Raw genomic sequence first — 72,089 nt, 5'->3', positions numbered from 1 at the left:
AAGCTATTTCTGTCTGTTTTGGCATTTTGAAATATTTCCAAAGGAAATATTCTCAATAAATTCCTAGAAAATTCCACTAGTGTCCCTAAGCCCTGTTTGGTGTCCACATAAAGTTTCATCTTGATCAAAGGTGGATAAGGACCCCAAATACCCCAAAACCGTGTCTCACCAGAATCAAGTTAGAGCAACTCTACATAGCAAAGTTTGTCCAATGAGGCTAAAACTTTGCAGGAGTGCCTAATACCTCAAATGAGGGTTCTACACCAAAAATGGGATTTGTGGGACTTAGTTTGCCCACACTCCCTTTGGAAGGGACAGATCTGGTCATATTGGAGTGATTTCAAGTTTACAAAGCTAAACTTATCCATTGGAGCTCAAATTTGGTGGAACTCCATGGTTTATCCCTAAAACCAAACCTGTTAAGTCTCAGCACCAGTGGTGGGGTGCACCCCCCTGTGACCACTGTCGAACACCTTCTGACAGAGAGGAAAAAGCCACCTTAGCCATAGCTAAACCAAACTCCTTTGCTTCAAACTCTTAGATTAAGTAACCAGCACCAGTAGATAACCCCAGTCAACTGGCCCCTCACTGGTTCAAGGTGGAAAGGCCAAAAACCCCAATTTAGGCATCAGTTCATGATTGACAGCACCAGCATTTCTTGCCTCCTTTGACCAGCCAAAGCTCCCACTAAAACCAAACGGCTAGCCACACCCCAAGCAAGTGCCAGGACATGCTAGACATGTCCAAAGTTCCCCAGAGCGCCCCAGCATGCCGTGGCATGCCAAAAATGCGCTCTGGGTGCGCTACAGGGAGTCTCCAAGGTGGGCGCGACGCCCTCGGCTAGTTCGAGCCTCCCCGAGATGTCCAACCTCCTCCCCGACAGCCCCTCTGCATCGGGCCAGCCTCAGGGCCCCTCCTCTCTCGCGCAAGAGCTCGCGCGACGCGTGCCCGCGCGCTCCAGATTCGGCCAAGCTTGCGCGGCCACGAATGCAGCTCTCCTCCCTCTCTATCCTTGTAGCAGACGGTTTGGGCAGTCCAATACCACGTCCTGAGACTGTGGTTTCAACCCCAACATCTCTCTGCACCCCCATGCACGCCACGGTGAGTCACCGACGCAACCGAGTCTGCTCACTGTCGCGGGCCTATAAATAGCCCTCCCCCTCGCTGCAGCACCCCTCAGATAGCTTCGCCGCATCCACTAGCACTTCCCTAGCCACCCCAGCAACCCAGCAGAGCCCCGGTGCTCGAGATCGACCGAGGCCCCTCCGCCTCGGAGCTCCGGTCGATCTCCGGCTACACGACGGCTCCTGCGCCCCTCGACCCACCAAACTGACCCCCTTGACACCAGGAAGCTTTCCCCCAACTCGCCCGAGCTTTCCAGCGTCTCTAGCCACCTCCTCGACCACTTCCCGACACCCCTCCGCCACGACCTCCTTGTCGCTGGCAAACCCCTGCCTCCCCGTCATCGTTTCGACCACCAGTAGGTAGGCGACGGTCAGGCGAACCCATTCCCATGCTCAATGGAGCTTGAGTGCGTCGGCAGCCACATCGGCGTCCTCCTCCTCCTCTCTGGCTGGAGGTAGGAGACGACCATGACAGGTGTGCCCCACCTGTCGGTGGCCCAGCCTCCTCCCCCGCGCTGGCCTCGTTCGCTGACCGCAGGGACCCGCGCGTCAGGTTCAAACCTGACAACGCGCGCTTGGGTAGGCCGTTCGCTGGCCATGGTCCAGCCCAACTCTGGGCCGAGCTAGGCCAGGAGCTGGCCTGTTTTCCTTTTGTTTTTAAAACTGGATTCCTAAGATTTTTATAAAAACATTTAACAAGTGTAAAAATATAGTTGTTCCACTGTTATTTTTCTAAAAATGTCTAGTATTTAATGATATGCTTAGATGAATTTTTCCAGCAACTAATCTATTTTGCAATATTAAAAAGGACTAAAATGGAATAGTTTTGCTTCTCCTTGGTTGTTTTCAAAAATATTCCTTCAAAGAAAATTTAAGCAAGTATTTTTAAAATGATATCTTAGATTTATCAGAGATAGGGAACGTTTTTAAAATGACTTTGTGGACTGTTTCTGAGTGATCTATTTCTTATTTGTGGTTTTATCGACGATAGAAAACCCGTGTGACGAGGGAATCGGAGCGGAAGACCTCGAACACCCAGGATACTTAGCTGACCAAGGCAAGCAGCCCTTTGACCATGACTGAGCATAGGTTACTGTGCATGTTATAATAGCAAGTATTTCGGTTGCATATGATCATAAGTGTCGGTAATCATCTGATATGATTCTACCAAAGGCTCCTCCCCCGGAGCACATGCATTGAGCTTGACCCTACCCCTTGAGGGTCATGCTAATACCATGTTGACAAGTAAAGATAGAGGTATATTATCGTGAGCATGTGTTGTCACAAAGCAAGAGTTTATGAAAACCCCGTCGGGTTCCACTAATGCCCAAGGGTGATGATGAGTTAGGTGGTCACTTTTGGTGAAGTGATGCACCCGGTATTTGTGTGAGTAAGGTTTCGGAAATGGGATTAGATTTATGATGTGTCGACCGTCCCAACCTTACTAGTACGACCATGTTACCCCTTATGGGACGGGGCTATGCTTATTACTCTGGTCGGTGCTAGCAACAGAGCCACATTACTAGTGGCGGGAGTGATATGTGGTCACTCTCGTGATGGGGTCGTGCCGGGTAGGACGATATGCCATTTTTATAAGTTCCAGTCACACCGTTGGTCCCCACATGGTCGGTACGGTCTCGAGTTGGTGATCGTAAGACGTACGACATGTGGGATGGGTACCAATCGAGTGGACTTCTTTGTCTAGTATCATCAGGGGAAAGGCATTGATCGAGTACTTACGTCGGGTATGTGAAATACCGCGAGTCGTGGATGACACGGAAGTTTCCCGGATCTCGTGGGTCCAGCGTACTACCTCTGCAGGGTGTAAACTATTCGAATAGCCGTGTCCACGGTCAAGGATAGTTGGGTAATCCTGCTTAAACTACGTCCTGATATTTCCGCATAAACCAAGTGTGTGTGAGTTTGTGTGAGTGCGGTGATGAGAAAGTGTTGCTATGATAGCAATGTTATGACCAAGTTTGGTGACTTGGCATATTGGGTGAACTCGGATGGTTCAGCCCTCAACAGATATATTGATATCTGTAACCTGTTCTTCAAGAGTAATTCTTTAACTTGATGCATATTCATGATCATACCACCTAGATGAGTTACGCCAAAGATGCATGATATTGTTATCCTTCACTTCATTGTTCATATCATGGGCTGTTTGCGAGTACATTCAAAGTAGTAATTGGCTTGCCACTGGTTATGTTATTTGACCAGACATGGAAGGACCAGAGTTTGGAGATGAGTATGTCTTCGGCTACACCCCTGCAAACTAGGACGCTTCCGAGTCAGAATGTCTGTCAGTGTAGGCTTGATGGCATGGTCGCCCGCTTAGCTCTGTGTTTCCGCTATTAGTGTATTTGTGTGATTAGCCTTAGGCCCTGTCTGGTGAACTTGAACGTTCGGTCATGCGTTGTAATAATTAGTACTTGGATGTAAGACTATTTATTCAGTATCTGTGTGCGGTGAGCATTGATCTCTGGGATCACTCAGCACGACGATTCTCGACTAGTAAGTCGGGGTCCCCACAACAAGGCTCTTCAAGACCTGATTCGGCAGTCTGGACCTCGGGTCCCTCCACTCGCGGGGGAGCTGGAGCTTGGGGGTCGCGCGAGCCCTCTGGATCATCGGGCGAGGGCCCGCTGTGGCTTCCCAAAGTAGCGCCCATGCCGGCTCGCTCCTTCCATACTGCCACCAAAGTGGCGCTGGCGGAGTGTTGGGTGACAGCGAGGTACAGAAGCAGGGGCGCCCGAGGGAGAGGCGCTACCATGACCGGTGGGCTCGTGAGGTAACGCTTGAGCTCAACGAAGGCAGCATCGGCTTCTGGGGTCTGCTCGAAGGGCCCCTTCCTTTCCTTGTTCTAGAAGAAGGGTAGTGTCCGCTCGCCAAGCTTGGAGATGAAACGACCCAAGGAGGTGACACACCATGCCAGATTCTGCATTTCCTTGAGGGTTGTGGGCATGCTCATCTTGTTTATGTCATTTATCTTTGCTCGATTAGCCTTGACCCCCTAGTGCGACACTAGGAAACCAAGTAGTTTGCCTGATGGGTCTCCGAAGACACACTTCTTGGGATTGAGCTTCAGGTTCACCTCCCGCAAGCTGGCGAAGGTCTCTTCCAGATCCTCCACCAGCATTTTGGCTTGCCTTGATTTGACCACAATGTCGTCGACGTAGGCCTCCGCATTCCTCCCGAGCTGCGGCCCCAAGGCAATGTGCATCAACCGTTGGAAGGTCGCACCGGCGTTCTGCAGCCCAAAAGGCATGCACTCATAGTAGTACACCCCGCATGGAGAGAGGAAGGCCGTCTTCTCAACATCCTCCACCGCCATCTTGATCTGGTGGTAGCCCGACAAGGCGTCCAGGAAGCACAGAAGGTCGCACTCTGCGGTGGAGTCCATGATCTGGTCGATGCATGGTAGCGGGAATGGGTCCTGAGGGCAGGCCTTGTTGAGGTTCGTGAAGTCTACACACATGTGCTCCTTCCCACACTTCTTGGGGACAACCACCGGGTTTTCCACCCACTCCGGGTAGCGCACCTCCCTTATGACCCTTGCTTCCTTCAGCTTACGTACCCCCTGATCTATGAAGGCTTGCTTCTCCGGAGCCTGCCTCCTTGCCTTCTTCTTCACTAGACGCGTGTTTGAGAATACCATGAGGTGGTGCTCGATGACATCCCTCGGGACCCCCACAAGGCCGAAGGCACTCTAGGTGATCGCGCTCTTGTTTTCCATGAGGAAACCCACCAATACCCTCTCTTGGTCTTGGGGGAGATTCCCGCCGATGCTGATGGTGGGGTCGGGCTCCCTTCATCCACCGGCACTTGCTTCGTCTCCGCTCGGTCCTGGGAAAACAACTCCTTCTTTACGGGTGCGATGTTGAGGGTGTCCCCTGGGTCCCCTGCGGCACGCGCCTCGCCCCTGGATTCGGCACGCGCTCTGGTCGCGGCCTTACGTGATAACCCAAGCACCCGTGTGGCGTCCTTTATGTCTCCCATGACGGTAAGCATGCCGCCGCTCCCTGGCATGTTGACGACATTATAGCCCGGCTACGTCGCCGCCATGAACTGCGCGAGGGTGGGGAAGACGAGTATAGCATTGTACGGAAAGTGGATGTGAGCGACGTCAAAGTAGGTCTGCTCGGAGAGGAAGTTGGAGCGGGTGCCGAACATGATAGGGAGACGGATCTGTCCGACAGGAATCACGGATCCCGCCACGACCCCAGAAAAGGGCTTCGAGGGCGTGAGCTGCTCTCGGGGCAACAGCAGCACGTCAAAGGCTTCCACTTAGATGACTTTGAGGCCCGCGCCACCATCGATGAGGGTCTTGGAGACAGCCACGCCGGAGATGGTCGGCGTGCACAACATGGAAAGCGCCCCGACAACTGTCGTTGCTTTAGGTTGGTCGTTGGGGACGAAGCTGATATTCACCTCTGGGCACACACGGCTTTCCGGGAGCTCGGGCCTTAGGCAGGCTGTCCACCAGCGATGGAGGAAATGCTTGACGTGGCGGCTGGACGGTGGCGCCAGCGATCCGCCGAGAATGCAGGCGACCGCAGGGGCGGCCCTGCTTGCTCGGATGTCGTCCGCCGCCGCAGACCGGTTATTATCGATGGTTGCACTTTCCATGGTGCTGCTGAGCCGAGATCTGGTTCCTGCTGTTGGCATGGAGGCTCCAACACGCGTCCCCTCCCTGGCGCGCCAAATGTCGGATTTCGGGCTCCGCAAAACCATAGGGATTCGAACCCAGGGATGCGCAGAGGCGACTCAACAAATTCGGTTTTCTGGACTCGCTACTCGTTGGGCAAGACTAAGAACTCATGTGATGGTGAGGAGAACAAAAAACACAACAGTTTACCCAGGTTCGGGCCGCTGCGAAGCGTAAAACACTACTCCTTCTTTTTGGTGGATTGCCTCTCACGGGGGTTGATGAACGAACTAGTACAGTGCACTCGAGCCTCAGGAGGCCAAGTGGTTAGGTGTGTTTCTCTAAGGTCACCATGATCTCCCCCCTTTGCCAAGTATTCTAACCCCTCTATTTATAATGGAGGCCCGGGTCCTCTTCTCTTATCGTAGGCGGGAAGGGATCCCACAACGGCCAGCTTCGGTGGGAGACTAGGGAACATGCTTTCCCTGTCCAAAGTGGTCTTTGCCTGCAAAGTAACTATCCGCGCCATCAAAGATGGGCCCGAGGATGACGTTTGCCCTACTGGAGGCCGGCAGCGGCTTTGTTGCATCAGAAGGGAAACCTTTGGAAAATGCCTTTAGAATCCCTGTAAGCCCCTGTCTACTTTGCACTGAAGGGGAAACTGCCCCGCTCTACCATCTACTGCTCGCCCGTCTTTCCATGGCGTCATCCTTGACTCCTGAGGTCCGGTCGTGCCTTGAAATATCCACCGCTCCGGAGGGGTCCTGAGGAGGCCCCCTGCGAGTCTTGATGTCGTTCTTCCTCGCGAGGGTAGGCCCCTCGCAAAGGCCTTGTTCAGGGTGGTGCTGCTCCTTACCGACCTTCCGCGTTGATGAAGTGGGCCTGCCCTGGGCCGCAAGCAGGCAGGTCTGGTACTCCTATGCCCAGAGCGCAGACAGAAGACTCGCCCCTAGCAATCAGCCCCAACAAGGCCAAGCTATCAGCCTCAGCACCCCAGGACTCCTACACCTCGATCGAGCTACCAACCACAGCTATATGCCAACACGAAGTCGGCCTACAACCCTCCCGGCAACGGCAATGGCAGCAAGCCCAACAACTTCGAGAAGGTCACCTACTTTGGGTGTGGTCAACCTCGACACCTCTCAATGCATTACCCCAACAAGAAGCCCGATGCACCGCGCCCCAATGCACCAAATAAAGGACAAGGTTGTGGAGCACCAACAAGGAGCCAAGATCCCCGCAACCCGCCCTACAAAGACAAGGGTCATGTGAATCACGTCTCCGTAGAGGAAGCCCAAGAGGACACGGATTGCATACTAGGTGTGTTCCTTGTCAATTCAATCTAGCAACAATATTGTTTGATTGTGGTGCTTCACTTTCTTTTTTCACCCAAAACTCTACGATGGAGAGTGGCTGGAAGCCTACATTCCTGAATGGTCATATGTCGGTACAAACACCAGGTGTAGTATTAAAGACCAATATAGGGCATAGAGGAGTTGGAATCAACATCAACGGGTAGACTGCGTAGCAGATCTCATCGTCCTTAACTCGTGAGGCTTGGATGTGATCCTTGGTATGGATTGTTTAGCCAAGCACCAAAGCATGTTGGACTGTGCCAAGAGGATTAGTACTATGACAAGTGATCAATGAGTCGAGGTCAAGTATGTTCCCAAACCAGCCTCCACTCAAGCCCCTCATGTTAATTGCCTTTCGGCAATTGAGTTGTACCAAGTGCCAGTGGTATGTGAGTACCCGGATGTCTTTCATGACGAACTAGCCGGGATGCCGCCCGACCGATACATCAAGTTCATTATGGAACTAATGCCCGGATGAAGACCCATCATTAAGAAGCCCTATAGTATGGGGTCCGAGGAATTGACTAAGTTGAAGAAACAGCTTGCCAAGTGTCGGTGCACTAAAGACTCGGTCTCCAGTGCCCCAAAATAGTGCACGGACACCGGCAACCCCTCCACAGCGGCAAGGCACGTCGCTAGGGCTTAGGGCGAAAGCAAGACTCAGAAGCTACCAAGTGCAGATTGCAAGCCCCGGCAAGCACTTGCTTGTTGGGAAGGAAGAAGAGACCCCGGCAGGAGCTCCCTGCTGGGGAGATAGACAATGCCACGGCGAGACCCTCCCACTGAGGAAGAAGGACTGAGCCCCGACAAGCCACCTTTGCCGGGAAGGATGACAAGGCCTCGGCAGGCCATCACCTCCATACCGAGAGGAAGATGAATAGCCACAACAATGTAACCCTACTAGGAAGAAAGAGGAGGCCCAAGGAGAGGTGCGAGCCGAGGGCGCCCTCGCGAGCTGCGAACGCCTCCACCGACGAGCACGCCACCGACGATGCATGAGCCACGCGTCGGCCCACACGCCAGCGCAACACCCCGGAGTTGCCACGTGTGGGTACGTGTCCAACCCCCCCCCTAACGAGGTCAGGGAAGTCTCTCGAAGCATTTAATGCACCTCTGACAAGGCAGTAACACTATAACTGTCGATCGGTGTTGTTTCACTCGTGAACCCACCGTTCACCCGCTGAGCCACTATGGTGACCCCTTCCCCTGTAAAAGGAGGCCCGAGGCTCGGTAGTGGAGGCTTTTTGGCTTTTCGACCAATCGAAAGGTTGTAAAAGGGGATAGATCGACAGTGACCCAAAACGAATAACTAAACGCATGCAGGAGTAGGGTTTTACGAACCACGCGGCCCGAACCTGGGTAAAAAGATCTTGTCGGGCCCTGACTGTTGGTTCTGCTCTTCCCGTGACCCCTCTTTCCGTCAAACCAGAAAAAGGGGGACCGTTGAGGCCCCTATAGGTGTCGGTTCTTCACCGACATCTTTGGCGCGCCGGGTAGGGGGATCGTCGGAAGTATGCTGGCGTCAGCGCCGCACCGATCCGACAAGCGGCTCGTCGGCTCCACGGATCCCAGTTCGCCGATGCATCTTCCCTGAGTGGGAGGAAGGAGTGGCTGCTCTGCCCGTGCAAGAGCTCAGAGCGCCTCCATGGGTGCTATGCGAGTGCGGGTGGAAGTAGCGGAAGCCCCGAGCTCCGCATCGCCCGGCCGACACATCTTCTTGGAACACCGCACTGCTGTCGAGGGCGTGAAAGGGGGCTTCGGCCAGGCCTCAGACGCTTACTCCGGCCGACGCACATCTCCGGAGTGTTGCATGGTCGTCGAGGACGCGTCGAAGGCCCCGAACCGCCCCTTCATGCGACGTCTGGCTCGCATTTCTCGGAGCGATATGACGCCAGAAAGATGCACTCAGGGGATCCGCCAGCAAAACTCTTGCAAAAGAGATGAGAAAGTTTTACGCCCCAGCGTGCCTCTTTCCTTCAGAGTGCCCAAAGGCCACCGGCAATAACCTCGTCGGCAAGAAGTTCGCTGGAGGCAACATCAGCTTACCGGGGGTACAAATATTCCTCTCGGGCAGCAACTTCAGACGCTGCGGGTGGGAATGCCGCGATGCGCCAGATTAGTACAGAGGCAAACTTGTTGCCAGACTCTTGGTAGATTAGTTGTATCCTTTTGAAGCATTGACTTTTGTATGAGAACCCCGCGCGCAGGTGGACCTTGCTAGGATCAGTGCACTCCGACTGTGTTTCGAGCATGTTCAACGACGTGAGCGGCCACAGAGCGCCCTTATCTCATTTCGAACTCGCTCAACGTTTCGACGACTACGTAGCACCTTATTCTGCATCGAGCCGCGCTTGATTATTTACATGGTTGCACTGGGTGCGGCAAGAAGTCTTGCCGGTGACGGCCTCCTCTGCCGAGTTTTCTGAGGATCCGCTCCTCTAAGTGCTCGCGACAGGATAAGTCCAGCCGGCAAGCATCCGGACAGTGCAAAGGAATAATCATACAAAATGAGAATCGAATAAAGGATGCAACTATTCATTCATTTGTCTGGATACATTTGATACCAATTACAAAAGCATTGTTGTCCTAACCTAAAGACTTTGTCTTTTAACGAGGGGTGACCTATCGCAGGAAGTGAAGTTCAAGAAGACAAAAAAGCAGCAGGGCCCGCTGCGCAACCCAGGCTGGTTCCACCTAGACGAGCATTGCACAGAGGAGAACGGGGCCGTAAGGGAAGACGGAGCCGAACTTCGGAAGATGCCGAGAAGACGAGGCAACGTCGGTTATTCTGGCGCACAGGTCACGGCTTAGGACGAGGTGGGCTGCGGGCTAATGGTGATGGTGGGACCGGCAGTCAATCCGAGGTTAGGTCCTCATACACAGGCTTAAACCACCGAGGATCTCACCCGTCCATGCTGTCGCTGCCATCCGACCCTTCCTCATCACCCCCAGATGAGGAAGGGTTGTCGGTCTGGCTCGAGCTCTCTTCGCAGCAGCCGAGACGTGCACTCAAGCTCCCATATAGTTTAAGGGAGATCAAGTTGTCCGCCGTCATCTTGAGCCGAACAACGTGCCCATCCCAGAGATTGTGGGCACGAGTAAAGCTCATCCACCCACGGCCAAGGAACAGGAGCTGGGAGCCCGGATGCTCTACGGCCAGCGGTACGACATGATGTCTACTACGCAACCTTCTCCTTCTAGACGTTGTTGGGCCTCCAAGTGCGGAGGTTCGTAGGACAGTAGCAATTTTCCCTCAAGTAGGTGACCTAAGGTTTATCAATCCACAGGAGCCATAGGATGAAGATGGTTTCTCTCAAGCAACCCTGCAACAAAATAACAAAGAGTCTCTTGTGTCCCCAACACACCCAATACAATGGTAAGTTGTATAGGTGCACTAGTTCGGCGAAGAGATGGTGATACAAGTGCAATATGGATAGTAGATACATGTTTTTGTAATCTGAAATTATAAAAAAAATCAAGGTAATTAATAATAAAAGTGAGCACGAACGGCATTGCAATGCGTGGAAACAAAGCCTAGGGTTCATACTTTCACTAGTTCAGTTCTCTCAACAATGATAACATAATTGGATCATTTAACTAACCCTCAACATGCAACAAAGAGTCACTCCAAAGTCACTAATAGCGGAGAACAAACGAAGAGATTTTTGTCGAGTACGAAACCACCACAAAGTTATTCTTTCTGATTGATCTATTCAAGAGTCTGTAGTAAAATAACACGAAGCTATCCTAGAGTTCATACGAGAATAACACCTTAAGACACACATCAACCAAGACCCTAATGTCACCTAGATACTCCATTGTCACCTCAAGTATCCGTGGGCATGATTATACGATATGCATCACACAATCTCAGAATCATCTATTCAACCAACACATAGAACTTCAAAGAGTGCCCCAAAGTTTCTACCGGAGAGTCAAAACGTGTGCCAACCCATATCCTCATTTATTGGTGTTGATGGAGCAGAGCGATTGTCATCCATTTCCTCATCTTGTTCTGGAATGATGTGCTCTTCACCAAATGGTACAATCATGTATGATGATGCAACACTGCGGGGAGTTGCATCCACTTGAGCTGATGATGTAGTAGGCAGAGTCTTCAGGCATTTTGCCTCTAAAGACTTTGAAGTTGTTGATGCCTTTCTCTTCTTTGCTTTCTACTCAGCAGCTTTTATTTTCTTCACGTCTGATGCAGATGGAAGAGTTACTTTCTTCACCTTTGAAGACATTGGTGAAGGAGCATTTTCATTAGGCATTGCATGAGCGGTGTCAAGCCTTGCAGATTCTTCAACAGGAATATTCTGTGTAATTTCATCAGTGGTTGGTTCTTCATCTTAATCAGAATCAGCCAGTTGCACAGTATAGCTGGGCTGAGGATTTTTTGGTTTCTTTGGGGCTACAACCCTACTGTTGTATTCATCAACTGCTTCAGTTGCGGTTTTGACAAACCTCGCTTTGACACCCTTTCGGTCCGCATGAAGACTTGTGTATTTGTCAGTGAGGGTTTTCAGCTCTGCTTGACTGGACACAAGTATCTCCAGCGTCGGGTTAAGGATGTTTTGCTTCAAGTACTTCTCCTTTTTAACCTTTGCAGCCCGAGCTTGTTTGGCTTGTTGATCCTTTCATTTTGCTTCATTGATGAATGAAGTAACCATGTGACTGAGTCCATGTAGAAGTTTCAAATCATCAATTGGTGTGTTTAGATCCTCATACCAAAGGTTAATGAAGTTCAGCACAACTTTCGGATCCAGTGTGAGGGGAATGGTGTTGCCAGTAGCTTGTGCAACCATTTCTTGTTTGTTTTCGATGATGGCTTAAAGAGTTTCATCATCATATTCCTCACTTCCTTCTGATGCAGAAGGGATGTTGACAACCTTGCTTTGGATTGGCCTTGTTCCTCTTCCAGCAGTCATCTTTGTCTTTAGTATGTCAGGTGAAGATTTCAGAGCTGAACCTGAGGCACATGGTACTGAAGAATTTGGATTTCCTGTTTGATGTTGCTTGAGCTGTGACTTTAGAAGAGGTGAAGACTTTGCTGCAGTTGAGGACTTGGCATCCGTTGTTACTTCTTTCTAAGGAATTTGCTCTTTCAACAATTTTGTTGAGGGTTTTGTCTTGAGACCTGGTTTCTTCATCAGGACCTTCTTCTGAGGTTGTTCTGTAGCAGAAGCCTCACCAGCAGAAGAAGTGGCAGCACAGCTGAATCCTCATTAAAATGTGTTACAGGAACTTTTGCCTTTTTCTGCAACTTAGACAAATACTTGTCTTTTTCATCAGGATGGTCTTCAATTGTGGCTATGCCGGAGGGATGTGTTGTTTGTTGGTCTCCCTATGGCAATCTTTTGCAAGGAGGTTTGAGGGCAAACTTCTTGGCATACTTTGGAGTGACATACCTATATTCCTTCCACTCCTTTGCCCATCTCCGTTCAATCTTTTGAAGCCTGATCTTGCGTTTTGCCATGGTCTCTTTTCCATGAATTTCTTCATCGGACGTGCAGCACTCTGCATATATCTCCTCTGGGATTTCAAAAGTAGTGTTCTATTCAAGTTTCTTGCCACCCTTATTTTTTCTGTATTCCTCCATTTTCTTCAGCTGAGGTTTTTGCTCAGGAATTTGTATTCTTGAGAAATCTGAATACACAGGTAATGTTTCTTCAAGAAATGATGTAAATGAGTTAAGTTGATGAGAACCTAGCGATTCATTAGCTCACATTTTGTACCTATGAACAGAGTATAGGTGCGAAGAATTTGGAGAGGTCATATGCGTTCTCAGATTTGAGGATATTGAAAAATTACTTCAGTTGAGGAATCTGACTAAGCATTCCGATCTTGGGTTCCACAGTTGTGCATATTCGAAAATTTACACAATTGAGGAATCTCGTGAAGAATTTAGGGGCTTAGTAAAATTCATCAAGTGTTCTAGACATGTGTGTGCACAGCTGAGAGATTTTCTGAGGAAAATTTGATTTCACGAATCCAAGGAGAATAAATGGATCAATAGGGACAGTAAAATAGGATTTTAATTATCCTGTATGAAGAACTCGATGAACTGGGGAAGTAAAACACAGAAATTCTTCGGTTCAGATCTTCAGTGCCCTAACTTGGCGGCTGAAGACACCTACGGCGGTGGCGGAGGAAGATGATCCGCAGTCGGGGTGAGTCCGGCGACGGCGAGGTCGAGGCAGCGAAGCTGTTCCTCACCGGCGACGAGGATGTTAGCGGCTGCGCTAGGTTTTGAGCACGAGCGTAGGAGTCGAGAGGGAGAGAAGAGTTTTTGACTGAAGGAGGTAAGGGGCTATTGATAGCTCCGGTGAAAACAGTCTGAAGCGAAAACTTTGGAGCCCTTTCGTCTCCGCAGGACACGTGCTACTCACAATCGAAGCGGTGGAGATCGTAGTTATCCTGTCGTGAGTAGTGGGTGCAGTTACAGTGGTAACGTTAATATATATATAGATATACATATATATATATAGAAAATATACATCCTACCACCCAGGGGTAGTTACCCCACATGTTCAATATACTACCATGCGGGAGTATATATACTAATTTATCATTTTAATTATGTTCATAAATTGAATACAAGATTTTCAAAGTGAGTTACATGAAAAAATTACAAGTTGACCCATAGTTTTTATTATATTTGTGAAATACATATATATTTGTATGTAAAAAAGAGCATACACAAAATATGATACATACTACCAAAAAACAGTATATATACTACCTAAACATGATTATATACTACATACTACGCATACATACTCTCCAATTTGATACATACTCCATACAACATACAAAACGCAAGTGGTGGTAACTACCACCGGTGGTAGATAAAATTTGTCCTATATATGTATATGTATGTGTATGTATGTATATATATATATATGTATATGTATATGTATATGTATATATATATATATATGTATATGTATGTATATGTATGTATATATATATATATAGGAAAAATACATCCTACGACCGGGTGTAGTTACACCCACGTCTCATATACTACCTTGTGGTACTACATATACTGTCCTATCATTCATAATATGTTTATATAATATATTAAAGATAATCTAAAGTGAATTATCTAAAAAATGTAAGGGAGCCCATAGTTTTTATTAGATTTATGAAATATGTACATATTTGTATGTAAAGAAGAGTATGCTTAAAATATGGTACATACTACCTAAAAAGTAGTATATATACTACCTAAACTTTGCTATATACTACATACTCGCGTGCATATACTCCGATATGATACATACAACCTAAAACATATGAAACAAAAGTGGGGGTAACTACACCCGGTGGTACATAATATTTGTCCTATATATATATATATATATATTCAAAGTCTTCAGCTGGCAAGGATTCAGTGAGCACTTTGAACGAGTGTCAAATAGAACGCATATGAAGAATTGAGAATAGACTGGGTTGAACTTAGCATAGAGGGGAGACGGGTCCGGTCACATTCACTTAGAAGAAATACCAAATTGAAGACTTAGCAATAAGTGAATGCTGTTGAGGACATTGAAAGCTCAATATATAGTATATAGTCAATGAAGATCATCAAAAAAATTGAAGAATTTGAAAGTTTTGAAGACTTTGAAATTTTTTGAGGATTTTGTGAAAAGTCTCAGATTGGAAGAATTTCAAAGTTTGGTAGTGGCGTGACCCACCATATAATAATAATGATTTCAGGCACTGCATACAATTGTTGTAGGGCCGTGAGAACCAAATTCTTCATTAATTTCTTCACACTTAGAATGATATTCTTCATTGACTGAAGAAAATCGTTACTTCATGTGTTGGACATCTAAGTCATCAATTTTGCAAAGTCTTTGGATGTGTGCATGTTTACAGAACATTTGAAATTCTAGGATATTTAGCTCACACCGCAACTTGCAAAACCTTCTCTCATCCAAGGGCTTTGCAAAGATGTCTGCTAGCTCGCCATCAGTCTTCACATGGTCGATGATGATATTGCCCTTGAGTACATGATCACGAAGCAAATGATGACGAATCTGGATGTGCTTGGTCTTCGAGTGTTGTACTGGGTTGTAGACGATCTTGATTGCACCCTCATTGTCATAGTAGAGGGGCACATTCTTCATGTTGATGTCTTAATCTCTAAGGGTTTGCTTCATCCATAGCAGTTGAGCACAACAAGATCCAGTGGCAATGTATTCAGCTTCAAAAGTGGAGAGTGATACACAATTCTGCTTCTTTATAGGACCAGCATACTAAGGATTGTCCAAGGAAACGACATGTGCCTGATGTTGACTCTCTATCCACACGGTCACTGGCATAATCAGAATTAGAATATCCAACGAGGTGAAGATTTGAGCCCTTGGGGTACCATAATCCAAGTGTTGGTGTGTGGGCTAGATATCGAAGAATATATTTCACAGCCTTATGGTGTGATTCCTTCGGTTTTGCTTGAAAACGTGCACACATGCAAACACTAAGCATAACGTCTGGCCTAGATGTACATAGATACAATAAAGAGCCAATCATAGAACGATATACCTGCCGATCGAAATCAATACCATTTTCATCAGTGCAGAGGTGGCCCTTGGTAGGCATAGGAATCTTGACGCATTTGCATTCATGCATGTCGAATTTCCTTAGGACAACCTTGAGGTATTTCTTATGAGATATGAAGATGCCATTGTGTTGTTGACGACTTTGCAGACCTAAGAAGAATTTTAGTTCCCCCATCATGGACATTTGATATTGTTCACCCATCATGTAGGCAAATTCATCACTGTAGCGTTTCTCACTACAACCAAAAATAATGTCGTTGACATATATTTGGCACACGAATAGTTCATTGTCATAGGATTTTGTGAAAAGAGTAGGATCAAGTGAACCGGGTTTGAAGCCTTTCTTCATGAGGAATTCCTTCAATGTATCATACCACGCCCGAGGGGCTTGCTTGAGGCCATAGAGTGCCTTTTTCAGTCTGAAGACTTTGTCAGGATGCTTCGGGTCTTCAAAACCTAGGGGTTGAGCAACATATACTTCTTCCTCAAGCTTACCACTGAGGAATGCACTTTTCACATCCATTTGATATGGAGTAATATTGTGATGGTTAGCATAAGCAAGTAATATTCGAATAGCTTCAAGTCTAGCAACAGGTGCAAAAGTTTCATCAAAGCCGATTCCTTGAACCTGTGTGTAGCCTTGGGCTATAAGTCGTGCCTTATTCCCCACAACCTGACCATCCTCATCTATCTTGATTCGGTAGATCAACTTGGTGTTGATGATATTGTGTTTGCGAGGATCTGGTCTTTTGACGAGTTCCCATACGTCATTTAGCTTGAACTGAAGAAGTTCATCTTGCATGTCTTGAATCCACTCAGGTTCCATGAAGGCTTCAGCAAGTTTTGAGGGTTCTATGATAGACACAAAAGAGAAGTGCCCACAAAAGTTAACTGAATGTGAAGGTTTTGAGCGAGTGAGAGGACCTGGCACATTGATGTCATCGAGGATTTTGTCAAGTTCCACTTCATTTGCAATCCTTGCATGAGCTGGTTGAAGACTTTCTTTGGGCTGAGCAATTTGATCTGTAGCATTTTCCTCAGGTGCACTTGCTTGAGTTTCATCATTGTTGGGGACGAATCCTTCAACAAGGGGTTGTTCCTCGGTAGGAATGATATCTTCAGTAGCCTCGTGCTTAATAGCTTCCACATGAGTCAATTTATCTGGCAAGGGAGGCAGTTGCTCTCTTTGCGAGCCATTAGTTTCATCGAACCGCACATCTATAATTTCAACAACCTTGTAGTGATAGGTGTTGAAGACTCTATGGGTGTGCGAGTCCTTTCCGAAACCAAGCATAAAATCCTCATGTGCTTTAGGTGCAAACTTTGAGCTATGGTGAGGATCTCTAATCCAGCATCTTGCACCGAAGACTTTGAAATAACTTACATTGGGTTTCTTGTCAGTGAGGAGTTCATATGAGGTTTTCTTGAGGAATTTGTGAAGATATACCGTGTTGATGATGTGGCAAGCAGTGTTGATTGCTTCAGGCCAAAAGCGACGAGGCGTCTGATATTCTTCAAGCATAGTCCTTGCCATTTCAACCAGAGTCATGTTCTTGCGTTAAACGACGCCATTCTGTTGAGGAGTATAGCAGACAATTCGTGAGTAATACCAAGTTCATCAAGATAATCATCAAGACTAGTATTTTTGAATTCTGTCCCATCATGACTCCTCATGTGTTTGATCTTGACGTCGGAGTTTGTTGAGGACCTTGAGGAAAATCGTTTGAAGACTTCCTGCACTTCATTTTCGTAAGCAATGATGTGTACCCAAGTATAACGAGAATAGTCATACACAATGACAAAGCCATATAAATATGTTGCATTGGTTAGAGTAGCATAATGAGTAGGTTCAAACAGATCCATGGGAAGCAATTCAAACGGACGAGTGCTAGTCATGATAGTCTTCGAGGTGTGTTTGGATCTGGTCATTTTTTCAGACTCACAAGCACCGCAGAGATGGTCCTTAAGGAATTTGACCAATTCGATACCAATGACATGCTTCTTCTTTGCCAGTGTGTGCAAATTCCTCATGGCTGCATGACCAAGTCGTTGATGCCATAGCCAGCCTTCTCGAGTTTTCGCTAGTAAACATGTGGCTGGTTGAGGACCTATGAAAAAAAATCAACAATGTACAATTCTCCTCTCCTAAAGCCTTCGAAGACTTTGGATTTGTCAAATTCCATTATGAGTACACATCTATATTTTTCCAAAGATGACAATCATATCAAGATCACAAAGCATTGAGACTAACATGAGGTAAAACCCATGGGATTCGACAAGCATGATTTTGTCCATGTGCCGGTCCTTGGAGATAGCCACTTTACGAAGTCCCAATACCTTGCTTTTACCTTTATCAGTGTAAGTGATTTGCTTCAGTGGTGATGGAGTCACTGGTATATCCATCAGTAAGCTTTTATCACCAGTCATGTGATTTGTACATCCACTGTCAAGAAACCACTCTGTGTTCTTGGGTTTATCATCCTTTGAACCTTTTGCCATGAAGCAATAGGTTGGAGCAAAGTCATCAACATATTCATCAGTGTAGTTGATGTTGTCGTTTTCTTCAAGGTTGAAGATTGATTTGCTAACAAATGTGGTAGCAAGTAAAAGACTTGCCACACCAGACTTTGACTCCACTTCGAAACGTTCCTCTTCATCACATTCCTTGGATTCTTCTTCACAATCCATTTCCTTGCCAATGAGTGCCCGAGCCTTTTTGAAACTGGTCTTCTTGTGCGATGAGGACTTTGAAGATGAGGATTTTTAAGATTTCTTATTTTTCTTCGAGTCCTCATAACTTTCATCCTCGTATTTCTTTTTGTTTGATTCTTTCACCCAGCGAGGACAGTCGGCAATGTAGCGACCAGATTTCTTGCATTTGTGGCAGGTTCTTTTCTTGTAGTCTTCAGATGAAGACTCTGATTTCCTCATATCTTTTCTTGAAGATTTTCCTAACTGGCCACGCTTTGTGAACTTTTGGAATTTTCTCACGAGCATTGCAAGTTCCTGTCCAAGTTATTCAGGGTCACCAAGACTGCAATCTGAATCTTCTTCTTCACATGAGAAAATAGCCTTAGCCTTCAGACGAGGTCTTGAATAGCTTGGTCCATACAGATCTCTCTTTTCTTCTTGTTGGAATTCATGAGTATTGAGTGTCTCAAGTATATTAGCAGGATCAAGCATCTTGTAGTCTCTTCGTGCTTGGGTCACCTGAGTTATTCTTCAACTGCTTATCCTGTACTAGTGACCTGTACTTGGATCATCAGAACCATTGTGTCAAATGATGGATCATCAGAACCTTGATCATCAGAACCAGTTGTAGCATCTTGTAGTCTCTTCGTTTTTGCAATTCTGACTTAGTACTATTTCCGCTGCACTCGGTTCATGACTGAGGACTTTCCTCACTAGGAATTTCCTCAGTGATGAAATTGTAAAAATGTCTACAACAAAGTACTCCGCGTGATTTCAGAGAATAGGTTTGTGCAGGTCACAAGTATAGGATAAGCAGGTGAAGAATAACTCAGGTGAATAATTTGAGCTCAGGAATTCAGAGAAAGTCTTCATTCAAATTCTTCAAATAGTACAGATGAAAGTCTTCAACATACAATTGAGGAAATGAAGCTAGTTGAAGAAATAGAACCAATAACTATATGAAGACAATTGTTGATGACCCAGTTCCAACTGTTGTGATAATTGTACGTCTGGTTTGGAGCGGCTTGGTATTGAAACCAAACGACACACAATCCTGGGACACACAGTCCCTACCGTATTCTCCTTGAGCTAAGGACACACAGTCCTCGCCCAACACTCGTGGTAAGTCTTCAGGGCACACTTCCAAACCCTCAGAAACTCGGTCACCCGGCGATCCCCAATTGTCTACTGGTTGCTCTAGACCATGACGCCTAGACGTCTGGAGGATGCACAGTCCTCAAAGGTAACAAGCGTCGGTTCCACACAGGAATAACTTCTTCAGTGATGCTCAATCACTTGGGTTTTGGTTTGGGTTTGGGTGTTTGGGGATTTTCTCACATGATGATTTTCGCTCAAAGACTGTGATGAATTTGGGTTGCTCTAAATGACAAGTGTCAGTTTCTCTCGGAGCAGCCAACCAACTAGTGATTGTGGGGGTGGCTATTTATAGCCTCGGATAATCCCGACATGATTTGACATAAATGCCCTTTAATAATATGACTGTTGGGTGGATAAGATAAGGGATATGTGGCGCATGGCGCGACAACGATCAGAACTTTCAACCGTGCAAGTCCTCATGTCTCTCATGTTCCTCATTTTGAGGATTTAGTAGATGTAGGTTTGGGTTGAGCATCATGAGTAAATTCGTTCCATAGATTTACCTCGACCCCCTTTAACAATATGGTGTTCCTATGACTCATGTATAAAGAGAATGAAAAAGAAAGAGTAAATCTTCAGGCTTCAAAGTCTTCTGAGTATTTTCTTCGGGACACAACGAATTCCTCATCTTCAATATCTTCACGAGGGATATCAATTTCCTTGCAATTTCTTCGCGATCAAAGTCTTCAAGGAATGACCAAAGTCTTCACCCAAAGACATACATTTTTAGGGGTCGATATTCATCGAATAAATCAAACTCCTCAGCGACTTATTGAGCATGTGTATACTTACAAACATATTAGTCTCTTAACCTATAAGTCTTCAAACCACCAAAATCACTAAGGGGCACTAGATGCACTTACAGTTTGCCACAATCATCCTTGCTACATACATCTTTTGAGATAGACACGTTGAATCATGAATTTATTAGAATACTGTATGTGCTTCACTTATATCTTTTCACCTAGGCAATGTTGCTCTAGTGCTTCACTTATATCTTTTAGACCACGGCGGTGTTTAATTTTATAGAAATTACTAAACTCTCGTACCTCACTTATATTATTTTGAGAGTCTTTAAATAGCATGGTAATTGGTTTAGGTTATGAATTTAGTTATAATATAATGGTCATCCAAGAGGGATATAATAAAAACTTTCATATTAAGTGCATTGAATATGATGAGAAGTTTGATTCCTTGCATATAGTTTTGAGACACGAAGATGGTAATATGAGAGTGATGCTAGTAAGTAATTGTGAATTGGAAGAAATACTTGTGTTAAATTTCGTGATTCCCATATCATGCACATATGGTGAACCTTTATGTGATGAAGTCGGATCATGATTTGTGTAATGATTGTCAACCTTCGTGTGGAGGTCGAGATCGCGCGATGGTTAACTCCTACCAACCCTTCGCCTAGGAGCATGCATCTAATACTTTGCTTCGATAACTAATAGGCTTTTGCAATAAGTATGTGAGTTCTTTATGAGTAATGTTGAGTTCATGGATTATACACATTCTCACACTTCCACCTTTGCTAGCCTCTCTAGTACCGCGCAACTTTCGTCGGTACATTAAACCCACCTTCCTCCAAACAGCCACCATGTACTTTCCTCAAAACAGCCACCATATCCACCTATTATGGCATTTTCATAGCCATCCCGATATATATTGCCATGCAACACCATCGTTCCATTTTTTTATGACATGCACCATCACTTCCATATTGCTTATAAAGTCATATTTTGTTCTAGATATCGAGTTATAATCTTTGAGTTGTAAGTAAATAAAAGTGTGATGATTTGTATTACTAGAGCATTATCCCGTGTGAGAAAAGGATGATGGAAGCTATGATTCCCTCACAAGATGGGATGAGTCTCCGACTTTACAAAAAATAAAAGAGGCTACCGAAGCCCATATAAAAAAATAAAAGAGGCCAAAGATGCCCAAAAATGAGAGAAAGAGAGAAGGGACAATGCTACTATCTTTTTTCCACACTTGTGCTTCAAAGTAGCACCATGTTCTTCATAGAGAGTCTCCTATTTTGTCACTTTCATATAACTAGTGGAATTTTTCACCTTATGCACAACCACTTAGTTTTCTTTTTGAGCTTTCATACACTTATAACTCTAGAGCATTTGTTGCATGGCAATCCCTACTCACTCACATTGATATCTATTGATGGGCATCTCCATAGCCCGTTGATATGCCTAGTCGATATGAGACTATATTCTCCTTTTTCCTTGCAACCCCCGCCATATTCTGTTCCACCTATAGTTCTATATCCATGGCTCATGCTCATGTATTGTGTGAGAGTTGAAAAGGTTTGAGAACATAAAAAATGTGAAACAATTGCTTGACTTTCATCGGGGTTGTGCATGATTTAGATACTTTGTGTGGGGAAGCTGAAGCATAGCCAGACCATATGATTTTGTAGGGATAACTTTCTAAGCCCATGTTATTTCGAAAGGACACAATTGCCATCTTAGTATGCTTGAAGTATTATTGTTTGTATGTCAATATTAGAGTTTTGTTTTGAGTTTTATGGATCTGAATATTCATGCCACAATAGAGAATATTACATGGATAAATATGTTAGGTAGTATTCCACATCAAAAATTCTGCTTTTATCATTTACCTACTCGAGGACAAGCAGGAATTAAGCTTGGGGATGCTTGATACGTCTCCAACGTATCTATAATTTTTTATTGTTCCATGTTATTATAGTATCTGTTTTGGATGTTTTATATGCATTAATATGCTATTTTATATTATTTTGGGGACTAACCTATTAATCTAGAGCCTAGTGTCGGTTTCTGTTTTTTCCTTGTTTTGAGTATTGCACATAAGTAATATTAAACAGAGTCCAAACGGAATAAAATTTCCAGAATGATTTTTATGGACCACAAGAAACCAGTGAGACTTGGAGAGTGGGGCAGGAGACCAGCCGGGAGACGACAAGCATGCAGGGCACACCCTAGGGGGCGCCCTCTTGCTTGTGCCCCCCTCCCGAGGGGGCCTCCTAACCCTAATCCTCCTCCTATGAATTCCCAAATATTCCCCCAATACCAAGAGAGAAACAAAAAAATACTTCTCCGCCGCCGGGAGCCTCTGTTCCCGTGAGATCCAATATGGGAGACTTTTTCGATAATCTGTCGGAGGGGGAATCGATCACGGAGGGCATCTACATCAACTCCATTACCCCTCCAAGTATGCGTGAGTAGTGCACCACATACCTACGGGTCCATAGCTAGTAGCTAGATGGCTTCTTCTCTCTCTTTGTTCTTCAATACCATGTTCTTCATGATCTTCATGAAGATCTATCCAATATAATACTCTTTTGCGGTGTGTTTGTCGAGATCCGATGAATTGTGGGTTTATGTTCAGATTATCTATGAATATTATTTGAACCTTCTCTGAATTCTTATATGCATGATTTCATATCTTAGCAAGTCTCTTTGAGTTATTAGTTTGGTTTGGCCAACTAGATTGGTAATTTCTGCAATGGGAGAAGTGCTTAGTTTTGGGTTCAATCTTGTGGTGTCCTCATCCAGTGACAAAGTAGCAGTAGCCAGGCACGTATTGCATTGTTGCCATCAAGGATAAAAATATGGGGTTTTCATCATATTGCTTGAGTTTATCCCTCTACATCATGTCATCTTACCTAATGCGTTACTCTGTTCTTCATGAACTTAATACTCTAGATGCGGGCAGGAGTCGGTCAATGTATGGAGTAATAGTAGTAGATGCAAAATCGTTTCCGTCTACTTGGCACAGATGTGATGCCTATATGCATAATCATTGCCTTGGATATCTTCATAATTATTCGCTTTTCTAACCATTGCTCGACAGTAATTTGTTTACCCACCGTATTATTTTCCTTCATGATAGAAGCCTCTAGTGAAACATATGGCCCATGGGTCTATTTTTCATATTATACTTTTAGATCTATAAACCAAGAATACCAAAAAAATATTGCTCCCATTTATTTACTTTTGTTTTACTTTTCATTCTGGCAATCTTCAATATCTATCTCTATCAGATCTCATCCTTGCAAATAACCGTGAAGGGATTGACAACCCCTTTTAGCGTTGAGTGCAAGTGTTTGATTGTTTGTGTATGTGCAAAGATTGGGGCCTTGCTTGTTCCTCCTACTGGATTGATACATTGGTTCTCAACAAACCGTGGGAAATACATATCTACTTTGCTGCATCACCCTTTCCTATTCAAGGGAAAACCAACGCAAGCTGAAGAAGTAGCACGTACCTAGGGTTACACAATATCGGCTACGTCAAGGAGTAAACATGCCAAATTCACCATCGTGACTTGGAGTACACACCACGGCTCAGGAGGTCTCCTTCTTGGACACGGTATCATCATAATATCCGGTCCCTTAGTGACAGTCATAGAGAGGCCCACCTGTCCAGACCATAGAGATAGGCCAGCGGTCCGAGGACCCCTTAATCCCACACTCCATTTGTATCCCCCGAACTGTCCTCCAATGTCGCAGTCTCCATCTAGCATCTTCACACGTCCAAAGTCTTTTGCTTGCGGGGCGATTTCCCCTCTTCTCCAATGTTTGGCTGACTCTAATTCGGCTTGCGGTACATTCCCGATTATCGAAGCGTCGCGTGGCCCACAAGATCGACTTTTACGCTTCAAGGTTGATGATACCCCTCGATTCATGTGCACCAATAGGAGATAGGCAGTTCCAATAATCTTTTATAAAAAAGCCCTTCACGTGTTAGGGGGAAAACCACCTATTAAATAAGCTAGGCGTGCTTCAAGCAACACACCATATTCCCCAACCATCGAGAAGAACATCGGAGAGCCTGAAGATATGACGAGCGCTCCAACACCTTCTCACGCCCTCATAGCCCTCTCCCACGCGACTGGGCTATCTGCTCTGTTTATCGTCTCTGTGTGCATGATATAGAGGTGCAAGGATATCTCCCTTCCTCAAATCTAGCACCCTCCCATTCCGAATTAACTTCTGCAAACGGTGAGGCCTTGATGGGGAAATTCCCTACTCCATGCAAGGAAGAGAGGGTATGCTTTGTTCCCTTCCTCTTATGAGGGTTGGGTTTTCCCATTCACCCTTTTTTAAGGAGTTCATTAGAATTTTACGGGATTCACCACCACCATCTTACTCCCAGATCCATTCTTCACATCTCAGGCTTTGTTGCCCTTCGCGAGATGTTTCTCGGCTGTGAAGCCCATTTTGATTTGTGGAGGAAATTTTTCTGCCTCGTCCCCCGTACTCAAGGCGGGACAATTTTTGAGGTTAGCGGAGCCGAAGTATGGCATATAGCCGGGACGGGGTATACTGTGGGGACTCCAAAGGACTCCAAAGAGTGGACCTCCGAATTGTTTTATATTGAGGACGTCCCCTTACTTGATCCAGCTCGGAGGGGTTTGCCCAAATTCTCAATCGCTCCCTTAAAGAAACGGTTCAACTCGCGTCCGAAGATCCCTTCCCATGAGGATAGTGTAGAAGTGAAACAACTGGTTGCCAAGGTGAGGATGTTAGCACACCATAAGCTACATCAAGTGAACCAGTAGAATATCCCACTCTCACCATGGGTATTTGCATGCAATATATACATCAAGTGATTTCAAATCCTCATAGAGACTCAATTCATCACAACAAAGGGAAAACACCATATGATTCTACTATGTTAACAAAGCTCGTGGTACATCAAGATCACAAGAGAGAGAGAGAGATCAAAAACATAGCTATTGGTACATACCCTTAGCTCCGGGGGTGAACTACTCCCTCCTTGTCATGGAGACTGCCAATATGATGAAGATGGCCTGAGGTGAAGATTTCCCCCTCGGGCGGGGCACCAAAAAAGGGCTCTGGATGAGATCGCTTTGGATTAGAGGGTTGTGGTGGCGGAGTGGAAGTTCTCAGTTCCTTTCTAGGTTTTCCCTATTTATAAAAAATTGGCATCTGTTTTACGTTAGGGGGAGTCCCAAGGGACCCACGATCTTAGAGCGAGTGCTCTACGGGGCTCCCTCCAGGGTTGTGACTCCCCTGACAACTCTCTAGTCCTTCTCCGAGTGTCCCCGGGTCTCTTCTGATCCATAAAAAATCACTGTAAAATTTTGTGGTATTTGGACTTCATTTGGTATGGATTTTCTACGAAACAAATAGCCACAAAACAGAAACTGACACTAGCTCAATAAGATAGTTCCCAAAAATCATATAAAAGTACACCAAATAATATAAAATAATTGTAAACATGGCCTCAATTCTTCATAAATTATCGACAAGTTGGAGACATAACAACTGCACACTAGTCCGACAATCTCTCAAATTTTATCTTGAAGATTTGTCGCTGCCCCATGAGTACGAGGCTTATTAAATTTTGTATTGGCTTAAAGACGTTGATCCATACCTACACTCTATTTTTTTCAAAATCCTGTGATTTGGGTTCGGCATAGATAAACTCTTCAACTTTCTTTGGTAGTAGGCATAGAAACCATCTCGAGGGTGTCTAGCTTGTTCATCGAGGGTGTACTAAATCCATCATAGGGCGCCATGATCACCGTGTTCCCTTTGAAATTCCATGGACTCTCCTCCATAACTCGTTCCCAGTCGCCAAGACATGCAAATTCTAGCATGTATAAGTTCTCCTCAAATGGTCGAATGTGCATGTGTTGCGCAACATACCATGCCGCACACATAGTTTTGAAGAATCCATACTAGATGTACATCTTCTCCGTGTGCATGCGCACCATGGCCATTCATCTAGTCACCATTGGTTGTAGAGGCTCCCCATGTTCAACCAACAAATCATCTAGGTCTTATTCTTGAAGACCCAACTCACTCATCAAAGTCTCCAATTCTGTAGCTCCCCTGGGACTCGGAGTCGTCGCTATGTCTACTCACTAACCCGTAGATTTGATCTGTTGGGTACCTTACCAAGCCATAGCTACCTCCTACCCCAAAACCTACATGCCAAGATCGGGCGACGATGCGGGATCGCCCCTGGATCAGTCTAAACAGGTCAATCGGAGAAGATGGAGGGAGGGTAGCGCGACTTTGTGGTGGCGATGACATCGTCGCCGAGAGGTGGGTAACCCTAACATGATGGTAGTTTTTTTAAATGGTGGTGTACGTGCAGCACCCTCTCAAGTGGAGTCGCTGACGTAAAACAAATCCAGGCCAGCAGGGCCTGTAAGATGTCGGTCGAGATTTATATGCCGATGTCTTGTTCTTCTAAAAAAAAGATGTCGATGTGCTGTATATGTCAAACAACCAACAACAACAAAGCCTTTAGTCCCAAACAAATCGGATTAGGCTTGAGGTGAAACCCATAAGATCTTGCGACTAACTCATGGTTCTCGCACATGGATTGTTGGAAATATGCCCTAGAGGCAATAATAAAGTGGTTATTATTACATTTGCTTGTTTATGATAATTGTCTATTATTCATGCTATAATTGTATTAACCGGAAACCCTAATACATGTGTGAATATATAGATCACAATGTGTCCCTAGTGAGCCTCTAGTTAGCTAGCTCGTTGATCAATAGATGGACATGGTTTCCTGATCATGGACATTGGATGTCATTGATAACGGGATCACATCATTGGGGAATGATGTGATGGACAAGACCCAATCCTAAGCATGGCACTAGATCGTATTGTTTGTCTGCTAAAGCTTTTCTAATGCCAGGTATCATTTCCTTAGACCATGAGATTGTGTAACTCCTGGATACCGTATGAGTGTTTTGGGTGTATCAAACGTCACAACGTAACTGGGTGATTGTAAAGGTGCACTATAGGTATCTCCGAAAGTGTTTGTTGGGTTGTACGAATCGAGACTGGGATTTGTCACTCCGTGTGATGGAGAGGTATCTCTGGGCCCACTCCGTAATCCATCATCATAATGAGCTCAAGTGTGCACCATTGCGAAGGATTGTCGTCTTGAAGCACCACGTGATGATCGGTTGTGATAGATTCTAACATTCGCATACAACGGGTGTAAGCTAGTTTACACACGCAAAACACTTAGGTTGACTCAACAAGCCTAGCATGTACAGACATGGCCTCGGAATATGGGAGATCGAAAGGTCAAACATGAGTCGTATGGATGATACGACCAGCGTGGAGATGCTCACCACTGATGACTAGTTCGTCTCACGTGATGATCGGACACGGGCTAGTCGACGTGGATCATGTAACACTTGGATGACTGGAGGGATGTCGATCTAAGTGGGAGTTCATTATATAATTTTATTATATGAACTTAATTATCATGAACTTAGTCTAAAAATGTATTTACAAATATTGTAGATCCAATGGCCAATGCAAATGTATCATTCAATTTCAACGTGTTCCTAGAGAAAACCAAGCTGAAAGACGATGGGAGCAACTATGCGGACTGGGCTCGTAACTTAAAGCTCATCCTCACTGCTTCCAATAAGGCATATGTCCTTAATGCACTTCTAGGTGACCCTCCCGTTCCCGCAGCAACCCAGCACGTTAGGAACGCATGCAGTCACAGAATGATGACTACTCTCTGGTTCAGTGTGGCATGCTTTATAGTTTAGAACCGGGGCTCCAAAGGCATATGAGATGTTCGAGGAGCTGAAACTAGTTTTTCAAGCTCATTCCCTGGTCGAGAGATATGAGGTCTCCGACAAGTTCTTTAGTTGTAAGATGGCGAAGAATAGTTATGTTAGTGAGCACATACTCAGAATGTCTGGGTTGCATAAGTGATTACTACTAGCAACCTTACAAGTACCAATCGGAGTCGCGAGACGAAGATTGGTTACAAGTGATTAACTAGGGTTTGGAGATGAGATGGTGTTGATGAAGATGTTGATGGTGATGAGTCCCCTCCGACGAGAGGAGTGTTGGTGATGACGATGGCGACAATTTCCCCCTCCGGGAGGGAAGTTTCCCCGGCAGGATCGTCCTGCCGGAGCTCTAGATTGGTTATGCTCAAGTTCCGCCTCGTGGCGGCGGCGAATCCTCCGAAAAGCCTCCTTCTGATTTTATTTTCGGACGAAACCCTTCTTGTTGCAAAAGGGGGAGCCAGAGGGCCAGCTGGGTGCCCACAAGCCCCCTAGGCGCGGCCAGGGGGGTGGTCACGCCTAGCAGGCTTCTGGCCAGCTGCTGGCACCCCTCTGCCACTTCTTTGGCCCAGTATTTTTTATAATTCCAGAAAAAAATCCTCGTTGATTTTGACGGCGTTTGGAGTTGCGCAGAATAGGAATCTCAAACTTGCTCCTTTTTCAGGCCAGAATTCCAGCCGCCGGCATTCTCCCTCTTCATGTAAACCTAGCGAAATAAGAGAGAAAAGGCATAAGTATTGTACCATGAAGTGAAATAACAGCCCAAAAAGCGATATATATCAACATGAAAGCATGATGCAAAATGGACGTATCAACTCCCCAAGCTTAGACCTCGCTTGTCCTCAAGCGAAATCCTAGCTCAATAAATATGTCCACATGTTTAGGGAGAGAGGTGTCGACAAAACAAGATACAAACATGCATGCATCATGATCTTGATCAGAATAGAAATATCAACATATAATCTCTGATGCTAAAGTGACAATTCCTTCACAAAGTAAAGCACGGATCAAGAACCTTACCGAGAAATAATAACCGATAGCCTTTAGTCATTGAAGCAATTGCAATTTATCACAACATTAGAAAGAGTCAAATAAGAGCTTGTAAAGCAAATCCACATACTCAATCATCTTTTCATTCTCTACAATTGCTACAACTCACGTGGTACTCATGAGATCAAAGTTTCAGCTGGACACAGAGAAAGATAGGGGCTTATAGTTTTGCCTCCCAACTGCTTACCTCGAGGGTAATGTCAACAACAATAATTCATGAATACTTACTTCCAAGTTGACATATGAATATAGATCTTTCCCAAGCATATGACGTTAGCCAAGATAAAGGAGAAATAAGGAATTGTTGAAGATCACCATGACACTTTCAAGGGCAAAAAGTAAAGGTACAAGATAGGCCCTTCGCAGAGGGAAGCAAAGGTTGTCATGCTCTTTTGAGGTTTGGATGTGTGTCCTTTTAGTGCGGAGGAACGTCACTTTATATTGCCTCATGTGATAAAGAACTTTATTATGCAGTCTGACGCTTTTATGTCTTCCTCATCACAGGTTCGTACAAAGCTTATTTTCCACAAATTAATAGATCATACATATTAGGGAGCAATTTTTATTGCTTGCACCGATGACAACTTACTTGAGGGATCTTATTCAATCCATAGGTAGGTATGGTGGACTCTCATGGCCAAACTGAGTTGAAGGTTTGTGGATGCACAAGTAGTATCTCTACTTGGTGCGGGAGTTTTGGCTAGTGTGAGGTGGAAGCAATCGTCACATGCTAAGGGGTCTCTAATCATATAACATTGTTCGGAACCAAGCAAACACAATTCATTATGTTGTCTTCCTTGTCCAACATCCACTTCTAGGCATGCAATAGTTTAGTGAGTGTTCACAATCATAGATGGTGTCAAAGATGATATATTTATATGTGAACCTCTTCTTCTTTATCACTTCCTATTAATTGCAACAATGACCAAGGTCTACGTTTGTCTACCCTCAACAAGTTTCAATCATCATTCTTTTTATATGTGAAGCCATCACTTCCCATAAGATCATTACATGGTCTTTCGTGCTTTTGTTCTATTCTCATTCTTTTGATCATGGCAAGAGGCAAAGCCCTTCAACTAAGACACTCTTTATTATATGGCTCACGAGCTCGAATACATCGGGGGTGACACAAAGCAAAACTCAAGACTAAACACTAAGACCTTTATTCTACTAGAGAAAGAGAAAACTGAAAAGGAACAAACTAAAACAAAGGTAAAGGCAAAAGATATGATGGTGATACGATACCGGGGCAACTCCCCCAAGCTTGGCACAAGCCAAGGGGATTGCCCATACCCATGCTCAGTTGTCTTCTTTTGGAGGTGATGGTGGTGGAGTTGTTTTGTCCTTTGATTCCAAGAGGGCCATCAATCTTTGATTTATACCTTGGAGATCTGTGATATGTTTTTCCAGCAAAACAACTTCACGAGTGAGATAATTATTGCGAGCATGAGTTGTTTCACAAAACCTCAACAGTTCAATCAAGGATGGAGATAGTAGGTGGAGGTAGGGTTGGAGGAAATCCACTTCTTCGACTTCTTTTTTGTTGAACATAGATTGTGCTTCGTCCCACGCCTGATTCCTTTCCTTAGTTCTGCCCTTGGTTTCTATAGGTAGCCTCTCCTTAGCCTCCATGACCTCCATCCTTTTCAGATCAGCATTTACTTCTCGATAGACTTGAGGGAGATTGTTCTCCCCCACAGATTCCTGAGACGACATCTTGCTCTAAATCTGCGGCAGAAAACGGGCTCGAAACGAAAACACAGGAAATCTGCGTGATATGAGGGTCAAACCTTATGGAAGAATATATAATGATTTTTCCAGACCAAAAGGAGTACTCCGCACGAAAACGGAGTCCGAGAGGCACACGAGGTGGCCACAAGCCCCCCAGGCGCGGCTAGGGGGTGGGCCCGCGCCTAGCAGGCTTGTCGCCTCCTCGCGCGCTTTCCGGACTACTTCCGATTTTTGTATTTATTTCAAATATTCAAAAACAGAGAAAAATTCCTACTAGAAAAGTTTTGGAGTTTGTTTTCTTACCGAATCACAAACCTCTTCGTTTTAGGAGTCTGAAACAGGCTGATAAATGTCCCTTAGATATTCTTCCAGAGTTATGGTATTGATAATATTGCTTTCAACATTTATGGGAGTACCCGAGATATAATGCTTGATTCTCTGCCCATTTACCACTCTCGGACAATTACCTTCCGTGTTGTTGATCTTGATAGCACCGGAACGATATACTTCCTCAACAATATAGGGACCTTCCCACTTAGAGAGAAGATTGCGTGCAAAGAATCTTAAACGAGAATTATATAGCAAGACATAATCACCTACATTGAACTTACGCTTTTGTATCCTCTTATCATGCCACCTCTTAACCTTTTCTTTGAACAACTTGGCATTCTCATATGCCTGAGTTCTCCATTCATCAAGCGAGCTAATATCAAATAACCTCTTCTCACCAGCAAGTTTGAAATCAAAGTTGAGCTCTTTGATTGCCCAATAAGAATTATGCTCTAGCTCAAGAGGTAAATGACATGCTTTACCGTACACCATTTTGTACGGGGACATGCCCATGGGATTCTTATAGGCAGTTCTATAAGCCCATAGTGCATCATCAAGCTTCTTAGACCAATTCTTTCTAGACCTGTTGACATTTTTTGCAGAATTAGTTTAATCTCTCTATTGCTTAGCTCTACTTGACAACTGGACTGAGGGTGATAAGGGGACGCAATTCTATGGTTGACATCGTACTTAGCAAGCGTTTTATAGAAAGCACCATGAATGAAATGTGAACCACCGTCGGTCATTAGATATCTAGGGACTCCAAATCTAGAGAAAATAACTTCTTTAAGCATCCTGATAGAAGTGTTATGATCAGCACTACTAGTGGGGATAGCTTCTACCCACTTAGTGACGTAATCAACAGCAACTAGGATATGAGTATACCCGTTGGATTTTGGAAAAGGTCCCATATAATCAAAGCCCCAAACATCAAATGGTTCGATGACAAGTGAATAGTTCATAGGCATTTCCTGACGTTTACCGATATTACCTACTCTTTGACATTCATCACAAGACAAGACAAACTTACGGGCATCCTTGAAGAGAGTGGGCCAATAGAAGCCTGGTTGCAATACCTTGTGTGCAGTTCTATCTCCCGCATGGTGCCCTCCGTAGGCCTCGGAGTGACACTTCTGTAGGATTTGTCCCTGTTCATGTTCAGGTACACAACATCTAGTAACACCATCTACTCCTTCCTTATAAAGGTGAGGATCATCCCAGAAGTAATGTCTCAAGTCAAAGAAGAATTTCTTCTTTTGCTGGTATGTGAAACTAGGTGGTATATATTTGGCAAGATATAATTTGCATAATCAGCATACCACGGTGCACTACGTGAAGCATTGATGACATTCAATTTCTCATCGGTAAAGCTATCATCAATAGGTTGTGGGTCATCAAGAATGTTCTCCAACCTAGACAAGTTATCTGCTACTGGGTTATCAGCACCCTTCCTGTCGACAACGTGCAAATCAAATTCTTGTAGCAAGAGAACCCATCTGATAAGTCTAGGTTTAGCATCCTTCTTCTCCATGAGGTACTTAATAGCAGCGTGATCGGTGTGAATAGTGACTTTGGAATCAACTATGTAAGACCTGAACTTTTCACATGCAAACACAACTGCTAAAAATTCATTTTCTGTAGTTAGGGATGGCAATTTTATCCATGGATCTCGATACCCATGGATATATGACCCGATTGGGCAAGGGTATGGAGCGGATTTGTGCCCATGGATCCCTGGATATGGATACCCATGAAAAGTCGGGTTGGGCATAGTTTTAATTTTTGGTCCATGGGTATCCAGTGGATACCCGTATGACACATGGTCCCCTATGGTAGTGAGACTAAACTAAGCAAAAGTCCAATCCCAAGTCACTCGCAGTCGGAGAAGGTCAAAGTTTGACCCATGTTCCCCAATCCCCCACAACTCCACTAACATAATTATAAAACCTAATCTTAGTTAACGAACGACGAAGAGGTAATTTTATCTTTGGGAAGACTTCATGTTGATTTTTCTATGCCCATGGAGCTCCATAGATATCTGGATATTCAATGGGTTTGGTCATGGGCACAATTTGTGCCCATGGATAATTTGGTGGATGGGCAGAGGGTAGGAATACGGGTCAAGGGTTGGATTTGGACCAGCTCCACCCGCTCCAAACTCGACCCATTGCCATCCCTATCTGTAGTAACATAGTTTCTTTGGGCACTGTCTAGAGTTTTACTAGCATGGTGAATAACATTCAACTTCTTATCAACTCTTTTCCCTAGGACAGCACCAACAGCATAATCACTAGCATCACACATGATTTCAAAAGGTAAGTTCCAATCAGGTGGTTGAACAATAGGTGCCGTTATCAAAGCCTTCTTAAGTATTTCGAAAGCTTCCTCACAATCATCGTCAAAAACAAAAGGAATATCCTTTTGCAAGAGATTGGTAAGAGGCCTAGAAATCTTAGAGAAGTCTTTAATGAACCTTCTATAGAAACTAGCATGACCAAGGAAACTTCTTATACCTTTGATGTTTGTGGGGTATGGCATTTTCTCGATCGCATCAACCTTAGCCTTATCGACTTCAATACCTGTTTCAGAAATTTTATGTCCTAAGACGATGCCTTCATTAACCATAAAGTGGCACTTCTCCCAATTCAAGACAAGATTGGTGTCTTTACATCTCTGCAAGACTCGATCAAGGTTGCTGAGGCAATCATCAAAGGAAGACCCGTAAACGGAGAAGTCATCCATGAAAACCTCAACAATCTTTTCATAGAAGTCAGAGAATATAGCCATCATACATCTTTGAAAGGTGGCATAAGCCAAAAGGCATACGTCTATAAGCAAAGGTACCGAAAGGGCAGGTGAAAGTGGTTTTCTCCTGATCAGATTGTGCAACTCGTATTTGGGAGAAACCAGAATAACCGTCTAGAAGCAGAAGTCTGTGTGTTTAGATAGTCTTTCTAGCATTTGGTCGATAAAAGGCAAAGGGTAATGATCTTTTCTAGTGGCTTTATTCAATTTCCTAAAATCGATCACCATCCTATAGCCAGTAATAATCCTATGTGGGATCAATTCATCCTTATCATTAGGGATAACGGTAATGCCTCCCTTCTTAGGGACGTAATGCACCGGACTCACCCAATCGCTATGAGCAACAGGATAGATAATACCCGCTTCGAGGAGCTTTAGTATTTCTTTTCTTACTACCTCTTTCATCTTAGGATTCGATCTCCTTTGATGATCAGCAACTGGTTTGGAATCATGATCAGTTTTGATCTTGTGCTGGCATAGAGTGGGACTAATGCCCTTAAGATCATTAAGAGTATATCCAATAGCAGCATGGTGCTTTCTCAAAGTTTTTAGTAACTTCTTTTCTTCATGCTCTGAGAGGCTAGCACTAATTATAACAGGATATATCTCTTTTTCATCAAGATAAGCATACTTAAGAGTATCAGACAACTGTTTAAGCTCGAACACGGGATCACCCTTTGGTGGGGGTGGATCCCCAAGCAGTTCAACAGGCAGATTATTCTTAAGGATAGTATATTGTTCTAAGACAACTCTATCTATTTCATCCCTTTCATTCATATGCATATCATTTTCATGCTCGAGCAAGTATTGCTCTAAGGGATTAGTAGGAGGCACGGCAATAGAATCTAAGTCAATAGTTTCATCCTTACTGGGCAACTCTTTTTCATGAGGTTGTCTACCAAACTTGGAGAAATTGAACTCGTGTGACACTCCTTCAAAGCCAACAGTGACAGTTTGCTTCTCAGAGTCAATATGAGCATTGACAGTATTGAGAAAAGGTTTGCCAAATATGATGGGACAAAAGCTATCTTGTGTGGTAGCAAGAACGAGGAAATCAGCAGGATACTTCTTTTTACCGCACAAGACTTCAACATCCCTAACAATTCCCACAGGGCAGACAGTATCTCTATTGGCAAGCTGAATAGTGACATCAATAGGCTCTATCTCAAGAGGTGCAATCTCGTCTTTGATTTCATCACATAAGGATTGATGTATTGCACTAACACTAGCACCCACGTCACATAAACCATGATAACAATGATCTCCTATCTTAACAAAAAAAAACAGGCGTGCCAACAACAGGCCTATGTTTGTCTCTAGCGTGAGGTTTGGCAATTCTAGCAGCATCTTCACAGAAGTGAACATTATGTCCCTCAACATCGTCGGACAGAAGATCTTTGATAATAGCAATGCTCAGTTCAACTCTAATTTGCTCAGGGGGTGTAGGTGTTCTAATGTAGCCTCTACATATCATAGTTGAAGCTTTAGAACGATCCTTTATCCTAACAGGGAAAGGTGGTTTCTCAATGTAAGCACTAGGAACAACAGGGTCATTATAGGCAATGACTCTCTCTTCAACTGGATTGGGTTTAAGTACATTGACTTCTAAAGGAGGATGATATTTAAACCACTTCTCTTTGGGGAGATCAATATGAGCAGCAAATGATTCACACAGTGAAGCTACTATCTCAGAGTCAAGTCCATACTTAGCGCTAAAATCACAAAAGGTATTTGTTTCAACAAAGGATTTAACGCAATCAAACTTGAAATTCGTACCTGACTCCTTACCTTCTTCAAGCTCCCAATCTTCAGAGTTGCGTTTAATTCTCTCCAATAAATTCCATTTGAAGTCAATATCTCTATTCATAAAAGAACCGGTACAAGAAGTGTCAAGCATGGTGCGATCATCATGAGAAAGTCGAGCATAGAAGTTCTGAATGACAATTTCTCTCGAGAGCTCATGATTGGGGCATGAATATAACATTGATTTAAGCCTCCCCCAAGCTTGAGCGATGCTTTCTCTGTCACGAGGCCAAAAATTATAAATATAATTCTGATCATGATGTACTAAATGCATAGGATAAAACTTTTGATGAAATTCCAATTTCAACCGATTGTAGTCCCATGATCGAGTATCATCACATAGCATATACCATGTCAACGCCTTATCCTTCAAAGATAAAGGAAATACCTTCTTCTTGACCTCATCCTCGGGCAAACCTGCAAGCTTAAATAAACCACAAACTTCATCTACATAGATTAGATGCAAGTGTGGATGTGATGTTCCATCTACTGTAAAAGGATTAGACAGCAGTTTCTGAAGCATACCCGAAGGAAATTCAAAGCAAATATTTTCAGTAGGTGCAGCAGGTTGAGGAGCAACTCTTTGTGCTTCCGTTCGAGGTGAAGATACCCCGAACAAGCCCCTCAAAGGATTAGTTTCCATAGTGACAAGTGACAATAAATTTCAGCACACTATATGAATGTTTCATTTCCAATTTCCACTTACCAAAGGCGCTTCACTCCCCGGCAACGGCGCCAGAAAAGATTCTTGATGACCCACAAGTATAGGGGATCAATCGTAGTCCTTTCGATAAGTAAGAGTATCAAACCCAACGAGGAGCAAAAGGATCTGACAAGTGGTTTTCAGCAAGGTAAAATCTGCAAGCGCTGAAATTATCGGTAACAAGTAGTTGTGTGGTGAGATGATTCGTAGCAAGCAACAAGTAACAAAAGTAACAACGGTGCAGCAAAGTGTCCCAATCCATTTTGTAGCAAGGGACAAGCCTGGACAAAGTCTTATAGGAGGAAAAATGCTCCCGAGGACTGACAACCCACAAGTATAGGGGATCAACTGTAGCATTTCTCGATAAGTAAGAGTGTCGAACCCAATGAGGAGCTAAAGGTAGGACAAATATTCCCTCAAGTTCTATCGACAACCGATACAACTCTACGCACACTTTACGTTCGCTTTACCTAGAACAAGTATGAAACTAGAAGTACTTTGTAGGAATGATAGGATAGGCTTGCAAGAAAGTAAAGAACACGTAAATAAAACTAGGGGCTGGTTAGATAAAGAAAGAACTATGAGTGTCTAACGAGTGTGGAAAAGTGATGGTAGGAGTTGCGGAATTGTCCCTAAGCAATTGACTACGTTACTAGATTGATAGCAAGTATCATGTGGGAGAGGCCTCTGCTAGCATGTCATCCCTTACTTGGAATTCTATGCACTTATGATTGGAACTATTAGCAAGCGTCCGCAACTACTAACGTTCATTAAGGTAAAACCCAACCATAGCAATAAGATATATTGGTCCCCCTTCAATCCCATATGCATCAATTTCTATGCTAGGTTTGAAGCTTCTGTCACTCTAGCCTGCCAATACATAGTCCTATCAACATACAACTAAACCTATGGTGTGATCCACGCGCACGATCATATGATGGGCACCAAAGGACAGCAACATAACCACAAGCAAATTAAACCAATCATAGCAATTCATCAATCACCGATAGGACAACGATAATCTACTCACACATCATAGGATAGCAACACATCATTGGATAATAATATGTAGCATAAAGCACCATGTTCAAGTAGAGGGTACAGCGGGTTGCTGGAGAGTGATCCACTGAATATAGATGGGGGAAGATGATGCAGATGTTGGTGAAGATGACGGAGGTGTTGGTGTAGATCGCTGTCACACGATGATGTCCCGGGCGGCGTTCCGGCGCCGCCGGGAGAGAGGGGGAGAGAGCCCCCTCCTTCTTCTTCTTCCTTGACCTCCTCCCTGGATGGGAGAAGGGTTTCCCCTCTAGTCCATGGTCTCCATGGCGGCGGAGGGGCGAGAGCCCCTCCGAGATTGGATCTCTCTCTCTGTGTCCTTCTGTTTCTGCGCTCCTAGATTATGTGTTTCACCGTTTCTTAAATTCCCGGAGATCCGTAACTCCAATTGGGCTGAAATTTTAACACGATTTTCTTCCGAATATTATCATTCTTGCGCGAAAGAAGGGCACCAACTGCCTTAAGGAGTGGCCACAAGCCTTCCAGCCGCGGCTGGTGGGCTTGTGGGCACTCCGTGCACAGTCTCCATTGATTCTTCTTTCCAAAAATTATAAATATTCCAAAACAAATCCCCATAGATTTTTATTCCGTTTGGACTTCGTTTGGTATGGATATTCTGTGAAACAAAAAACATGCAACAAACAAGAACTGGCACTGGGCACTGGATCAATATGTTAGTCCCAAAAATAGTATAAAAAGTTGCCAAAAGTATATGAAAGTTGTAGAATATTGGCATGAAACAATCAAAAATTATAGATACGACGGAGGCGTATCAGCATCCCCAAGCTTAATTCCTGCTCGTCCTCGAGTAGGTAAATGATAAAAAAGATAATTTTTGATGTGGAATGCTACCTAGCATAATCTTGATCATATAATCTAATCATGGCATGAATACTAAAACACGAGTGATTCGAAGCAATAGTCTATCATTTGACATAAAGACAATAATATTTCAAGCATACTAACAAAGCAATCATGTCTTCTCAAAATATCATGGCAAAAGAAAGTTATCCCTACAAAATCATATAGTCTGACTATGCTCCATCTTCCCCACACAACGTATTTAAATCATGCACAACCCCGGTTTTAGCCAAGCAATTGTTTCATACTTTAGTGTTCTCAAACCTTTTCAACTTTCACGCAATACATGAGCGTGAGCCATGGACATAGCACCATAGGTGGAATAGAATATGGTGGTCGTGGAGAAGATAAAAAAAGGAGATAGTCTCACATCAACTAGGCGTATCAACGGGCTATGGAGATGCCCATCAATAGATATCAATGTGAGTGAGTAGGGATTGCCACGCAACGGATGCACTAGAGCTTATAAGTGTATGAAAGCTCACAAAAGAAACTAGTGGGTGTGCACCCAACTTGCTTGCTCTCGAAGACCTAGGGCAATTTTGAGGAAGCCCATCATTGAAATATACAAGCCAAGTTATATAATGAAAACTTCCCACTAGTATATGGAAGTGACAACATAGGAGACTCTCTGTCATGAAGATCATAGTGCTATTTTAAGCACAAGTGTGGAAAGAGGATAGTAGCAATTGTCCCTTCTCTCTTTTCTCTCATTTTTTTGTGGGCTCTTTGGCCTCTTTTTTTTATTTTTTATTTTGGTGGGCATCATTGGCCTCTTTTTTGTAAATGGGCTTCGCTGGCCTCTTTTATTTCCTCACATGGGACAATGCTCTATTAATAATGATCATCACACTTACAACTCAATACTTAGAGCAATGATGACTCTATATGAAATGCCTTCGGTAGTGTACCGTGAGAATGATCTAGCATAGCAATGACATCAAAAAATGGAAAAGCCATGGAAACATCATGCTAGCTATCTTACGATCATGCAATGGCAATATGGAAGTGGTGGCACATGTCATGAGACGGAACGGTGATAGTTGCATGGCAATATATCTCGGAATGGCTATGAAAATGCCATAATAGGTAGGTATGGTGGCTGTTTTGAGGAAGGCTATATGGTGGGTGTAATGCACCGGTGAAAGTTGCGCGGTACTAGAGAGGCTAGCAATGGTGGAAGGGTGAGAGTGCGTATAATCCATGGACTCAACATTAGTCATAAAGAACTCACATACTTATCGCAAAAGTCTATTAGTCATCGAAACAAGGTACTACACGCATGCTCCTAGGGGAAATGTTGGTAGGAGTTAACCATCGCGCGATCCCGACCTCCACACAAAGGATGACAATCAATAAATAAATCATCCTCCGACTTCATCACATAACGGTTCACCATCCGTGCATGCTACGGGAATCATAAACCTTAACACAAGTATTTCTAAAAAAACACAATTACTCACTAGCATGACTCAAATATCACATATTCATGTCGCAAAACTGTTGCTAGGAATCAAACATATCATATTCATTGATCTACAAGTTTTATGTAGGATTTTATGACTAACCATGTGAATGACCAACTCCTGTTAACTCTCTAAATAGGTATAAGTGAAGCATGAGAGTTTAATTCTTTCTACAAAAGATATGCCCCGCTCTAACAAATATAAGTGAAGCAAAAGAGCATTCTACAAATGGTGGTTTTCTATGTGTAGGGAAACAGGCAATCCAAACTTCAAAAGATATAGATGAAGCACAAGAAGAATTCTATAAAGCCAACCAAGTACTATATCATACCAGCATGGTGCATAAAAGGAAAAGGAAAAATAAACAAAAAAGACGCTCCAAGCATTTGCACACATCATGTGACGAATTAAAATATAGCTCCGAGTAAAATTACCGATAGATTGTAGACGAAAGAGGGGATGCCTTCCGGGGCATCCCCAAGCTTAGACGCTTGAGTCTTCCTTGAATATTACCTTGGGGTGCCTCGGGAATCCCCAAGCTTAGGCTCTTGCCTCTCCTTATTCCTTCATCCATCGTGCTCTCACCCAAAACTTGAAAACTTCAATCACACAAAACTCAACAGAACTTCGTGAGATCCGTTAGTATAATAAAATAAATCACCACTTCAACTACTGTTGTGAACTCAATCTAAATTCATATTAGAATTATATATACTGTAATCCAACTTTACCATGGTTCATACCCACCAATACTACCAATAGATTCATCAAAATAAGAGAATAATGCATAGAAAACAGAATCTGTCAAAACAGAAGAGTCTGTAGCAATCTGTATATTCCGTATACTTCTCATATCTCCAAAAATCTGACAAATTACGAACGTCTGGAAAATTTGCATATCAATCAGCAGAAAAAAGAGTCAACTCAAAATCTCTTCCAGAATAAAAATGAAAATTAATTACGTGAGCATAAAGTTTATGTCTTTTCTCAGTGTGATCAAACAATTATCACCCAAACTAATCGTAAAGGCTTTACTTGGCACATTATTTTTAGAAACACAAAGTAATTGTACAAGGGATAATTATTTTTGTGAGAAACTTCCATTAAAAATTCTACATTGTTTCCATGAGCATGAACACAAGTGTTCAAGGTCGACCCTCACTTCCGCAATGCATCACCTTTCAATCGCTTCTCTTTTTGAAAAAGTTTTAAGTTCCCCTCTATATTTTTTTGTTTTTAAACTAAATAAAAGCACTCAACAGAAATAAATGACTCTCTAAAACTTCTGGGTTGTCTCCCAGGCAGCGCTTTCTTTAAAGCCATTAAGCCAGGCATAAAGTGCTCAAGTAATGGATCCACCCGGATCCCAAGGTATATCAAAGCCAATTTTAATTAGCAATGATTTGAAATTTAGTAGTGAGCACAAGGTAACATATGTCAAGCAATTACGAAGTCTAACTCTCTTCCTATGCATTGGCATGTCATAAAAGAACAATTCATACACACCAAGTAAAGGCCAATACATAGCATAAGCAGTTTCTTGCAATTTTATCGTATCAGAAACATAGAGAGGTGGAGATGTAGTTCCTCTCTCATAATAACTGCAAGTAGGAGCAGCAAGCACATGCATATTATATTCATCAAAATCATCATGTTTAACATAAGGGACTATAGCTAGCTCATCTTCATAAGCATCATTCATATTGGCAACATGGCCACAAGCATAGCATGCATCAAGTTCATCAAAAAGGGATATTTCAAACGAATCCAAGGGATCATAGCATTCATCCTTCGGTAAGAACGAAGGGAAATTAAATAATGTATGAGTAGAAGAGTTACTCTCATTAGAAGGTGGACACAGGTAGCTAGTCCGCTCTTCCTCCTTTTGTTCTTCGCTCTCCTCTTCATCTTTTTCATCTAATGAGCTCACAATTTCAGCATTTTCTTCTTCCATAGTTTCGTGCAAAATAATAGTCTCTTCTTGGGCAGCATATAATTCCTCCTTAAATCGTTCAATATGGGCATTATATTCATAATTAGTATAACAATAACGAAGCATAGCCAAATTTTCAGATCGGTAAGGAGCATCATCATTATCATCACACCCTTTAAACACAGCATCAATTTCATAAGCACCCATAAAAGCAACAAACTCTTCTATTTGCTCCACATCATAGTAATCATATATACCATTAGCATAAGAAGCCAAGGTTATATGATCATTAAATTCACAAGAAAAGGGAAGGTGTGGAGCCTTCATCCTAGAGCAACAAGTAACACCATATCTCTTGCATAGTTCCCAAGCATACCATTTCGACAAATGGATTTGATCCCATAAAAGTTTCCCTTTTTTAGTCAAGCGATAATCCCTAAAGTATTCACGTTGATCCAACCTGTATCCCATTATATAATTGAATGGGGCTTTCTCGGGATTATTAAAGAAGTGCATAATATTTTCCACATAATGAGCCTCGAGGTTTTTAGGAGGTTCCCCATCTCCATGAGTAGCAAGTACACCTAATTTTTTTGGTATTTCGTGTTCCATACCCATAACTAAAGATAGAGAACAACTTAGAACAACATATAAATCTACTTAGTGATAAAGCAAACAAGCACACACGAGGATATTCAACCCACGCTATTGCTCCCCGGCAACGGCGCCAGAAAAAGGTCTTGATAACCCACAAGTATAGGGGATCAATTGTAGCCTTTCTCGATAAGTAAGAGTGTCGAACCCAATGAGGAGCTAAAGGTAGGACAAATATTCCCTCAAGTTCTATCGACCACCGATGCAACTCTACGCACACTTTATGTTCGCTTTACCTAGAACAAGTATGAAACTAGAAGTACTTTGTAGGAGTGATAGGATAGGCTTGCAAGAAACTAAAGAACATGTAAATAAAACTAGGGGCTGGTTAGATAAAGAAACAACTACGAGTGTGGAAAAGTGGTGGTAGGAGTTTCGGAATTGTCCCTAAGCAATTGACTACGTTACTAGATCGATAGCAAGTATCATGTGGGAGAGGCCTCTGCTAGCATGGTATCCCTTACTTGGAATTCTATGCACTTATGATTGGAACTATTAACAACCATCCGGAACTAATAACGTTCATTAAGATAAAACCCAACCATAGCAATAATATATATTGGTCCCCTTCAATCCCATATGCATCAATTTATATGCTAGGTTTGAAGCTTCTGTCACTTTAGCCTGCCAATACATAGTTCTATCAACATACAAATAACCCTATGGTGTGATCTACGCGCGCGATCATATGATGGGCACCAAAGGACTGCAACATAACCACAAGCAAATTAAACCAATCATAGCAATTCATCAATCAGCGATAGGAGAACGATAATCTACTCAGACGTCATAGGATAGCAACACATCATTGGATAATAATATGTAGCATAAAGCACCATGTTCAAGTAGAGGGTACAGCGGGTTGCGGAAGAGTGAACCGCTGAATATAGATGGGGGAAGATGATGGAGATGTTGGTCAAGATGACGGAGGTGTTGGTGTAGATCGCCGTCACACGATGATGTCTCGGGCGGCGTTCCGGCGACGCTGGGAGAGAGGGGGAGAGAGCCCCCCTCCTTGTTCTTCTTACTTGGCCTCCTCCCTAGATGGGAGAAGGGTTTCCCCTCTGTTCCATGGTCTCCATGGCGGCGGAGGGGCGAGAGCCCCTCCGAGATTGGATCTCCCTCTCTCTGTGTCCTTCTGTTTCTGCGCTCCCAGATTCTGCGTTTCACCGTTTCTTAAATTCCCGGAGATCCATAACTCCGATTGGGCTGAAATTTTAACACGATTTTCTTCTGGATATTATCTTTCTTGTGGAGAAACAAGGGCACCAACCGGCTTAAGGAGTGGCCACAAGCCTTCCAGCTGCGGGCCCACCCCCTGGTCGTTGCTGGTGGGCTTGTGCGCACTCCGTGCATCGTCTCGCGTTGATTCTTCCTCCCAAAAATTATAAATATTTAAAAAAAAATCCCCATAAATTTTTATTGCGTTTGGACTTTGTTTGGTATGGATATTTTGTGAAACAAAAAACATGCAACAAACATGAACTGGCACTGGGCACTGGATCAATATGTTAGTCCCAAAAATAGTATAAAAAGTTGCCAAAAGTATATGAAAGTTGTAGAATATTGGCATGAAACAATAAAAAATTATAGATACGACGGAGACGTATCAGCATCCGCAAGCTTAATTCCTGCTCGTCCTCGAGTAGGTAAATGATAAAAAAGATAATTTTTGATGTGGAATGCTACCTACCATAATCTTGATCATATAATCTAATCATGGCATGAATACTAAAACACGAGTGATTCGAAGCAATAGTCAATCATTTGACATAAAGACAATTATATTTCAAGCATACTAACAAAGCAATCATGTCTTCTCAAAATATCATGGCCAAAGAAAGTTATCCCTACAAAATCATATAGTCTGACTATGCTCCATCTTCCCCACACAACGTATTTAAATCATGCACAACCCCGGTTTTAGCCAAGCAATTGTTTCATACTTTAGTGTTCTCAAACCTTTTCAACTTTCACGCAATACATGAGCGTGAGCCATGGACATTGCACTATAGGTGGAATAGAATATGGTGGTCGTGGAGAAGACAAAAAAAAGGAGATAGTCTCACATCAACTAGGCGTATCAACGGGCTATGGAGATGGCCATCAATAGATATCAATGTGAGTGAGTAGGGATTGCGATGCAACGGATGCACTAGAGCTTATAAGTGTATGAAATCTCACAAAAGAAACTAGTGGGTGTGCACCCAACTTGCTTGCTCACGAAGGCCTAGGGCAATTTTGAGGAAGCCCATCATTGGAATATACAAGCCAAGTTATATAATGAAAATTTCCCACTAGCATATGGAAGTGACAACATAGGAGACTCTCTGTCATGAAGATCATAGTGCTATTTGAAGCACAAGTGTGGAAGGAGGATAGTAGCAATTGTCCCTTCTCTCTTTTCTCTCATTTTTTGTGGGCTCTTTGGCCTCTTTTTTTTATTTTTTATTTTGGTGGGCATCATTGGCCTCTTTTTTGTAAATGAGCTTCGCTGGCCTCTTTTATTTCCTCACATGGGACAATGCTCTATTAATAATGATCATCACACTTACAACTCAATACTTAGAGCAATGCTGACTCTATATGAAATGCCTTTGGTAGTGTACCGTGACAATGATCTAGCATAGCAATGACATCAAAAAAGGGACAAGCCATGGAAACATCATGCTAGCTATCTTACGATCATGCAATGGCAATATGGAAGTGGTGGCACATGTCATGAGACGGAACGGTGGTAGTTGCATGGCAATATATCTCGGAATGGCTATGAAAATGCCATAATAGGTAGGTATGGTGGCTGTTTAGAGGAAGGTTGTATGGTGGGTGTAATGCACCGGCGAAAGTTGCGCGGTACTAGAGAGGCTAGCAATGGTGGAAGGGTGAGAGTGCATATAATCCATGGACTCAACATTAGTCATAAAGAACTCACATACTTATTGCAAAAGTCTATTAGTCATCGAAACAAGGTACTACACGCATGCTCCTAGGGGAAAGTTTGGTAGGAGTTAACCATCGCGCGATCCCGAGCTCCACACAAAGGATGACAATCAATAAATAAATCATCCTCCGACTTCATCACATAACGGTTCACCATACGTGCATGCTACGGGAATCACAAACCTTAACACAAGTATTTCTAAAAAAACACAATTACTCACTAGCATGACTCAAATATCACATATTCATGTCGCAAAACTGTTGCTAGGAATCAAACATATCATATTCATTGATCTACAAGTTTTATGTAGGATTTTATGACTAACCATGTGAATGACCAACTCCTGTTAACTCTCTAAATAGGTATAAGTGAAGCATGAGAGTTTAATTCTTTCTACAAAAGATATGCCCCGCTCTAACAACTATAAGTGAAGCAAAAGAGCATTCTACAAATGGTGGTTTTCTATGTGTAGGGAAACAGGCAATCCAAACTTCAAAAGATATAAATGAAGGACAAGAACAATTCTGTAAAGCCAACCAAGGACTATCTCATACCAGCATGGTGCATAAAAGGAAAAGGAAAAATAAACAAAAAAGACGCTCCAAGCATTTGCACACATCATGTGACGAATTAAAATATAGCTCCGAGTAAAATTACCGATAGATTGTAGACGAAAGAGGGGATGCCTTCCGGGGCATCCCCAAGCTTAGACGCTTGAGTCTTCCTTGAATATTACCTTGGGGTGCCTCGGGCATCCCCAAGCTTAGGCTCTTGCCTCTCCTTATTCCTTCATCCATCGTGCTCTCACCCAAAACTTGAAAACTTCAATCACACAAAACTCAACAAAACTTCGTGAGATCCGTTAGTATAATAAACTAAATCACCACCTCAGGTACTGTTGTGAACTCATTCTAAATTCATATTAGAATTATATCTACTATAATCTAACTTCACCATGGTTCATACCCCCCGATACTACCCATAGATTCATCAAAATAAGAGAACAATGCATAGAAAACAAAATCTGTCAAAACAGAAGAGTCTGTAGCAATCTGTATATTCCGTATACTTCTGATATCTCAAAAAATCTGAAAAATTACGAACGTCTGGAAAATTTGCATATCAATTAGGATCAAAAATAATAAACTCAAAATCTCTTGCATAATAAAAATGAAAATTAATTTCATGAGCATAAAGTTTCTGTCTTTTCTCAGTGTGATCAAACAACTATCACCCAAACTAATCGTAAAGGCTTTACTTGGCACATTATTTTTAAAAACACAAAGGAATTGTACAAGGTGATAATTATTTTTGTGAGAAACTTCCATTAAAAATTCTACATTGTTTCCATGAGCATGAACACAAGTGTTCAAGGTCGACCCTCACTTCCGCAATGCATCAGCTTTCAATCGCTTCTCTTTTTGAAAAAGTTTTAAGTTCCCCTCTATATTTTTTTGTTTTTAAACTAAATAAAAGCACTCAACAGAAATAAATGACTCTCTAAAACTTCCGGGTTGTCTCCCAGGCAGCGCTTTCTTTAAAGCCATTAAGCTAGGTATAAAGTGCTCAAGTAATGGATCCACCCGGATCCCAAGGTATATGAAAGCCAATTTTAATTAGCAATGATTTGAAATTTAGTAGTGAGAACAAGGTAACATATCTCAAGCAATGACGAAGTCTAACTCTCTTCATATGCATTGGCATGTCATAAAAGAACAATTCATACACACCAAGTAAAGGCCAATACATAGCATAAACAGTTTCTTGCAACTTTATCGTATTGGAAACATAGAGAGCTGGAGATGTAATTCCTCTCTCATAATAACTGCAATTAGGAGCAGCAAGCACATGCATATTATATTCATCAAAATCATCATGTTTAACATAAGGGACTATAGCTATCTCATCTTCATAAGCATCATTCATATTGACAACATGGCCACAAGCATAGCATGCAGCAAGTTCATCAAAAAGGGATATTTCAAATGAATCAAAGGGATCATAGCATTCATCCTTCGGTAAGAACGAAGGGAAACTAAATAATGTATGAGTAGAAGAGTTACTCTCATTAGAAGGTGGACACAGGTAGCTAGTCCGATCTTCCTCCTTTTGTTCTTCGCTCTCCTCTTCATCTTTTTCATCTAATGAGGTCACAATTTCAGCATTTTCTTCTACCATAGTTTCCTGCAAAATAATAGTCTCTTCTTGGGCAGCATAGAATTCCTCCTTAAATCGTTCAATATGGGCATTATATTCATAATTAGTCTAACAATAACGAAGCATAGCCAAATTTTCAGATCGGTAAGGAGCATCATTATTATCATCACACCCTTTAAACACAACCTAAATTTCATAAGCACCCATAAAAGCAACAAACTCTTCTATTTGCTCCACTTCATAGTAATCATATATACCATTAGCATAAGAAGCCAAGGTTATATGATTATTAAATTCAAAAGAAAAGGGAAGGTGTGGAGCCTTCATCCTAGAGCAACAAGTAACACCATATCTCTTGCATAGTTCCCAATCATACCATTTCAACAAATGGATTTGATCCCATAAAAGTTTCCCTTTTTTAGTCAAGCGATAATCCCTAAAGTATTCACGTTGATCCAACGTGTATCCCATTATATAATTGAATGGGGCTTTCTCGGGATTATTGAAGAAGTGCATAATATTTTCCACATAAGGAGCCTCGAGGGTTTTAGGAGGTTCCCCGTCTCCATGAGTAGCAAGTACACCTAAATTTTTTGGTATTTCGTGTTCCATATCCATAACTAAAGATAGACAACAACTTAGAACAACAAATAAATATTCTTAGTGATAAAGCAAACAAGCACACACGAGGATATTCACCCCAGGCTATTGCTCCCCGGCAAAGGCGCCAGAAAAAGGTCTTGATAATCCACAAGTATAGGGGATCAATTGTAGCCTTTCTCGATAAGTCAAAGTGTCGAACCCAACGAGGAGCTAAAGGTAGGACAAATATTCCCTCAAGTTCTATCGACCACCGATACAACTCTACGCACACTTTACGTTCGCTTTACCTAGAACAAGTATGAAACTAGAAGTACTTTGTAGGAGTGATAGGATAGGCTTGCAAGAAAGTAAAGAACACGTAAATAAAACTAGGGGCTGGTTAGATAAAGAAACAACTACGAGTGTCTAACGAGTGTGGAAATATGGTGGTAGGATTTTCGGAATTGTCCCTAAGCAATTGACTACGTTACTAGATCGATAGCAAGTATCATGTGGGAGAGGCCTCTGCTAGTATGTCATCCCATACTTGGAATTCTATGCACTTATGATTGAAACTATTAGCAAGCGTATGGAACTACTAACGTTCATTAAGGTAAAACCCAACCATAGCAATAAGATATATTGGTCCCCCTTCAATCCCATATGCATCAATTTCTATGCTAGGTTTGAAGCTTCTGTCACTCTAGCCTGCCAATACATAGTCCTGTCAACATACAACTAACCCTATAGTGTGATCCATGCGCGCGATCATATGATGGGCACCAAAGGACAGCAACATAACCACAAGAAAATTAAACCAATCATAGCAATTCATCAATCACCGATAGGACAACGATAATCTACTTAGACATCATAGGATAGCAACACATCATTGGATAATAACATGTAGCATAAAGCACCATGTTCAAGTAGAGGGTACAGCGGGTTGCGGGAGAGTGAACCGCTGAATATAAATGGGGGAAGATGATTGAGATGTTGGTGAAGATGACAGAGGTGTTGGTGTAGATCGCCGTAACACGATGATGTCCCGGGCGGCGTTCCGGCGCCGCCGGGAGAGAGGGGGGAGAGCCCCCTCCTTCTTCTTCTTCCTTGACCTCCTCCCAAGATGGGAGAAGGGTTTCCCCTCTGGTCCATGATCTCCATGGTGGCGGAGGGCGAGAGCCCCTCCGAGATTGGATATCTCTCTTTGTGTCCTTCTGTTTCTGCGCTCCCACATTTTGCGTTTCACCATTTCTTAAATTCCCGGAGATCCGTAACTCTGATTGGGCTGAATGTCTAACACGTTTTCTTCCGGATATTATCTTTCTTGCTGCGAAAGAAGGGCACCAACCGCCTTAAGGAGTGGCCACAAGCCTGTCAGCCGCGGGCCCACCCCCTGGCCGCGGCTGGTGGGCTTGTGGGCACTTCGTGCACCGTCTCGCGTTGATTCTTCTTCCCAAAAATCATAAATATTCCAAAAAAATCCCCATAAATTTTTATTGCGTTTGGACTTCGTTTGGTATGGATATTCTATGAAACAAAAAACATGCAACAAACAGGAACTAGCACTGGGCACTGGATCAATATCTTAGTCCCAAAACTAGTATAAAAAGTTGCCAAAAGTATATGAAAGTTGTAGAATAATGGCATGAAACAATCAAAAATTATAGATACGACAGAGACGTATCAAGGACACACGGGAATTTCTGTCATGCTAGTTTTCATCATGTTCATATGATTCGCGTTCGTTACTTTGATAGTTTGATATGTGGGTGGACCGGCGCTTGGGTACTGCCCTGACTTGGACAAGCATCCCACTTATGATTAACCCCTCTCGCAAGCATCCTCAACTACGAAAGAAGAATTAAGACAAAGTCTAACCATAGCATTAAACTAGTGGATCCAAATCAGTCCCTTACGAAGCAACTCATAAACTAGGGTTTAAGCTTCCGTCACTCTAGCAACCCATCATATACTTACTACTTCCTAATGCCTTCCTCTAGGCCCAAATAATGGTGAAATTTTATGTAGTCGACGTTCACATAACACCACTAGAGGAAAAACAACATACAACACATCCAAATATCGAACGAATACCAAATTCACATGACTACTTTTAGCATGACTTATCCCATGTCCTCAGGAACAAAAGTAACTACTCACAAAGCATAATCATATTCATGACCAGAGAGGTAATGAGTAGCATCAAGGATCTGAACATAAACTCTTCCACCAAGTAATCCAACTAGCATCAACTACAAAGAGTAATTAACACTACTAGCAACCTTACAAGTACCAATCGGAGTCGCGAGACGAAGATTGGTTACAAGTGATGAACTAGGGTTTGGAGATGAGATGGTGCTGATGAAGATGTTGATGGTGATGAGTCCCCTCCGACGAGAGGAGTGTTGGTGATGACGATGGCGACAATTTCCCCCTCCGGGAGGGACGTTTCCTCGGCAGGATCGTCCTGCCGGAGCTCTAGATTGGTTATGCTCAAGTTCCGCCTCGTGGCAGCGGCGAATCCTCCGAAAAGCCTCCTTTTGATTTTTTTCCGGACGAAACCCTTCTTGTAGCAAAAGAGAGGAGCCATAGGGCCAGCTGGGTGCCCACAAGCCCCCTAGGCGCGGCCAGGGCGTGGACGCGCCTAGCAGGCTTGTGGCCACCTGCTGGCGCCCCTCTCGCACTTCTTCGGCCCAGTATTTTTTATAATTCGTGAAAAATCCTCGTTGATTTTTATGGCGTTTGGAGTTGCACAGAATAGGTATCTCAAACTTGCTCCTTTTTCAGGCCAGAATTCCAGCTGCCGGGATTCTCCCTCTTCATGTAAACCTTGCAAAATAAGAGAGAAAAGGCATAAGTATTGTACCGTGAAGTGAAATAACAGCCCAAAAAGTGATAAATATCAACATGAAAGCATGATGCAAAATGGACATATCAACAATGCGTGTCGGGAATGGTTCCAAGGTCGATGTGATCGCAGTCGGCACGCTACCTCTACAACGACCTTCGGGATTAGTTTTAAACCTTAATAATTTTTATTTAATACCAGATTTGACCATGAACATTTTATCAAGATCTCGCTTGATGCAAGATGGCTACTCATTTAGATCTGAGAATAATGGTTGTTCTATTTATATGAGTGGTATGTTTTATGGTCATGCCCCGCTTGTCAATGCTTTATTCTTGATGAATCTCGATCGTGATGTTACACATATTCATAGTGTGAGTACCAAAAGATGTAAGGTTGATAATGATAGTCCTAGATACTTATGGCACTGTCGCCTTGGTCATATTGGTGTCAAGCGCATGAAGAAACTCCATACATATGGACTTTTGAAGTCTCTTGATTTTGAATCATTTGACACATGCGAACCGTGCCTCATGGGCAAGATGACCAAGACACCGTTCTCCGGAACAATGGAGCGAGCAACCAACTTATTAGAAATGATACATATCGATGTATGCGGTCCAATGAGCATTGAGGATCGCGGTGGCTATCATTATGTTCTCACCCTCACTAATGATTTAAGTAGATATGGGTATGTCTACTTAATGAAGCACAAGTCTGAAACCTTTGAAAGGTTCAAGGAATTTTAGAGTGAGGTGGAGAATCAACGTGACAAGAAAATAAAGTTTCTATGATCTGATCGTGTAGGAGAAAATTTGAGTCACGAGTTTGGCACGCACCTAAGGAAATGTGGAATTGTTTCACAACTCACGCCGTCTGGCACACCGCAGTGTAACGGTGTGTTTGAACGTCGTAATCGCACTTTATTGGATATGGTGCAATCTATGATGTCTCTCACTGATTTACCGCTATCATTTTGGGGATATGCATTGGAAACTGTCACATTCACTTTAAATAGGGCACCGTCTAAATCCGTTGAGATGACATTGTATGAATTATGGTTTTGTCAAGAAACCTAAGCTGTCGTTTCTGAAAGTTTGGGGCTGTGATGCTTATGTGAAGAAACTTCAGCCTGAGAAGCTCATACCCAAAGCGGAAAATGCGTCTTCATAGGATACCCCAAGGAAACAATTGGGTATACCTTCTATCTTAGATGTGACGGCAAAATCTTTGTTGCCAAGAACGGATCCTTTCTAGAGAAAGAGTTTCTCTCGAAAGAAGTAAGTGGGAGGAAAATAGAACTTAATGAGGTAATTGTACCTCCTCTCGAACCAGAGAGTAGCGCAGCACAAGAAAATGTTTCTTAGGTGCCTACACTGGCTAGAGAAGAAGTTAATGGTGATGATCATGAAACTTCAGATTAAGTTGCTATTGAACCTTGAAGGTCCACAAGGACATGTTCCGTACGAGAGTGGTACGGCAACCCTGTCATGGAAATCATGTGGTTGGACAACAGTGAACCTTCGAACTATGAAGAAGCGATGGCAGGCCCGGTTTCCAACAAATGGCTTGAGGCCATGAAATCCGAGATAGGATCCATGTATGAGAACAAAGTATGGACTTTGGTGGACTTGCCCGATGATCGGCGAGCCATAGAAAATAAATGGATCTTTAGGAAGAAGACTGGCGCGGATGGTAATGTGACCATCTATAAGGCTCGAGTTGTCGCTAAGGGTTATCGACAAGTTCAAGGGATTGACTACGATGAGACCTTCTCACCCGTAGCGATGCTGAAGTCAGCCCGAATCATGTTAGCAGTTGCCACATTTTATGATTATGAAATCTGGCAAATGGACATCAAAACGGCATTCATGAGCGGCTTTCTTAAGGAAGAATTGTATATTATACTGTCGGAAGGTTTTGTCGATCCTAATAATGCTGACACGGTATGCAAGCTTCAGCACTCCATCTATGGGTTGGTGCAAGCATCTCGGAGTTGGAACATTCGCTTTGATGAGGTGATCAAAGTGGTTGGGTTTGGACAGACTTATGGAGAAGCCTGTATTTACAAGAATGTGAGTGGGAGCTCTGTAGCATTTCTCATATTTTATCTGCATGACATATTGTTGATGGGAAATGATATAGAACTATTGGAAATCATAAATACCTATTTGAATAAGAGTTTTTCAATGAAGTACCTAGGAGAAGTTGCTTACATATTAGGCATCAAGATCTATAGAGATAGATCGAGACGCCTCATAGGTCTTTCACAAAGCACATACCTTGAGAAGATATTCAAGAAGTTGAACATGGATAGGGCCAAGAAGGGGTTCTTGCCTGTATTACAAGGTGTGAGGTTGAGTACGACTCAACGCCCGACCACGGCGGAAGATAGAGAAAAGATGAGTACTGTCCCCTATGCTTCAGCCATAGGCTCTATCATGTATGCCATGTTGTATACCAGATCTGATGTGAACCTTGCCATAAGTTTGGTAGGGAGGTACAAAGGTGATCCAGGAGTAGATCACTGGACAGCGGTCAAGAATATCCTAAAGTACTTGAAAAGGACTAAAGATATGTTTCTCGTTTATGCAGGTGCCGAAGAGCTCGTCGTAAAGGGTTACGTTGATGCTAGCTTCGACACAGATCCAGATGACTCCAAGTCACAAATCAGATACGTGTATATTTTGAATAATGGGGAGTTAGCTGGTGCACTTGCAAGCAAAGCGTCGTGGCGGCATCTACATGTGAAGCGGAGTACATAGCTACTTCGGAAGCAGCACGGGAAGGAGTCTGGATTAAGGAGTTCATCACCAACCTAGGAGTGATTCCCAGTGCGTCGGGCCAGCTAACTCTGTTCTATGACAACACTGGAGCTATTGCCATTGCAGAGGAGCCTAGGTTTCACAAGAAGACCAAGCACATCAAGCGCCGCTTCAACTCCATTCATGAATACATACAGGATGGAGATATAGATATTTGTAAAGTACATATGGATCTGAATGTTGCATATCCGTTGACTAAATCTCTTCCACGAACGAAACATGATCAGCACCAGAAGTCTATGGGTGTTCGATTCATCATAATGAAACTAGATTATTGACTCTAGTGCAAGTGGGACACTGTTGGAAATATGCCCTAGAGGAAATAATAAAGTGGTTATTATTATATTTCCTTGTTCATGATAATTGTCTATTATTTATGCTATAATTGTATTAACCGAAAACCGTAATACATGTGTGAATATATAGATCACAATGTGTCCCTAGTGAGCCTCTAGTTGGCTAGCTCATTGATCAATAGATAGTCATGGTTTCCTGATCATGGACATTGGATGTCATTGATAATGGGATCACATCATTGGGGAATGATGTGATGGACAAGACCCAATCCTAAGCATAGCACTAGTTCGTATTGTTCGTCTGCTAAAGCTTTTCTAATGTCAAGTACCATTTCCTTAGACCATGAGATTGTGCAACTCCCGAATACTGTAGGAGTGCTTTGGGTGTATCAAATGTCACAACATAACTAGGTGATTATAAAGATGCACTACAGGTATCTCTGAAAGTGTTTTTTATTTGTACGAATCAAGACTGGGATTTGTCACTCCGTGTGACGGAGAGGTATCTCTGGACCCACTCGCTAATCCATCATCATAATGATCTCAATGTGATTAATGAGTTAGCCACGGGATGATGTGTTACGGAACGAGTAAAGAGATTTGTCGGTAACGAGATTGAACAAAGTATAGGGATACCGACGATCTAATCTCGGGAAAGTACCATACCGGTAGAGAAAGGGAATTGCATACGGGGTTGATTGAATCCCCGACATCGTGGTTCATACGATGAGATCATCATGGAACATGTGGGAACCAACATGGATATCCAGACCCCGATGTTGGTTATTGACCGGAGAGCTGTCTCGGTCATGTCTGCATGGTTCCAGAACCCGTAGGGTCTACACACTTAAGGTTTGATGACGCTAGGGTTGTTATGGGGATAGTATATGTGGTTACCAAAGGTTGTTCGGAGTCCCGGATGAGATCCCGGACGTCACGAGGAGTTCCGGAATGGTCTGGAGGTAAAGATTCATATATAGCAAGTGGAATTTTGATCGCCGGAAGAGTTTTGAAGTTCGTTAGTATTGTACCGGGACCACCGGAAGGGTTCCGGGGGTCCAACGTGAGGGGCCACCAGCCCAAAGAGGCTACATGGTCCAAAAGTGGATGGGAACCAGCCCCTAGGTGGGCTGGTGCACCACCCACCTAAGGCCCGAGACGCATAAAGTCTAAGGGGCCAACCCTAGGGCATGGAGGGGCTTGCCTTGGGTGGCAAGCCACCCTAGGGCGCCACCTCCTCCTCCTCGTGGGCCGTCGCACCTCCTAGGGTTTCCCTAGGGGTGGCCGGCCCTCCTCCTCCTTCCCCCATATATATGTGGGGTTTTAGGCTAAAAAGACAGAAGTTCTTACTCCCTCTCAGCGCATCCCTACTCCTCCTCGTCCTCGTCCTCGTCCTCGTCCTCCCTAGAGCTTGGCGAAGCCCTGCCGGAGTACCACATAGCTCCACCGTCACCACACCATCGTGTTGTCGGAGCTCTCCCTCAACCTCTCCTCCCGCCTTGTTGGATCAAGGCGTTGGAGACGTCACCGGGTTGCACGTGTGTTGAACGCGGAGGCACTGTTGTTCGGCGCTTAGATCGGAATCCACCGCGAACTGAATCGCTGCGAGTACGACTCCATCAACCGCGTTCTAGCAACGCTTCCGCTTAGCGATCTTCAAAGGTATGAAGATGCTCTACCCCTTTGCTCGTTGCTGGTTTCTCCATAGATAGATTCTTGTGCGACATGGGATTTTTTTTGAAATTACTACGTTCCCCAACATGGATAGCAAGCCACCACGCACCCACATCCATGGCTAGTTCTTTGGTGATACACCAATCCTGCAAATCTCTCTTTACAGACTCCTCACATGTCAAGTTTGGTCCACTCTTCCTATTTTGATATTATTAGCATGCTTTAGTCATCTACTATGCATTGGTGCTTCTAGAGGTGTGTGTTGAATATGTCCAAACCATCTCACACGATGTTGGACAAGATTCTCATCAATCGGCTCTACCCCAAATATATCTCATATATCATCATTCTAGACTTAGACTTCTTTGTGTGACCACACATCCATCTCAACATGCGCATGTGCACTACAACAACTCTTGCACATATTGCCTTTTAGTCGGCAAATATTCAGCACCAAACAACATTGTGGATCGTACACTATCCTATAGAACTTTCATTTCAACTTTTGTGGAACTCTCTTGTCAGAGAGAATGCCAGAAGCTTGGCACCACTTCATCCATCCGGCTTTAATTCGATGGTTCACATCTTCATCAATATCCCCATCCTTGTGCAACATTGATACCAAATATCAAAAGGTGTCCTTTTGAGGCACCACCTGCCCATCAAGGCTAACTTCCTCCTCCTCCTCATCCCTAGTAGTACTAAAACCGCACCTCATGTACTCAGTTTTAGTTCTACTAAGTCTAAAACCTTTCGATTTCAAGGTTTGTCTTCATAGCTCTAACTTCCTGTTGACCCTCGTCCAACTAACAACGACTAGCACCACATCATCCGCAATGAGCATACACCATGGGATATATCCTTGTATATCCCTTGTGACTCATCCACCACAAAGACAAAAAGATAAAGGATCAAAGCTGGCCCCTGATGCAATCATATTTTAATCGGGAAGTCATCAGTGTCGCCATCACTTGTTTGAACACTTCTCACAACACTATCATACATGTCCTTAATGAGGGTAATGTACTTTGCTGGGACTTTGTGGTTCTCCAAGGCCCACCACATGACATGCATCGGTATCTTATCATATGAGTTCTTCAAGTAAATGAACACCATATGCAGGTCCTTCTTTTGCTCCTTGTATCTCCGCATAAGTTGTCGTACCAAGAAAACGGCTTCCATGGCCGACATCCCTGACATAAAACAAAACTGATTTTTCGTCACGCTTGTCATTCTTCTTAAGCGGTGCTCAATAAATCTCTCTTATAGGTTCATTGTATGTAGCTTAATTCCACAGTGATTGGTACAACTATGAACACCCCTTGTTCTTGAAAATTGGTACTAATATACTCCGTCTCCATTCTTCTCGCATCTTGTTTGCCCAAAAAATGAGATTGAAAAGCTTGGTTAGCCATACTATCGCTATATTCCCGAGGCCTCTCCACACCTCAATGGGGATACAATCAAAGCCCATCGCCTTGCCTCCTTTTATCATTTTTAAATCCTCCTTTAACTCTCACTCCTGGATTCATTGCACAAAGCGCCTACTAGTGTCATCAAAGGAGTAGTCTGCTTCAATGGTAAAGCTCCGATGTCTACTATGCAACTTTATTCTTGTAGACGTTGTTGGGCCTCCAAGTGCACAGTTTTGTAGGACAACAACAAATTTCCCTCAAGTGGATGACCTAAGATATATTAATCTGTGGGAGGCATAGGATGAAGATGGTCTCTCTCAAACTACCCTGCAATCAAATACAAGAAATCTCTTGTGTCCTCAATACACCCAATACAATGGCAAATTGTATATGTGCACTAGTTCGGCGAAGAGATGGTGATAAAAGTGTAGTATGGATAGTATAAATAGAGTTTTATTGTCTGAATGAATAAAAACAACAAGGTAACAAGTAGTAAATAATGAGCAAAATGTTATATAAATGCTTGGAAATAATGCCTAGGGTTCATACTTTCACTAGTGCAATCTCAACAATGCTAACATACTAGAATCATATGGTCATGCCTCAACATGCAACAAAGAATCACTTCAAAGTTCCTATTAGCGGAGAACATAATAAGAAGTTGTTGTAGGCGGTGAACAATCTCAAAGTTATTCTTTCGGATCAATCTTTTGGGCTATTTCAATAAGTGTCACAAACAGCCCTCGAGTTCGTACTAGAATAACACCTATGATACATATCAATCAACCCTAATGTCACCTAGATACTCCAATGTCAGCTCAAGTATCCGTTGGTTAATTATTCAACATCCATCAAACAATTTCAGATTCATCATATTCAATCCAACCCAAAGAACTACAAAGAGTACCCCAAGATTTCTATTAGAGAAAGTCAAATGAAAATGTGCAATCAACCCCCAATGCATAGATCCCCAAGGTAACCACGATCCGCAAGTTGATGCCATAACATATATCAATTGAATCAATAGAATTCCCCATTGTCAACAGGGTATCCAAATACAAGACATACATCAAGTGTTCTCAAACCCAAAATATTCAATCCAACATAACGAGATCTCAAAGGGAAAGATTCAATTCATCACCACAAGATAGCAAAGGAAGAACACCATATGATCCAACTATATTAACAAAGCTCGTGATACATCAATATCATGCTATCTCAAGAACATGAGAGAGAGAGAGATATCAAACACATAATTACTCGTACATACCCTCAACCCCGAGGGTGAACTACTCCCACCTCGTCATGGCCACCACCGACATGATGAAGATGGCCACCAATGATGATTTCCCCCTCCGGCAGGGTACCGAAAAGGCTCCAGATGATTTTTCTTTGATACACTGAGTTGCGGCGGCAGAGCGGAACTTCTCTCCTAATTTCTGAAGGTTTGGGGATTTATAGGATTTTTTAGCGCTGGAATCACACTTGCGGGAGCCATGTGGGCCCCACAAACTATGACGGCGCGCCAAGTTAGCTTGTGGCCCACACGTGGCTCCCCTTCAGTGGATCTTTGCTCCAGTATTTCTTATTTTCTCCAGAAAAAATCATAAAAAAACTCGGACGGTTCCAAGAAGTTTTATTTTCTACACAAAAACAACACCACGGTAATTCTGCTCAAAACAGCGTTAGTCCGGGTTAGTTCTAAATAAATCATATAAAGTGCATCAAAACCATATAAAAGTTTTCTAAACATAGGCAAATGTAGCATGAATACTTCATAAATTATCGATACGTTGAACACGTATCAAGCTCTCACTCTCCCCATTGAACAACTTGTCAAAATACTCTCGTCGTCTATGCTTAATCTCCTCGTTCTTCACCAAGAGATGATTTGTTGTGTCCTTGATGCATTTGATTTGGTCAACATCCTTTATCTTCCTCTATCGGATCTTGTCCATCTTATAAATGTCATTTTCGCCTTCCTTCGTATCTGGCCGTTGGTGGAGGTCCCCATACGCCCGACCCCTTGCTTCACTCACACCTCGTTTTGCAGCCTTCTTTGCCATCTTGTATTTCTCTATGTTGTCCACACTCCTATCCAGGTATAGGCATCTAAAACAATCTTTCTTCTTCTTAATTGCCTTCTGGACATCATCATTCCACCATTAGTTATATTTAATTTCTCTTCTACTTCCCCTGGACACTTCAAACTCCTTTGAGGCCACCTTACGAATGTAAGTAACTATCTTCATCCACATGTTGTATGCATCCCCTCCTTCCTCCCAAGGGCCCTCCTTAATGACCCCATGCTACTTCTCAAACAACAGCGCCAGAAATTGACACGTTGACGGAGACTGGGCTTGTGTTGGTTTTTCCCTTGAAGAGGGAAGGGTGATGCAGCACAGGAGCAGTAAGTATTTCCCTCAGTTTGAGAACCAAGGTATCGATCTAGAAGGAGGGTCTCGTCAAGTCGAGAGTACGTGCGCAAACACAAACAAGCTTGCACCCAACGCTTCAAAGGGGTTGTCAATCCCTTCAAGATTGTTTGCAAAGTGAGATCTGAAGGCGGAAAGTGCAACGAAGTAAAAAGTGTAAGGCTGAAAATATGGTGTGGAGTAGACCCGGGGGCCATAGTGTTCACTAGATGCTTCTCTCAAAATAGCAAGTAATACGGTGGGTGAACAAATTACTTTCGAGCAATTGATAGAACCGCGCAAAGTCATGACGATATCGAAGGCAATGATCATACATATAGGCATCACGTCCGAGACAAGTAGACCGATACTTTCTGCATCTACTACTATTACTCCACACATCGACCGCTATCCATCATGCATCTAGTGTATTGAGTTCATGACGAATAGAGTAACGCCTTAAGCAAGATGACATGATGTAGATGGATAATCTCAAACCAATGATGAAAACCCCATCTTTTTACCCTTGAAGGCAACAACACGATGTGTGGCTCGCTACCCCTTATGTCACTGGGTGAGGTCACCGCACGATATGAGCCCAAAACCAAGCACTTCTCCCATTGCAAGAATCATAGATCTAGTTGGCCAGACAAAACCCACAACTCGAAGAGAATTACAAGGATATGAAATCATGCATAAGAGAGATCAGAAGAAACTCAAATAAGATTCATAGATAATCTGATCATAAATCCACAATTCATCGGATCTCAACAAACACACTACAAAAGAAGATTACATCAGATAGATCTCTGTGAAGATCATGGAGAACTTTGTATTGAAGATCCAAGAGAGAGAAGAAGCCATGTAGTTACTAGCTATGGACCCGTAGGTCTATGGTGAACTACTCACGCATCATCGGAGAGGTCATGGTGTTGTTGCAGAGGCCCTCCGTATCCGAATCTCCCCTCCGGAAGGGCACCATAACATGTCCCAGATGGAATCTTGCGGAGACAGAAGCTTGCGGCGGCGGAAAAGTAATTTCGATGATCTCCCGATTTTTTTGGGATTTTTAGGGAATTTATAGGCGCAATCCCTAGGGCAGAGGGCGCCCAGGGGGCCCACAAGCCTGTGGGCCACGGCCTCCCCCCTGGCCGCGGGGTGGGGGCTTGTGGGGCCCTGAGGCTCCCCTGCCTTGGCTCTCAAGCTTCCCGATCTTCTTCCGTTACGAAAAAAAATCTTTTCGGGGATTTTCTTCTGTTTGGACTCCGTTTCAAAATCTCCTCTGAAAGGGGTCAAAAACATGGAAAAAACAGGAACTAGCACTTGGCACTAAGTTAATAAGTTAGTCCCAAAAAATATATAAAAGGCATGCATAACATCCAAAGTTTGACAAGATAATAGCATGAAACCATCAAAATTTATAGATACGTTGGAGACGTATCACCCCCCCCCCCCTTGAACGCTTGAGTTACATCCCCCTTAAGCTTCCACCACTTCGTTCTAGAGACTTTGACACACTTGTTCAACTTTACATGAATCCGAAAACGGAAATCAGCAACCACAAGCTTATGCTGAGGGACAACACTTTCTCTAGGTATCACCTTGCAATCTATGCACGCACGCATGTATTCTCTTCTCAAGAGGGTGAAATCAATCTGGCTAGAGTGTTGACCATTATTAAAATTTAATATATGCGATTCTGTCTTTTTAAAGAGGGTGTTAGCTACGATCATGTCATAGGCTAGCGCAAAGCTTAAGACATCCTCTCCTTCTTGGTTCCTGCTGCCATAGGCAAAGCCCCATGCATCCCTTCAAAACTTGTGTCAGATGTGCCCATGTGGCCATTGAAATCTCCTCCTATAAAGAGTCTAATTAGTGGACACACTCCTAACTATGTCCTCCACGCACTACTAGGAGAAAGCTTATAGATAGGATTTTAGCATTAGCGCTGTAAAATCCACACGCGCTACTCCTAAGTAGTACTAGCGCGGGGAAGCTACACGCGCTACAGGTATGTAAGTAGCAGTAGTGCAGCCTTTCAACACAGTGCTACTACTAAGTGGTCCCAACGCCACCGACAGGTGATACCTATAGTAGTAGCAGTCGTCAATAACCAACGCTACTACTAATTCCGTAGCAGTAGCGCTGTTGGCGGCCCACCGCTACCGCTATGTGTGTACGGTGCTAGCAGGTGGGCCCCGATTAACAGCAGCGCTGCGGCACCTACATGCGCTACTACTACAGCTCTTAGCAGTAGCGTTGGCCAACTACCAGCGCTATTACTACGCGTAGCAGCCACCTTTTCTCTCCCCTTTCCCCTCTCCCTCATGTACCTCCCTCACTTAGTTCTTCCTTCTCCTACCTCTCTTCTCTCCCCATTCATGCCCCATCCACCATCTCCTCCATTGATGATCTCCATTAATTCATGGCTTCTTTCTCACTTGAATTTATTTGTCTCTCCCTCCTTCTCTCTTCCAGCCCGGCCCACTCATGCATTTGTCTCACTAGCTAGCTTTCCCTTCCTCTCCACTAGTTAGGTAGAGCATCTCCTTCCAACTAGAACTACCATGCATCTTTGTCCTACTACTCTTGATCTCTAGCTATACCTAGATAGCGACACCAGCCATCTACCGTACGTTTGCTCGATCAATCCCTCTCTCGAGGCAAAAGGGAAAAAAGTTGTGCTTTGCCAGAATTAATGGAAATATGTGTGTTTGCGCTATGATGGTGGGAATATATGCTTGTGGCATGAGTTGCCACCTATGTGTATTTGTCGAATCATGCACCACATGAGTTTATTTTGTTTTGCCGAAGTGTTGATTTATTTCCGTTTTGGCGAATTTCGGGCAAACTCTATATGGCTTAGTTTTAGGGAAGGTCATGCCAAAGTTTTGTATGACTTTGATATGTGCATGCATGGTTAAAATCCTTTTGCTTATTATACCGCACACGTAATCATGAAGGTCAGTGGAAGGGTAGTGGAAAGATGGTTGCGATCTGCGGTGGAGGACATTTATTTAAATAATCAAACTAGGGTTATATGTTTGTGTAGAAGATGCAAACTAATCTTCATCTTGGACCCCTTTGATGGTGGCAGTTTGAAGGCACACCTACTCATGCATGGTTTCATGGGTGACTATACTCGATGGATAATTGAAGATGATGATGAGGATGTCCACATGGCAGACAATAATGACATGGGGATAGACGAAGAGATGCCCGACGATGATGGACCCGAAGAAGAGTTTGAGAGTGCAGGACATGACGGAGGAGAATAGGCCGGACACGGCGGAGAAGAGGTCGGACATGGCTGAGAAGAGGTTGTACACGACGGAGATGAGGTCGGACATGGGTGAGAAGAGGCCGTACACGATGGAGAAGAGGTGGATACGCTGCAGTCTTCGACGCGACTAAGTTCAGTCATGCAGGACTCTCATGTCCAGGGCCTGCTTCGCAAGAGTACGACTAGTGACAGAGTCACTTCAAGAGAGGAGGCCAAGCTTGCACAACTTAAGTTAGACTCGAATACTCCATTGTATGACGGTTGCGGTCCTGACATGACCCGCTTGAGTTTCACGCTCGAATTTCTAAAGATGAAGGCCAAAAACAAATGGACAGACACAAGCCTCGGTGAGCATTTGAAGTATCTACAAAATAAAGTTCTTCCCTCGGGGAACATGTGTCCTACTAGTGTCGATCAGGCCAAGAAGATCGGGTGCCCTCTTGATCTGCCCCCACATTAGATACCATGCATGCAACAACAATTGCATCATTTATCGCACGGAGCACACCGAAAAAACCAGCTATCTAGTGTGCAATGCTTCTTGATACAAGAAGGCCGGGAAGAAATCTCCTCAGAAAATTGTATGGTACTTACTGATCACTCCCCGTCCACAATGTTCTTTCATAGATCCCAAGGAGGCAAAGCTCATGCCCTAGCACACTAAGAGGGTGTAGCCCGACAACGGAGATGATCCAAAGTTGAGCCACCTCACGAATGCTAGCCAGCAACAAGCATTCAATGTGAAATATAGATATTTTGCAAATGATCTGAGGAACATCGTGCTTGCTGCGAGTACCGATGGCATGAATCCATCTGGCAAGCAGAGCACCGACCATAGCATATGTCCCATGTTTGTGTGGATGCACAACCTCCCCCCTGGTTGTGCATGAAGTCAAAGTACATACACATGAGCATGCTAATTCAAGGGTCAAAACAATCGGGAAATAATATTAATCTATATCTGGGGCTACTGAAAGAGGAGTTAGACACGTTATGGAAAACACGGACCAAGACATGGGAGACCAGCAAAGGCGAGTATTTCTATATGAGAGTTGCGCTGATAACGACGGTGCATGACTTTCTGGGTTACATATATGTCGCACGCCACGTAATTCATCGATATTGTGGATGCACCCGGTGCATGGATGATATAACATGCCAGTAGTTAACGGCAATGAAAGATGGCGGGTCTGGAAAAATTGTGTACATGGGGCATCAAAGATGGCTCGATAAGGATGACCCATGGAGAAACCATGGAGATCTATTCAATGGTGAGGTTGAGCATCGAGGACCTCCACGTAAGAGGAGCGGCGCCGAAATCGATGAGCTTTTGAAAAACTGGGAACAGTGCCCTGCGCCGGGAATGATGAAAAAGGCATAGAGCCGGTGCTGAAGGTGGGGAAGACGAGTTCCATTTTCTGGGACTTGGAGTACTGACCCAACCCCGACACACCTTATTGCCTTGATAAAATGCATATCACGAAGAATGTCCTTGAGAGCTTGCTTGCAATAGTGATGAACATTCGGGATAAGACCAAGGATGGGCCGAAGGAAAGAAGAGACTTGGCAGATTTGACGATCAGGGTAGATCTCCACATGCCATCCCGTAAAAAGTCCGACGAGATGAATAAGGAGACGGAGGCGGGGGACAAGGGTAGAAAAGTCAAGAAGAAGGAAGAGAATTATTGCCCCCTTCTTGCTTCACCTTAAGTCCGAAGGAGATCGATCAATTCTTCAAGTTGCTTACCGGAATCTAAGTTAGTTCTGGTTACTGTGGGAAGATAAGCAGATTTATAGACACCAAGAAGAAAAGGTTCACCGGGATGAAGTCCCATGACTGTCACGTGATGATGACGTGGATCCTTCTAGTTACCCTTAGAGGTATAATAGAGGAGCACGTCCGTGAAACGCTTACTGGTTTGTGCAACTTTTTTTATGATATCTCTCGAAAGTCAATTAGTGTGAAGCAGCTCCGAAGGCTACACGAAGAGACCGTTGCCATATTAAATGAGCTTGATAGTTAGTTCCTGCCCACGTTCTTTGATGTCATGGTGCATCTGTGTGTCCACATTGTGGACAACATCATCGACCTCTGGATGTCATTCCTTCACAACATGATGTCGTTCGAGAGGATGAATGGGGTCATCAAAGGATTCGTTCATAACATGTTCCATCCGGATGGAAGCATCGTGAAGGGCTATCTGACCCAAGAGTGCATCTCCTTGTGCGAGAATTATCTAAGCGACAAAAACCCTGTTGTTTCTTTGCCCGTCAACAAGCACCTTAGGAGACTCAGAGGATAAGGTCACACGAACGGCTGGAGGGAATTGCATGTGGACCACTCGGGTTGACACAACGACTTGGACATAGCAAACTTAGTAGTGCTACAACACCTAAACATGGTAGATCCTTTCATCGAACTGCACAAAGAAACGGTCGTGAAGAAGTATCGTGATAAGGGGCTACACAAGACGGACGTCGAAGTTACTACAGATCACAACTCCACTTTCTTACGTTGGTTCAAAGAGCATGTTCTTGGTAATCCCTCGGAAGAGGGCAGTGTAGATGGACTGCTCATACATGCCATAGCACATGGCCCTGCAGCCAGCCTCACGACCTATCAGGCATATGATATCAACGGATACACGTTTTACATGGAGCCCAAAGGCATAAACAATGATTACCATAACTCACGGGTGATGATGGAATGCATCACCGGCGACAACGGCGCAACTGAAAGATTCTATGGAAGGGTCGAAGAGATATGGGAGCTTGACTACACTGGAAAAGAAAAATAAAAAGAAAAGGAAAAGAAAAAGAAAAAGGAAAAAATAAAGAAAAAAATAAAGAAAGGAAAGAAAAAGAACAACAAAAAGAAAATAAAAAAGGAAAGGAAAATAAAAAGCTATAGCAGTAGTGTTGGTTTCGAACGAGTGCTATAGCTAACTTAGCTATAGCGCTAGTCACAAACCAGCGCTAGCGCTAATTGAACTTAACCCCTGAGAGCGCACGAGGTTTTCCTTTCTCCCCCAAATGTCCCTCGTCGTCTCCTGCCTCTCCCTCGCCACCCCTGCTCCCTAGTTGCTCCTGCTCCCTCACCGCCCCTGCTCCCTCGCAGCTCGACCCCAACGCGGCGCAACCCCTCCCTCGCCGTCGCCCGGCCCCGACCCTGACACCGCGCTCCCGAGCCCCGACCCCGACCCCGATGCCACGTGCCCCCTCCCTCTTGTCCGCTCTGCCTCTTCCTCCTCCCTACCTCCGTCGGCGCCCGAGGTCACCACGCCTACACCTCCTCCTCCTCCTCCTCCCCTACCTCTACCTAGCTAGGGTTCCTAGGGTTCATCAAATTTTAGGGTTCATCAAATTAGCTAGGTTTCATCTATTTAGTTAGGGTTCATCAAATTAGCTAGTACTTGTAGATGCTTAAGTAGTTGTATAGTTATCGTGCACCCAATATAGTTAACTAAATATAATTTTTAGGAACAATTTGTATATGATTAAGTAGATAACCAAATATATTTTAGGACAAAATTGTATATGCTTAAGCAATTATATAATTCCTAGGGTTCACAAATTCCAGGATTCAACAGTAGGATTTAGTTATAGGATATTAGTTCAATAGTAGCCCATTTTAGTTCAACACTAGCCCATTTTAGTTCAACAATAGGATTTAGTTATAGGATATTATTTTTACAAAGTAGCATGCAATTGTTCAAATTTTTTGATATTCATGGAAATGATGTATTCTTATGTTGTTTCCCGGGTTTTTCTCTCGATTGTGCCCAAGTGGCATTTTGTTCGATTGTGCCCAAGTGGCTTTCCCCACTACTGAGCGGTCGAGGAGGGGTGATTCGTTCGAATGTGCCCAAGTGGCATTTTGTTATTCGCAGGGATATTATGCGAGTGGCCTATATTTTGCCGGAATGTTGATTCATTTCCGTTCTGGCAAATTTCACGTGCTCGATTTGTCCACTTTCTAGCAAAGGTCATGCCGAAATTTTCTGTGAATTTCGCATGACTTGTGCTAGAAACTAGGACATATCGAGTGCTCGGGATTTGCCGCAACGGGACTGAATCAACATTCCAACAAAACATATGCCTTATTTTTTATGTCATTACTCATTTTTAGGTCTAGAATTAATTGGCTAGACTTAATCGTAGGAAACATGGCTAACAATGATGAAGGAGGGGGTTCTGATAATTGCAACATCTACGAGGCGGCAAACAACTATTTGAACTATCTCGATGAGCAATGGTTGTAGTTCACCCTGTCACATCCGAGGGTCGCACCGAGACTGACACCAGCACTGACACCGGCGTCGATGTTGGCGAATTAACCAGTACAAAAATGAAAGCAGCGAAGAGGATACGACTCCCAAACCAGTTCAACACTACCACACTCGTGGTCACGGAGGTGGACCCCGGCAATTTCGAGCCAAAAGAGTGTGAGGATATGTGCACGTGCTACGACAATCAAGTAGGCTGCATCCAACGGGAAACTGCCACCATCAGCGACGAAAAATTAGGGAAGATACCAAATATGGAGCACTTCCTCCTAAGGAATCTGCACCGTAGTTTCTTCTTCCCGGGCCGGAATGAATCCAAATATCCGCAATCGTGGCTAGACCTGGCAATCAAGAATATAAACAACAAAGCCATGGGCAAGTTTAGCAACGCGTTGTCTGCCTGGAAAGTAATGGCGAAACATTGGATCGTCGTCAAAAAGGAACCCTACTCTAAGATTGTAAAGGATAATCTGAAAAATACGGAGGAGGAGTTCGAAATATTCAAGGCGGCTTCCATTGCCGAAGCTACCAAAGAAAATTCGGAGTACATGAAGGGGCTTCAAGAAAGGAACATGGGGTACCACCACCTCGGAAGTCGTGGTTACTCGGGGAAGAGGCGCATATGGGCCAAGGAGGACGCGAAACGCAGAAATCTGGGGATCCCAGACCCCTTGGCGGAGTTCACCGTTCCGCATGAGCATGACATCATTAGGGCCCGATACCATTCGGACCCAGTCAACAAGGTTTTCAAAACGGACACAGTCACGAGGGAGTTCATGAAACTGCTGGTAATTATTAATTTACCCCCTAATTTTCGCTTATGTCAATTTGATTACAAGTTTAGTCACATTTGTAAATGATCCACGTTCCTTTTGTAGAAAGAGCAGCAAAGGATTGTCGCCGAAAGCAACTCGTTGTGTGAGGCGTTGGCGAGGCCCAAGTGGGACACCCCTTTCAATCGGGCCTTGAACGTATTGAAAAGACTCCCAGTGCACACTTGGCCATTGTATAGACGGGTGAACGGTGGCCGAGATGGCGCCACGTGGAAGCACTACTACCGTGAGGACACCGAGGAGAGAAAGCAAAGATGGAGGTTAAACGAAATAAACATCTATAAGAAGGTTGAGATTGTGGTCGATAGGAAATTAGCTCAGACCAAAGAAGCGATACGACCTGAGTTGGTGAGCGAGGCAGTCAAAGCAGCGATAGCTGCCGCAAGAGAGGAAATAGTATCTTTGTTTGGTTCCTTGATTCTGGCTGTCGTCAATTGGACCAAGCAAAATCCAAATAAAGAGGCAACAAACTTTCCCCTTACCAGCTTTGTCGAGAGCAACTCATTTAGCATTGCACCAGCACCTGCTCCCGCACCTGCTCATAGCAGCCCCTCCTCCGTCTCTGGCATTCTCGGCACGCCTTCGTCTTTGGGTGAACTCGATGCCTTCACGGTAACTACATCTCATACCAACCCTCTTCAATATATATGTATAATATCCCGTTTCTGTTGCCTTTCGGATGTCTCATGTCATACACATGTCTTCGCAGGCCGACGAAAACCCGTGCACCACACTGTACAACATCAGCAACCAGAAGGTGGACATAGGACAGGCAACGATAATGAAGCCGAAGGAACAATTGTTCCACACTCGGTGGATGCCCCTAATACGTCTCCATTGTATCTACTTTTCCTAACGATTTTGCTCTTATTTTGAAATCTAATTTGCATGATTTAAATGAAACTAACCCAGATTGACGTTGTTTTCACCACAATTACCATGGTGTTGCTTTTGTGCGGCAATAGAAGTCCTCGGAATGGAAAGAAACTTTTTAGAGATTTTTTTTGGAATATATAAAAAATATTGGAACCAAGATCCACCAGAGGGGATGCCACAGCAGCCCACTAGACATCAGGGTGCGCCGGGGCCCCCTGGCATGGCCTGGTGTCTAGTGGGGCCCACATGGCTCCGCTGACCCTAATTCTAGCACTATAAATTCCTATTTTCGAAGAAAAATCGGAGAGGAACTTTCATCACATTTCATGATACGGAGCCACCGCCGCCTCCTCTTCTTCATCGGGAGGCCTAATTTGTAGTCTGTTTAGGGCTCCGGAGAGGGGAATCTTCGGTCTTCGTCATCACCAACCCTCCTCCATCGCCAATTCCATGATGCTCTCCATCGAGAGTGAGTAATTCCTTTGCAGGCTTGTTGGTCGAGAAAGAGCTAGATGAGATTCATCATGTAATCGAGTTAGTTTTGTTAGGGCTTGATCCCTAGTATCCATTATGTTTGGAGATATATGTTGTGTTGACTTTGCTATAGTTAATGCTTGTCACTAGGGCACGAGTGACATGATTTCAAATCTGAACTGTTTATGTTTCCACCATTATATATATGTTCCTGATCCAATCTTGCAAGTTATATGCACCTACTACGTGTTAGGATCCGCATACCCCAAAGTGACAATAGTTGGGCTTCTTTTCGGTGATTACTGTAGTATGAGGAGTTCATGTATTCACTATGTGTTGATGTTTTGTTCCGGTTATCTATTAAAAGGAGGCCTTAATATACCTTAGTTTACTTATGACCCCGCGGCCATGGGAGGGTAGGACAAAAGATGTCATGCAAGTTCTTTTCCATAAGCACGTATGACTATTTATGGAATACATGCCCACATTATATCCATGAACAGGAGCTAGTTCGGTGTCGCCCTATCTTGTGACTGTTATATGATGAATATTATCTAGCAATATCACAGATCCAGTGCCTATGAGTTTTCCACATATTGTGCTTTCTAAGTTAATATTGTTGCTATTGCTGTTACAAGTGCTACAAAACTGCTATCATTGTTACCACTACTGCTGCTATTGTTACCGTTACTGCTGCTACTATTACCACTACTATCAAAACTATCATATTACAGTGCTACTAATCATTGTGTTGTAGATACTAAATCTCCAAGTGTGGTTGAATTGATAACTCGGCTACTAATACGTGCAAATATTCTTTGGCTCCCCTTGTGTTGAATTTATAAATTTGGGTTGTATACTCTACCCTCGAAAACTATCGCGGTCCCATATACTTGTGGGTTATCAAGAACATTTTCTCGTGTCGTTGCCGAGGAGCATAGCTATATTTGCTGAGTCACTTGGTATATTTATTTATTGATCACTATGAATAATCTGGAAGACCCAATATCCAAGATTGTTCCCTCTAACATGAGGGGGGGTAAGGAGCTGCCATCTAGCTCTCCACTTGATTCACCCTCTGTTTTGAATAGACTTGCAACACCACCATCACATGCTATTAATCATGATATGTCGCAAGTAATTGATGATGCTACCTCTGCTATGAATGATGCTTACGATGATGCTAGTACCTTGCTTGATGATATTGTGCTACTAGGTGAATTTCTTGATGAACAACTTGCTAGAGCTAAAGAAATTGAGAATGTTGAAACTGATTACACTATTGAAACTGATGAAGTCTTTGCTACTGAAAATATTGAAATAACTTTTAGCCACGACTATCCTAGAACTGAAATGCCTAAAATACCTGAAGGTTATGTTATGGATGAAGAAATTGCTAGAGACTTTCTTGCTTGCAAGGATAGAGATGATCTGTAGAAACTACTGTGCAAGTTGAACGAAAAATCCTTCAATGCTAGAATGAAATATGATCCTAAGTTTGCTACTTCACCTATCTTTGTTACCGACAAGGATTATGAATTCTCTATTGACATAGAGATAATCACTCTAGTTGAATCTGATCCTTTTCACGGCTATGAAAATGAAACTATTGTGGCACATCTCAATAAGCTAAATTTTATAGCCACCCTATTTACTAATGATGAGAAAAATTGCTACTACTATATCCTCAAATTATTTCCTTTCTCATTAAAGGGTGATGCTAAGATTTGGTACAATATTTTTGCTCCTGGTTGTGTGCGTAGTCCGTGGGATATATGATTTACTACTTCTTTGAAAAATATTTTCCTGCTCATAATAAATAGGCTGCCTTACAGGAAATATTTAAGTTTGTGAAAATTGAAGAAGAGAGCCTCCCACAAGCTTGGGGAAGCTTCTCCGATTACTTAATGCTTTGTCTGATCATCCTCTTAAGAAAAATGAAATACTTGATATATTTTATAATGGACTAACCAATTCTTCCAGGAACCACCTAGATAGTTGTGTTGGTTGTGTTTTCAAGGAACAAACTGTCGAACAAGTTGAGGAATTATTGACTAATATATTGAAGAATTATCATGAATGCACACTACTTGAACCATCGCCTAAGCCTACTCCAAAGAAGAGAGGTATCTTATTCCTTGGTGCTTGAACTATGGAAGAGGCGAAGAAATGTATGAGGGAAAAGGGCATTAAAGCTGAAGATGTCAAGAATTTACCACATATCAAAGAAATACGTGGTCTCCAAACAGCACCATAGGTGGTGGAGGTAAATTCTCTTCTAAAGTTTGATGAAGGTGACATCCCTCACAATAAACATCCTAGTCAATGCTTATATGAGTTTGATAATTATATTATGAAGCAAGATCATTTCAACTCCTATGTCACGAAACAATTAAAACAAAACTCTGATATGATTGCTCACTTGAGTGACTTATTATTTAGGATCACCAATGATGTAAGAGGTGTAGGTAAACAGGATTCTATGGTTCAAACACAATCATGCTAATTGGAAGTGGTTGTTAATAAGACTTTATCAACCTTCACTACAGGAATCTAAGACTTTGTCGTCTGCCATGGCGGACGGCAAAGGGGGCCACCCCGGACGGCAAAGGCCTTTGCCGTCCGTCAGCGGACGGCAAACTGGACGGCAAA

The sequence above is a fragment of the Hordeum vulgare genome, chromosome 3H (genome assembly GCF_904849725.1).
Source record: "Hordeum vulgare subsp. vulgare chromosome 3H, MorexV3_pseudomolecules_assembly, whole genome shotgun sequence".
In the NCBI taxonomy this organism is placed as follows: domain Eukaryota; kingdom Viridiplantae; phylum Streptophyta; class Magnoliopsida; order Poales; family Poaceae; genus Hordeum; species Hordeum vulgare.
This window is presented reverse-complemented; position numbering follows the sequence as displayed.